This window comes from Salmo trutta, unplaced genomic scaffold (genome assembly GCF_901001165.1).
Source record: "Salmo trutta unplaced genomic scaffold, fSalTru1.1, whole genome shotgun sequence".
Classification (NCBI taxonomy): domain Eukaryota; kingdom Metazoa; phylum Chordata; class Actinopteri; order Salmoniformes; family Salmonidae; genus Salmo; species Salmo trutta.
Genome location: NW_021822699.1, coordinates 4,731 through 76,819, shown reverse-complemented (window position 1 = coordinate 76,819; position 72,089 = coordinate 4,731). Strand labels below are relative to the sequence as shown.

Below are 72,089 nucleotides of genomic sequence, written 5' to 3'. Positions count from 1 at the left end.
CAAGAGACTGCTACAGGCGTCAAGAGGCTACTACAGGCGTCAAGAGACTACAACAGGCATCAAGAGACTACAACAGGGGTCAAGAGACTACTACAGACGTCAAGAGGCTACTACAGGTGTCAAGAGGCTACTACAGGCATCAAGAGACTACTACAGAGGCTACTACAGGCATCAAGAGACTACTACAGAGGCTACCACAGGCATCAAGAGACTACTACAGGCGTCAAGAGACTACTACAGGCGTCAAGAGACAACTACAGAGGCTACCACAGGCATCAAGAGACTACTACAAGCGTCAAGAGACTACTACAGGCATCAAGAGACTACTACAGAGGCTACCACAGGCATCAAGAGACTACTACAGGCGTCAAGAGACTACTACAGGCGTCAAGAGCCTACTACAGAGGCTACCACAGGCATCAAGAGACTACTACAGACGTCAAGAGACTACTACAGGCATCAAGAGACTACTACAGGCGTCAAGAGACTGCTACAGGTGTCAAGAGGCTACTACAGGCGTCAAGAGGCTACTACACGCGTCAGGAGGCTACTACAGGCGTCAAGAGACTGCTACAGGCGTCAAGAGGCTACTACAGGCGTCAAGAGGCTACTACAGAGGCTACTAGAAGCATCAAGAGACTACTAAAGGGATCAAGAGTCTACTTCCGGCGTCAAGAGTCTACTACAGGTGTCAAAAGTCTACTTCAGGCGTCAAGAGGCTACTACAGGCGTCAAGAGACTACTACAGGCGTCAAGAGATTATTACAGGCGTCAAGAGACTACTACAGAGGCTACTACAGGCATCAAGAGACTACTACAAGCGTCAAGAGACTACTACAGAGGCTACTACAGGCATCAAGAAGCTACTACAGGCGTCAAGAGACTGCTACAGGCGTCAAGAGACTGCTACAGGTGTCAAGAGACTACTACAGGCGTCAAGAAGCTACTACAGGCATCAAGAGACTACTACAGGCATCAAGAGACTACTGCAGAGGCTACCACAGGCATCAAGAGGCTACTGCAGGCATCAAGAGCCTACTACAGAGGCTACCACAGGCATCAAGAGACTACTACAGGCGTCAAGAGACTACTACAGACCTCAAGAGGCTACTACAGGCGTCAAGAGGCTACTACAGGCGTCAAGAGGCTACTACAGAGGCTACTAGAAGCATCAAGAGACTACTACAGGGATCAAGAGTCTACTTCCGGCGTCAAGAGTCTACTACAGGTGTCAAGAGACTACTACAGAGGCTACTACAGGCATCAAGAAGCTACTACAGGCGTCAAGAGACTGCTACAGGCGTCAAGAGACTGCTACAGGCGTCAAGAGACTGCTACAGGCGTCAAGAGGCTACTACAGGCGTCAAGAGGCTACTACAGACGTCAATAGGCTACTTCAGATGTCAAGAGACTACTACAGAGACTACTACAGGCGTCAAGAGACTACTACAGAGGCTACTACAGGCATCAAGAGGCTACTGCAGGCGTCAAGAGACTACTACAGGCGTCAAGAGACTACTACAGAGACTACTACAGGCGTCAAGAGGCTACTACAGGCGTCAAGAGGCTACTACAGGCGTCAAGAGGCTACTACAGAGGCTACTAGAAGCATCAAGAGACTACTACAGGGATCAAGAGTCTACTTCCGGCGTCAAGAGTCTACTACAGGTGTCAAAAGTCTACTTCAGGCGTCAAGAGGCTACTACAGGCGTCAAGAGACTACTACAGGCGTCAAGAGATTATTACAGGCGTCAAGAGACTACTACAGAGGCTACTACAGGCATCAAGAGACTACTACAGGCGTCAAGAGACTACTACAGAGGCTACTACAGGCATCAAGAGGCTACTTCAGGCGTCAAGAGGCTACTACAGGTGTCAAAAGTCTACTTCAGGCGTCAAGAGGCTACTACAGGCGTCAAGAGACTACTACAGGCGTCAAGAGACTACTACAGAGGCTACTACAGGCATCAAGAGGCTACTACAGGCGTCAAGAGACTGCTACAGGCGTCAAGAGACTACAACAGGGGTCAAGAGACTACAACAGGGGTCAAGAGACTACTACAGACGTCAAGAGGCTACTACAGGCGTCAAGAGGCTACTACAGAGGCTACCACAGGCATCAAGAGGCTACTACAGGCATCAAGAGACTACTACAGAGGCTACCACAGGCATCAAGAGACTACTACAGACGTCAAGAGGCTACTACAGGCGTCAAGAAGCTACTACAGGCATCAAGAGACTACTACAGGTGTCAAGAGGCTACTACAGGCATCAAGAGACTATTGCAGAGGCTACCACAGGCATCAAGAGGCTACTACAGGCATCAAGAGCCTACTACAGAGGCTACCACAGGCATCAAGAGACTACTACAGGCGTCAAGAGACTACTACAGGCGTCAAGAGGCTACTACAGGCGTCAAGAGGCTACTACAGGTGTCAAGAGACAACTACAGAGGCTACCACAGGCATCAAGAGGCTACTACAGAGGCTACCACAGGCATCAAGAGACTACTACAGAGGCTACCACAGGCATCAATAGACTACTACAGGCGTCAAGAGGCTACTACAGGCATCAAGAGACTACTACAGAGGCTACCACAGGCATCAAGAGACTACTACAGGCGTCAAGAGACTACTACAGGCGTCAAGAGACTGCTACAGGCGTCATGAGGCTGCTACAGAGCCTACTAGAAGCATCAAGAGACTACTACAGCGGAAACTAGAAGCATCAAGAGACTACTTCAGGCGTCAAGAGACTGCTACAGGCATCAAGAGACTGCTACAGGCGTCAAGAGGCTACTACAGGCGTCAAGAGACTACAACAGGCATCAAGAGACTACAACAGGGGTCAAGAGACTACTACAGACGTCAAGAGGCTACTACAGGTGTCAAGAGGCTACTACAGGCATCAAGAGACTACTACAGAGGCTACTACAGGCATCAAGAGACTACTACAGAGGCTACCACAGGCATCAAGAGACTACTACAGGCGTCAAGAGACTACTACAGGCGTCAAGAGACAACTACAGAGGCTACCACAGGCATCAAGAGACTACTACAAGCGTCAAGAGACTACTACAGGCATCAAGAGACTACTACAGAGGCTACCACAGGCATCAAGAGACTACTACAGGCGTCAAGAGACTACTACAGGCGTCAAGAGACTACTACAGAGGCTACCACAGGCATCAAGAGACTACTACAGACGTCAAGAGACTACTACAGGCATCAAGAGACTACTACAGGCGTCAAGAGACTGCTACAGGTGTCAAGAGACTGCTACAGGCGTCAAGAGGCTGCTACAGAGCCTACTAGAAGCATCAAGAGACTACTACAGCGGAAACTAGAAGCATCAAGAGACTACTTCAGGCGTCAAGAGACTGCTACAGGCATCAAGAGACTGCTACAGGCGTGAAGAGGCTACTACAGGCATCAAGAGACAACTACAAAGACTACTACAGGCATCAAGAGGCTACTACAGGCATCAAGACACTACTACAGGGGTCAAGAGACTACTACAGGCATCAAGAGGCTACTACAGGCATCAAGAGACTACTACAGGCATCAAGACGCTACTACAGGGGTCAAGAGGCTACTACAAGCATCAAGAGACTACTACAGAGGCTACTACAGGCGTCAAGAGGCTACTACAGGCGTCAAGAGACTACTACAGAGGCTACTACAGGCATCAAGAGGCTACTGCAGGCGTCAAGAGACTACTACAGGCGTCAAGAGACTACTACAGAGACTACTACAGGCATCAAGAGGCTACTACAGAGACTACTACAGGCATCAAGAGACTACTACAGGCGTCAAGAGACTACTACAGAGCCTACTAGAAGCATCAAGAGACTACTAGAGCGGAAACTAGAAGCATCAAGAGACTACTTCAGGTGTCAAGAGACTGCTACAGGCGTCAAAGGGCTACTATGGGCGTCAAGAGGCTACTACACGCGTCAAGAGGCTACTACAGGCGTCAAGAGGCTACTACACGCGTCAAGAGGCTACTACAGGCGTCAAGAGACTGCTACAGGCGTCAAGAGGCTACTACAGGCGTCAAGAGGCTACTACAGAGGCTACTAGAAGCATCAAGAGACTACTACAGGGATCAAGAGTCTACTTCCGGCGTCAAGAGTCTACTACAGGTGTCAAAAGTCTACTTCAGGCGTCAAGAGGCTACTACAGGCTTCAAGAGACTACTACAGGCGTCAAGAGATTATTACAGGCGTCAAGAGACTACTACAGGCGTCAAGAGGCTACTACAGGCGTCAAGAGACTACAACAGGCATCAAGAGACTACAACAGGGGTCAAGAGACTACTACAGACGTCAAGAGGCTACTACAGGTGTCAAGAGGCTACTACAGGCATCAAGAGACTACTACAGAGGCTACTACAGGCATCAAGAGACTACTACAGAGGCTACCACAGGCATCAAGAGACTACTACAGGCGTCAAGAGACTACTACAGGCGTCAAGAGACAACTACAGAGGCTACCACAGGCATCAAGAGACTACTACAAGCGTCAAGAGACTACTACAGGCATCAAGAGACTACTACAGAGGCTACCACAGGCATCAAGAGACTACTACAGGCGTCAAGAGACTACTACAGGCGTCAAGAGACTACTACAGAGGCTACCACAGGCATCAAGAGACTACTACAGACGTCAAGAGACTACTACAGGCATCAAGAGACTGCTACAGGTGTCAAGAGACTACAACAGGGGTCAAGAGACTACTACAGACGTCAAGAGGCTACTACAGGCGTCAAGAGACTACTACTGAGGCTACCACAGGCATCAAGAGGCTACTACAGGCATCAAGAGACTACTACAGAGGCTACCACAGGCATCAAGAGACTACTACAGACGTCAAGAGGCTACTACAGGCGTCAAGAAGCTACTACAGGCATCAAGAGACTACTACAGGCATCAAGAGACTAATGCAGAGGCTACCACAGGCATCAAGAGGCTACTGCAGGCATCAAGAGCCTACTACAGAGGCTACCACAGGCATCAAGAGACTACTACAGGCGTCAAGAGACTACTACAGGCATCAAGAGGCTACTACAGGCGTCAAGAGGCTACTACAGGCGTCAAGAGGCTACTACAGAGGCTACTAGAAGCATCAAGAGACTACTACAGGGATCAAGAGTCTACTTCCGGCGTCAAGAGTCTACTACAGGTGTCAAAAGTCTACTTCAGGCGTCAAGAGACTACTACAGGCGTCAAGAGATTATTACAGGCGTCAAGAGACTACTACAGAGGCTACTACAGGCATCAAGAGACTACTACAGGCGTCAAGAGACTACTACAGAGGCTACTACAGGCATCAAGAGACTACTACAGGCATCAAGAGGCTACTACAGGCGTCAAGAGGCTACTACAGGTGTCAAAAGTCTACTTCAGGCGTCAAGAGGCTACTACAGGCGTCAAGAGATTACTACAGGCGTCAAGAGACTACTACAGAGGCTACTACAGGCATCAAGAGGCTACTACAGGCGTCAAGAGACTACTACAGGCGTCAAGAGACTACTACAGGCATCAAGAGACTACTACAGGCATCAAGAGGCTACTACAGGCATCAAGAGACTACTACAGGCATCAAGAGACTACTACAGGCATCAAGAGACTACTACAGGCTAGTGATGCGCAGGTTGACCCGTAACCAGCATTCCACGCGATAATATCCACAGGGCGATGGCTTTAGGGTCATTAAATAGTGTGGCTGAAGGGCAGGTGAGTGGCGGGTGGGTTGAATAAAGAGAAACAATACCTTAAATTCATAGATGCATAATTATTGTGCAATTTATATAGTCTACATTGAGGTTTTTCTTTCCCTATTTTAAGCTGTCTGGTATTAGTGCATGAACCTAAGCTTCAGGGCTTAACTGTACAACCGCCAATTCGCCTACACATCCCATCGCCAAATAATGCTTCGGGAACAGGCAGAACAAGTTAACATAAATCCAGAGAGGCAAAATTGACATTGTTGAAGTTTAATTCAATAAGACAAAAGCTGAGAAAGGAGAGTTGAAAATACAGATAAAGGAGTGAATTGAACAACACCAAATGCATCATGAAACAATATTTTGCCTTTTTAATGCAAACCCTTGCAGTTAATAGATCACAAAGCAGCATACAACTGAGCTAAATGTTTGTAACGAGTTCACTTTCTTATCCATAGCCTAAAAACCCATATCAAGTGCAAGTTAGCTGTTTAGCTCACATCTGAAGGCTGGAGGGCATTTAGGCCGTCTTCTACTGCGGATAGCTAAAATATCTTAATGATTATGATCACACTTCCTCAATTCAAATATTATGGCGACAGATACCAAAGATGGTTTAGAAACTTGGGAACTGAGCTGGAGTTAAAAGTGTAGCCTGTTATCGCCTGGACTTGTTGAAATATCTTCACGCCTAGAAAAAAAACTCCAGGCTTCCGTCATAACTGTCAATTTATATATATATAAAAAAAGGAAATTACAGGGGGCAGTTTGGAAAAAACGTATCCCGTCCGAATCGTCCTCTGGAATAACGGACATTCTAGGGTAATAAATAACCAACAAGTCCCGTGTAAATATGGCCTTAGTAATAACTGGCCGAATTCAGCATTTCTTGCAGTAAGGAGTGGAGATATGATTTCTTTCTGCATCTTGATAGAATGGAATGCTCAGTTAAAAACGATCTGTAGAGGAACTGTCTTCATCATAAAATCATCATAAAAATATGCATTGAAGCCGACCTGAAATCTTATCTTAAACACTTAGGGTTGTTTTCACAGCTTTCTTTTTCCTTACAACCGGTCAAACTGATGGCATTTGGACATTTTACACAGTAAGTCATTCCCGTTTTTTGACTGCTAAACAGTTAATCAAATGGCTACCCGGACTATTTAAATTAACCCCTTTTTTTACACTACTCGATGTTTATTACCTATGCATAGTCACTTTACCCCTACCTACATGTACATATTACCTCAATTCCCTCGGCTAACCTGTAGCCCTATACAGACTCAGTACCGGTACCCTCTGTATATAGCCTCGTTATTGTTATTTTATTGTGTTACTTTTATTACTATTAAAAATAGAAATAAATGAAAATGTGTTCATACTTTTTTTTTTTTACTCTGCATTGTTGGTTAAGGACTTGTAAGTAAGCATTTCACGGCACCTGTTGTATTCGGCGCATGTGACAAATACAATTAGATTTGAAAAGATGTACAGTATACAAAGACAGGTAGGTACCAACAGACTGGCATGTACCGGACAGCAAAAGACAGGCAGGTACCAGACACCAACAGACTGGCATGTACCGGACAGCAAAAGACAGGCAGGTACCAGACACCAACAGACTGGCATGAACCGGACAGCAAAAGACAGGCAGGTACCAGACACCAACAGACTGGCATGTACCGGACAGCAAAAGACAGGCAGGTACCCGACACCAGACTGGCATGTACCGGACAGCAAAAGACAGGCAGGTACCCGACACCAGACTGGCATGTACCGGACAGCAAAAGACAGGCAGGTACCAGACACCAACAGACTGGCATGAACCGGACAGCAAAAGACAGGCAGGTACCCGACACCAACAGACTGGCATGAACCGGACAGCAAAAGACAGGCAGGTACCCGACACCAACAGACTGGCATGAACCGGACAGTAAAAGACAGGCAGGTACCCGACACCAACAGACTGGCATGTACCGGACAGCAAAAGACAGGCAGGTACGAGACACCAACAGACTGGCATGAACCGGACAGCAAAAGACAGGCAGGTACCCGACACCAACAGACTGGCATGAACCGGACAGTAAAAGACAGGCAGGTACCAGACACCAACAGGGTTGAATACAAAGGCATCAAAAGACAGAACTGGTTCTTTGCTTGTCCCCATTAGTCCAGCCTGGCCTCAGAGACATACTTTACCCATTACCGAGTGCATCCAAGATGTATGATACCTAAAAATGGTCCAGTTACTTTAGACAGAAACAAAAGTAGGGAGGTTGGTCAGGCAGGATGGGTGGGCATAATCTACGTCCGTCTAGCAATCCAAAGGTTGCGTGTTTGAGTCGCATCGGGGACAGCTGTAGCATTGTAGCTAACCCATCCCCTAACCCTTATTCTAAAGTTAACCCAGTTCACCTAACCCTTATTCTAAAGTTAACCCAGTTCACCTAACCTTTGTCCTTTTAGTTCTCCGAACCTTTACGTAACCTTTGTCGTTTGTTCCCCAAACCGCAATTATCCTTTGTTGTTATGGCGCAACAAGCAACCTGGTCTCAGAGAAGTATGACCTGGTCCTCCAAGACGTATGATAAGTTGCATTCATCCAATTCATATGCTACTGTACGTCTTATAATTCGTAATGTAATGTAGTAGTAATATAAAATAAAATCTAAATAAAAATGTATTTGTCGCATGCGCCGAATAGTGAAATGCTTACTTACAAGCCCTAATCAACAACGAAGTAAAAAAAAAAATTATATATATATATATATATATATATATATATATATATACACAAAAAATATATATAAAATACTAAAATTAAGAATTTAATACACATTTTCTAAATTGTACTAAATGGAGTGTTACAGATTTACATCCAGAATGATACGATTTGTCATGAGACCACGTTGATAGGTCAGGAGAACCCTTTTGTGTTTGCAGGTAGAACCCTTTGGTGGTGAAAAAAGCTATATACTTTTGTACATTCTAAAACTATATTTTGAGTTAAGACCTCTCTTTTAAACCCAAAGTTATCGTAAACTATAATACTGTTTGTACTTCATTTGGATATCGCTCACTGCTTTTCAGAAAGTAAAACTAACATGGGACATCTAAAAGTTGAGGATGTAATTATGAATATTACATTTGATATACCAAAATGCATAATTGCACATTCACAGATTTAACAAAACACTCATGAATGAAATTGAATGAATGACATTTTATTCTTGTGTCAAATTGCCAGATGGTAACCCATCCTTTATGGGATTAATTGACATGTAAACAAACATTACAATAATTCTCTATGGTAATTAAATGATCGTTCTTCTTCCGGTGTTCTCTGCAGTGCGCATCATAATTGGTAGGTGTATCCTGCACATTTTAGGAATATTTCAAACATTTCAATTCACATCACATATCTTATCCCACTTTACCGTTAGCCCAGAGAGACACAGCCCTATCATTACGAAGAATACCAGTCATCTGTCAAAGTTCAGCAAACACTAATTGACATATAAAAATACATTTTGAATAATGGTCAAAATGCTGTCGTGCAGTTACTCCGAGCACCTGAATATCAACTGGATGTGTTGTAAACTGCAGGAATAATTGGACCCTGTAGTAATTGGACCCATGGATGGAAAATGTTGTTTTTTTTACAGCCAGTGGCATAAAACAGGATGATTGACATCTAAAGCACAGCCTGCCTCTGCAATAATCTCACTGTAATAAGAATTCATGAGGCCTGTTTGGTTGATTTCCTCCTCCTCCCTCTCTCTCGCCAGCTGTGTGTGTCTTCAGGAGAGAAAGTGATAGAGCGAGAAAGACTGCAGAACCACACTGCCTATCTTATTTACGCTCTCACTGCCTATGAAAGAAATGGAATGAAAAACAGGAAGGGCCTCTTTTTAACTCTAGAGCCCACAGATAGCAGCCTTGTGTGAGGGAGAACTATTGACGCAGATGAGAAAAGCTTCTAGCCACTCTCATTAGCTTTACTAATAATGAACTTTGAGACCCTTTCACACAGCAATCCGCTATCCCTTTAGCTTGGGAGCTAAGGGGCTTTTTTGCTGTGCATAATGCTACCCATTATGGGAGTGCCAATCCCTGTAAACATTGTAAGAGTTTCACTCTCTGTTGTAAGGAATCCTGGATTATTTGCTATGGCCTTACTAAACCAATACAACCACAGATGCAAGTGTCTTGAATAGTTTTGAATAACCCTGCTCACATATTAAGATTTTAAAAAGAGAGCCAAATCAATTCAGCTAGCTAATGCATAGCACTGCCAGAGTCTGAGGGGGGTGGGGGAACTTGGCTATAGATGAACTGCAGGTCTGACAATAATGTAGAGAAGCTCTTTAACAATCTAGCTCCTCCCCAGAGAGACATAGGGGAGTTTTCTCTCTCAATATTGTCAGATATCCACACTTATTAAACTGACAAATCTCTTTCATTAAACGATGTCTGGGGCAGATAGGATCATGATGTAATCTCCAGCCTCATCCTTCTCCGATGGGGACGAATACTTTCTTGATCATTCATCTTGCCTGACATCAAAAAGCGGCCGCTCCCCCCCGCCATTGGTCCCGCTTTTATTGTGCCACCGTCTAGGGCTGACAAGGAGATAAACATCATCATTTCCCTTTCTATATTGCAGTAAAGCAGCTGGATTCGCCTCGTGGCGGCCCTGTTTATTTTCTTGCAACATTATCTTGGCCCGTAACGTCTTGTTTTATTTAAATTCAAATCCACAGAAAGAAGAGAAGGAAGTTGGAGGAGGATGGAGTAACAATTTGTTGGGGAGATGGGAAATGAGGGAGTTGAGGCTTCCTGTTTTTTATTCTTCTGCGGGTCGGATCACATGACGCTAGCTGTGGCTTGTTGGGAAGAGGATGTTACAGGGATATCTTTCACATAAACCCTAGCCCTCTGGAGGTTTCATCAGATGGAACTCTCACAAGCATACACACACACTTCCAGTTACCGTACTCTCCGGGGAGGCGTCTTGGGAGAATGAAGGTCAGAGCGATCTTCTCTCAGACTGGCCTGAGGCGAACAAGCCACAGAAAGCAGCATATTAAATCTGCACTCACAATCCTTGGACGGGGTTCACCTTTTAATGGACTCACTCATCATTTACATAGGTGCTAGCGCCACTCACACACCACACTACGGCCTGCCTGGGCCTAACACTGCCCACAGTGCTATCGTAGCATACCACATTCAGCCTTGGCAAGATGATTATTTGAGGGAACCTTGTTTCCAGGAAGACTTTGACGAGTATTGACCTTTAGTTAGAGATGCTATTAACTGAGTTTCTTGAGATTTCAAAAAGGCCTTGTGGGTTTGTAAAGAGGAAATGGAGTTGTTGCAACGAGGGCGGTTGTTGTGGCCTTGTCTCACACCAAAACGACACACGGCAGGGAGAGAAAGGGAAGCTGGGGTTTTCGGAGTAGCTTCCAACAATGTTGAGGGTTCAGACACAGAGAGAGACAGCGAGAGAGACAGAGAGAGGAAAAAGAGAGAGAGAAGAGCATAAGATAGTAAAAAAGAAAGAAAGTGTGAGAGAGAAGGGGGTTTGAGGAGAGAAGGCTGCAGGCTGGAGGATGAAGTTAGTAGAGCTGGGTGTTTGTGGTCAGGGGGAGTCCATAGGAGTGGGTCTCTGGGTGTATTGTTTGTGGTCAGGGTGAGTCCATAGGAGTGGGTCTCTGACGCTTGGCTGTGGTCAGGTTGTGAAAGACCCGAAACGCCGGGCCAACAGTTGACACACTCTCTCTCTCACTCACACACACACACACACAATACTCATGTGAAAGCAGAGTGCACAAATTTAGCAAACACACACATTTTTTCAAGTTCGTCTTATTAACTTCCCAAGAAAACATGGGTTATAATAATAATAACAACATTGTCTATAAAGCACTTTTCATACATCTTAAACCCGTAAACAAAAACAACATTCCGATTTTCTCTGTTGAAATGTAAACCTTGGCTATCGGAAACCAGTGAATCATATCATTACTCGTGTTACACTGTTGCATGAGAGGTGGGGTTGAACCTCTAAGCCAACTCCATCAATAGAATTTATCTAGCCCGGGTTGACACATCATATGTGCCTTTTGTCATGGGGGTTTTCACCCAAAACCTTAAACTACTAGACAGATGTTACACAACACTGTGTTGCTCCCGAGAGAACGCGATACAGCGGTGAAAACAAGCCCGATACTACAGTACAGCTCAACAACTTGACAGCAACATGAAACCCTCCAAACCACATCCATCTTAATTACATCCTCGCTGGTGGGGTGTGATGTTTGCATCTGTGAATTTATATGCATATTTCCGTTTCCCCACCGCAGGGCTGGGAGGGGGGTTTTGGAGGGGCCTCGAGCACCCCTCCCTAACCCTCCTCCCAACCTGTGGAAGTTCCCCCTGAAACAAGGCCCGGAGCCCCCTACCACGCTGGACCACTTCTGCAGCCTGCTATAAATCCTTAACGACAAACTCTATAAACCTCTTTGGGATTGAATATTTATGGATGCCTGTGGTTCCCCAGAGTACTGTTTTCTGTCTGGGGCTCGACGCACCACAAAAACTCCTCTGGAGCAGCTCCAAGCCCTGTAATCTACAGCTCTCATGGTGAAGGGAGTGCTTCCACACAGGCCAGGTGGTCTGCTGGGCTGGGCTCTAGTCGGTTCTGGCCTGAAACAAAATGGCCGCCCACGGAAAAGAGAAACGTGGCAGAGATGGTGATACAAATACTTAGAATAACGACATTGTGTCCTTGCAGCTGCTCTCTGGTTAGACCAGCATGGACGGTGCCGGACCTAAGCGTTTTCATTCCTACCGGGTTCCAAAATCTTTTTATTCAAAGAATGTTAAAAAAAATAAAACGTCAACAGAAAATAAAATCCCTTCTGGCCACATCCTCATCATCTGTTCTTAATGGGATGCCCTTAAGGATACAAGAGGCTTTGGGTGACTTCCAGAACCATTGAAGGAAGTACAAGTGCCTAGCGGCAATCAATGTCAAAACCAGGCAAAGTGCATTCCAGAACTGTATAGTGCTCTACGTAGTGAGTATAAGGGATATTAACACATCTAGTCCCGTACAGATGGACATTACCACATCTAGTCCTGTATAGATGGACATTACCACATCTAGTCCTGTATAGATGGACATTACCACATCTAGTCCTGTATAGATGGACATTACCACATCTAGTCCTGTATAGAAGGACATTGCCACATCTAGTCCAGTATAGATGGACATTAACACATCTAGTCCAGAATAGATGGACATTACCACATCTAGTCCTGTATAGATGGACATTACCACATCTAGTCCTGTATAGATGGACATTACCACATCTAGTCCAGTATAAAAGGACATTACCACATCTAGTCCAGTATAGATGGACATTAACACATCTAGTCCTGTATAGATGGACATTACCACATCTAGTCCTGTATAGATGGACATTACCACATCTAGTCCAGTATAAAAGGACATTACCACATCTAGTCCAGTATATATGGACATTACCACATCTAGTATAGTATAAAAGGACATTACCACATCTAGTCCAATATATATGGACATTAACACATCTAGTCCAGTATAGATGGACATTAACACATCTAGTCCAGTATAGACGGACATTAACACATCTAGTCCAGGATAGACAGACATTAACCCATCTAGTCCAGTATAGATGGACATTAATACATCTAGTCCAGTATAGACGGGCATTAACACATCTAGTCCAGTATAGATGGACATTAACACATCTAGTCCAGTATAGATGGACATTAACACATCTAGTCCTGTACAGATGGACATTAACACATCTAGTCCCGTACAGATGGACATTACCACATCTAGTCCAGTATAGATGGACATTAACACATCTAGTCCAGTATATATGGACATTAACACATCTAGTCCAGTATAGATGGACATTAACACATCTAGTCCAGGATAGATGGACATTAACACATCTAGTCCTGTATAGATGGACATTAACACATCTAGTCGAGTATAGATGGACATTAATACATCTAGTCCAGTATAGATGGACATTAACACATCTAGTCCAGTATAGATGGACATTAATACATCTAGTCCAGTATAGATGGACATTAATACATCTAGTACAGTATAGATGGACATTAATACATTTAGTCCAGTATATATGGACATTAATACATTTAGTCCAGTATAGATGGACATTAACACATCTAGTCCAGAATAGACGGACATTAACACATCTAGTCCAGGATAGACAGACATTAACCCATCTAGTCCAGTATAGATGGACATTAATACATCTCGTCCAGTATAGATGGACATTAACACATCTAGTCCAGTATAGATGGACATTAACACATCTAGTCCAGTATAAAAGGACATTAACACATCTAGTCCGGTATAGATGGACATTAATACATCTAGTCCAGTATAAAAGGACATTAATACATCTAGTCCAGTATAAAAGGACATTAACACATCTAGTCCAGTATAGATGGACATTAACATATCTAGTGGTTTTAGCACTGCTACTGTCCAAGACTGGTAAATTGCCGAGCTGTTAAAGAGCTGTGACCCAGATGAAATGCTGAAACACTCAACGGTAGGCCTTTAAAAGTCTCTCACCGCCTCCCAGTCTTGTAATTACTCACATTTACCATTTTTAATATCGGCAATTCCCCTTTTTCTGTGCTTCATGTGTAAAAGCCCTCTGGGGGAAAACACCAGTTATGGAAGTCTGCCAAAAAGAAAGAGAGTTGAAGTAATTTCCCCCTGGAGTTTGTGGATGTATTATACTAGTCTGACTAGGCGGGAGCCCTGGGTTTATTTGCTTTGGATTGGGGGGGGGGGGATTCCGCCGATGTGATGATCCTATTGGTTTTTTCAAGCTAATCACAGGCTGCAGTGTTAGGAATGCCCTGTCAATCAGAAACTGGATACACAAAAAAAGTGAAAATATAATCATTTAAGATTCACACCCAATTTTATCAACTGGATGTTGATATTTCTAACGGTAATATTGAGTCTCACAAATTCCTGGTGAGGATTAGAAAATTATATGATGATGGGGGGGACACTCATCTTTTCCATGGACTCCATTTTGAGGAGTTTGTGGTCAAAGCCGATTGAGAAAGCACAGATGCAGAGTGCTGTGTACATCAACAAAGCAGTTTGCTAATAACTGTTGGGCAATTATAAAGAACTGCTTGGCTAAGCATGTGGTTTTTTCCACCAATGAATCCATCCACAGTCGCAGAGTTGTGCCATCTTTCAGCTCTTGGCCAAAGTGCCAATTACCTCATAACACTGCCATGAAAGTTCATAGAGCATGCAGCGTTTTATTAGCCATTGCAAGCTCTGTGGCACAGTGATCTGGGATCTGGCAGTGCTGAAAATGACCCATGACTCAAATCACAAGTAGCAACAATTTAAAAAGTACAGCCGTGACGCTGAGAAATATCAAGCCTTTAGAAAATCCATGAAGCATACAAACTAGAAAAAACGAATAAACACCAAGCAAAAATGATCAGTCCTTTGGAAATCTTTGATACCTCTTAGGGAGAGAATGGAAAAAAAATTATAATTGTGCCTCCCGAATGGCGCAGCGGTCTAAGGCACTGCATCGCAGTGCTAGAGGCTTTATTACAGACCTAGGTTCATTTACGGGTTGTGCCACAACCGGCCATGGCCGGGAGTACCAGAGGACGCAATTGGCCCAGTGTCGTCCAGGTCAGGGGAGGGTTTGGTCGGGAGGGCTTTACTTTGCTCATCGCGCTCTAGCGAGACGTTGTGCGGACACATTTGTGCGGCTGGCTTCCGGGTTAAGCTGGCGGATGTTAAGGAGCGCGGTTAGGCGGGTCATGTTTCGGAGGACACATGACTCCACCTTCGCCTCTCACGAGCCCTTTGGGGAGATGCAGCGATAAGACAAGATTGAAATTGGGGAGAAAAAGGGGGGTTGGGGGGGAAATAAAAAAAGATATAGAAATAAAATAAAAATCCCAAAGGGAAGTTGCCAATTTGTGAAACTCAAATACTCAGGTCAAACAATGACCCAGTCTTCTGTACCTAGTGTACATCTGCCATGTCAGGGGGAGACTTGATCTACGAGGCAGCGGGGACCGTAAAGTTCAGCATACACAATTGTTCAGTTTCCTTCACGTTCCTTTGCTCCGGGCCTCTGAAGTCTGCGAGTGTCGGCGGTGGTGAGATGAGACGGCTGCCAAGGTTGTTAACCTCGAGGCATATGTAATGCTGCACCAGGGTTCCTTTATTGCTGGAGTGAAATAATCTCCACCAAAGTGGTTGGGATGATGACAGGCCAGATTTATGATCTCTGTAGAACAGCCAGAATAACAACTGCTCCTGCACCCATCATGAAAACTAATAAGTTGTGGGTGGGAGAAACGCTGCCAATTGCACTAATTCATGTATATTTGAATCCATGAACAGCTGCCAGCCCTAATAATGTATGTCCTACTTCCAGCAGAAGGGGGGGGGGGGGGGGGGGGGTCGGCTGAGTAGATGTTCAAAAGGTTTTTTAAATATATTTTTTCCTCCCATCAAGGGTTAGTCCCTATCCCCCCCCCCCCCACAGAACTGTACCCACTAGCTAGTGAGTGAAGTTGGTATCTCCTTTCACCCCAGAACTGTACCCGCAATTAAGCACATAGGCTTCCTCAACACAGACCACATTACCTGGAAAGTCCCAGAACGCCTCTCCACCAAAGTAAACACAAAGGGCTTGATCAATCTGTAGTGAGGAAGATCTCCCACTGAGCACAGATGTCAATTGAACGTCTATTACACGTTGGTTTCATGTAATTTTGTTGAAATTACGTGGATACAGCGTTGATTCAACCAGTGTGTGCCCAAGTGGGCTGCGGTGTAGCACGATTGACATTAAAGTCAATGTTAGCACATGTGCAGAGACTGTTCACAGTAAACGCTGCATATGTCGGCTCAATCAGAAGTTACCTTTAAAAAGTAAACCGCGTTACAATGCAGAACTTCTGCACTACAGATTGAATCGAGCTCTATTGCCCCAATTTTAAGTACAAATATGATGACTGCAAATTATATGCCCAACCCAGCCCAAGTCAACCAAGCCTGTCTATGTACAATTCACCAACCCAGCCCAAGTCATCCATGCCTGTCTATGTACCGTTCACCAACCCAGCCCAAGTCAACCAAGCTGGTCTATGTACCATTCACCAACCCAGCCCAAGTCAACCAAGCTGGTCTATGTACCATTCACCAACCCAGCCCAAGTCAACCAAGCCTGTCTATGTACCATTCACCAACCCAGCCCAAGTCAACTAAGCCTGTCTATGTACCATTCACCAACCCAGCCCAAGTCAACCAAGCCTGCCTATGTACCATTCACCAACCCAGCCCAAGTCAACCATGCCTGTCTATGTACCATACAGCAACCCAGCCCAAGTCAACCCAGCCGGTCTATGTACCATTCACCAACCCAGCCCAAGTCAACCAAGCTGGTCTACAGTATGTACCGTTCACCAACCCAGCCCAAGTCAACCATGCCTGTCTATGTACCATACAGCAACCCAGCCCAAGTCAACCCAGCCGGTCTATGTACCATTCACCAACCCAGCCCAAGTCAACCAAGCCTGTCTACAGTATGTACCATTCACCAACCCAGCCCAAGTCAACCAAGCTGGTCTATGTACCATTCACCAACCCAGCCCAAGTCAACCAAGCTGGTCTATGTACCATTCACTAACCCAGCCCAAGTCAACCAAGCTGGTCTATGTACCATTCACCAACCCAGCCCAAGTCAACCAAGCCGGTCTATGTACCATTCACCAACCCAGCCCAAGTCAACCAAGCTGGTCTGTGTACCATTCACCAACCCAGCCGGTCTATGTACCGTTCACCAACCCAGCCCAAGTCAACCAAGCTGGTCTATGTACCATTCACTAACCCAGCCCAAGTCAACCAAGCTGGTCTATGTACCATTCACCAACCCAGCCCAAGTCAACCAAGCTGGTCTATGTACCATTCACCAACCCAGCCCAAGTCAACCAAGCTGGTCTATGTACCATTCACCAACCCAGCCCAAGTCAACCAAGCCGGTCTATGTACCATTCACCAACCCAGCCCAAGTCAACCAAGCTGGTCTATGTACCATTCACCAACCCAGCCGGTCTATGTACCGTTCACCAACCCAGCCCAAGTCAACCAAGCCTGTCTACAGTATGTACCGTTCACCAACCCAGCCCAAGTCAACCAAGCTGGTCTATGTACCATTCACCAACCCAGCCCAAGTCAACCATGCCTGTCTATGTACAATACAGCTATCAAGGTTTCAATCAGCTCTGCTGTTGCAGCACCAAGGTATCAATCAGTCCTGCTGTGTTGCAGCGCCAAGGTATCAATCAGTCCTGCTGTGTTGCAGCACCAAGGTATCAATCAGTCCTGCTGTGTTGCAGCGCCAAGGTATCAATCAGTCCTGCTGTGTTGCAGCGCCAAGGTATCAATCAGTCCTACTGTTGCAGCACCAAGGTATCAATCAGTCCTGCTGTTGCAGCACCAAGGTATCAATCATTCCTGCTGTTGCAGCACCAAAGTATCAATCAGTCCTGCTGTTGCAGCACCAAGGTATCAATCAGTCCTGCTGTTGCAGCACCAAGGTATCAATCAGTCCTGCTGTTGCAGCACCAAGGTATCAATCAGCCCTGCTGTTGCAGCACCAAGGTATCAATCAGCCCTGCTGTTGCAGCACCAAGGTATCAATCAGTCCTGCTGTTGCAGCACCAAGGTATCAATCAGTCCTGCTGTTGCAGCACCAAGGTATCAATCAGTCCTGCTGTTTCAGCACCAAGGTATCAATCAGTCCTACTGTTGCAGCACCAAGGTATCAATCAGTCCTACTGTTGCAGCACCAAGGTATCAATCAGTCCTGCTGTTGCAGCACCAAGGTATCAATCAGTCCTGCTGTTGCAGCACCAGTGTATAGCAGCAGATATTATTAGCATTCACGGCGTCGTCACTAACAGCCCATGGATAAATCATTTATACCCTTTACCTCATTACTGAATCACCACGAAGAAGAAAGCCCAGACTAATCTTTCCATGGTACTGCAGAAAAGAAAGTACAGAGAAGAGCTGCCTATAGGCAGGTGGTGAGTTGATGTTGTAACAACACACAGTAAAGGAAGGAAACAAGCTTGTATCCCGTGTCTGTAATTCACAGAGCAGTTGTTTCGCTAGATAAACCCTGTGCCATGATAGTCAGTTATAACACAGGCCATGGTGTGGGGCCTCAACACAATACCATTCTGAGCTCCGATTGGCTTTCTACCGTTCATCCCCACTCAATTGAGTTTCATTGTTTCATTGTCATTTTGTGGCCAAAACGTGAGGACTAATTTACAATCAAAGTAAGGAATTAGTTATATTTAGGTTTTAGATTAAAGTTAGGGCTGGGGAAATACATAAAAATTGCTAATCATGTTTAAGTGTAAAATCACAGCCGGTGTTATGGCTTGTAATATTTTGTGTGTTGGGAGTGATGGCATCTCTGTTCCAAGGGCACCCCCACACAGAACCACCATAATCACACAAACACTGTTTACTTCCATCATGGCTGACATCTGGGTGCTCAGATCCACCAGGCTCGGTGCCGAGGATTTTCCGCAATCATTTGAGCAGATGTTGCAGGGCAGGCGGCTGAGCAAATATTACTAAAGGCCCTACTGAGTGATTTTACCACCTTCCATTTTCCTATTGCCTGCGCTGACATCATGCCAGACTGGCCAACCATCAGTCACCTGCGAGCCAGGCAGCCAATCAAAGCCAAGCACTAAATCCCGCAAATATTTGATCATATTCTCTTTCTTCAGAGTCAACAGTTGAACGGAGCCAAGGTTTTCATGGCTGGGTTTCCAGTAGCTCATCTTACACTATAGCAACACATGAAGAGGCCTATGTTGGAGAATGCCTGTAACTTTTTTCTTATGTCCTATAGGTCCACTCAGTTCAGTGAAGTGCAGTGTGATTAACTAACATCAATCCAAGTCCTCTCTAGTTATTACAAAGAGAGTATGGTTTATTGTGCCCCCTGAAGGAGTTAAGTAGCTGGATAGAGGCAGAGGGAGGGGGGAATGAGAGACAGCAAGAGAAAGAGAGATCATTTAATCGCGATGACATTCAATCACTCAATTATTTTCACATGTGGGGAAACATTGGCAGAATAATTCCTTAATCATAACACCACCTTTAATTGCTCCCTAAGATGGGAGGCTGACATCTGGCTAAGCCCCTCCTGTGTGTGTAAGTGAGTGCGAGAGAGAGAGAGAGAGAGTGCGAGAGAGAGAGAGAGAGAGAGAGAGAGAGAGAGAGAGAGAGAGAGAGAGAGAGAGAGAGACACGGGCCAGGTGTTAGGGAATAAGCCGGGGAAGGCAAGTTAGTTGATGATGAGCGTGTTCTCACTGAGCCTTGACTCTGTTTACAGGAGTAAAACACCATGCACATCATCTAAGCTGCCTCACACTGTGAGGGTTCTCTCCCATCTCTCTCATGTGACATGCTTGGCCAAACCCAAGAGGTCACAGTGGTCAGTATATTAGGTCACTCCTCACTGGTTTAAGGCCAAAAACATACTCCCTTGTCTCTACCCTTGTTGACTCCTTGACACAGATCTGAATGGCTTGGATGGGTCTAGCTTACCCTCTGATTTCCCAGTAGAGCTGCTGCCACAATGCTTTACCCTATCCAGGCCTTTTAGATCTCTGACAGACAGGCAGTCAACAAGAGCAGAGGGAAAGGAGGACATATTTGGATTGGAATGGAGCCTTGAAAACAAACTGGACTAAAGGGAGCAGGGGCTGCAAGTACTTCAGCTCTGGTTTCAGTCTCTCCACCAGACCTTGTTATTGGGCTGCCTAACCACTTCCTCATGCTGAGGTACAGGAGGTCAGAGGTCAGACAGGCCCACTGACAGCCTGGGCCGGCTGGAACAACAAGGCTAGTGTGAGAGGGCACGCTGCAAAACTGCCGACTCACTCTCCTCTCTCACTCCCTTTCCTGCTCAAATGGTGAACTCAATAGGGGATCTTTTGAAGGGTGTATCTGTCTGAAAATAAGGCCTGCAGATGTCTGAAGATAGGCCTGTCAATCATTTTGTGTGTCATTGTCTTGTGAGGCTGTGTTTGGGCAATATGCACAAAAAAACCTAAGCAGAAATACTTGCTAGTGGGAAGAGATATCGTGAACAACTCAAACGGATGGGGACGTAATTGAAAACATTGTTCATAAAATTAATCAGTGTTGTGGGTTATGCAACAATGACAAAATGAGTAAAAGGCCAGATTTTTGGGCCTACAGATGCGCTGCCTGACTAGATTTCCCTAGTCTTTCACCACCCACATCACAAAACACTCTCCTCTCTGTGGGGAGTTGTACCAGCACTTTGCCGTCTGTGTTTCTTCACTGCAGTTGCTTGTCAAACCCAAACTTCCCAGCTACAGTACAGGGACTGGCAAGCCTTAGGTGATACAAGTCTGCCCTCTGGAGGATGGGGGTGGAACTGCAGCCACGCTAAGGGAACTGTTCAGTAAACACAAACATTTCCCTTCTCTCACAGGGGCACACACACGCACACAAATAACCATTAACATTTCCAATAGGCAAGTCAGACTACTTTAGACAGTGTAGCCCCAGGCAGTAATTCAGCTATGTGTCTGTAGCAGCCTAGAGTTTAGGCCTATACTACTCACATATTTTAAACACTTAGATTGCAAAAGCTAATGAGGCATCACTTGGTGAATATGTAATGGAGTGTGCTGCTATGGTAATTACCTTGGGTGGCTTGGAAGGAAGCAGCGGGGCTAGCGATATTAAGACCTGTGCATTTTAGTCATTTACTGCACTGCTGAAGAGGAACGCAGGGTATAACATCTATAGTGAGTGATGTCATGCCGTCCCAGCCTAACAAAAAAGGGAAGGAAAATCTGAAATGAAATAGTGAGAATGAAACTGGAGAAGAATGGCAGGTATTGAACTAGGGAGATACTTCCAACTGATTCCAGCATAGGGAAACGTGCATTTCAAATCCTAAATCCGTGCATTAAATGCCAATTGAGTTAGGAATTATGAATCATGTGAATAATATGTGTTGATGATCTACAATTCAGGAAATGAGACTTGAGAGAGCCAGTCAGACAAAACCTCCAAAGCAAGATCCAATCCACTGTAGGAGGTGCATTTCCACATCAGTCACTAGAGTCCATCTACAGGCCCTGACACCCGAGGCCAGAGCCAATATTTGTTGTGCAGATGATTTATAAATATTTCCCTTTGGTCTGGCAGATAGCAAGGTATGAAAGGTCTAAACCAGCCCTCTGAAGTGGAGACATGAAAGCCAGTCTCTCTAGCCCAACACTCTCTCTCTCTCTCTCTCTCTCTCTCTCCTCTCTCTCTCTCTCTCTCTCTCTCTCTCTCTCTCTCTCTCTCTCTCTCTCTCTCTCTCCTCTCTCTCTCTCTCTCTCTCTCTCTCTCTCTCTCTCTCTCTCTCTCTCTCTCTCTCTCTCTCTCTCTCTCTCTCTCTCTCTCTCTCTCTCTCTCTCTCTCTCTCTCTCTCTCTCTCTCTCTCTCTCTCTCTCTCTCTCTCTCTCTCTCTCTCTCTCTCTCTCTCTCTCTCTCTCTCTCTCTCTCTCTCTCTCTCTCTCTCTCTCTCTCTCTCTCTCTCTCTCTCTCGTCTGCAGTTCATCAAGACAAAACCAATTAGATCAGGTGAGTGGGGCTTACTTCCCACCTGAGCATTTCCCACAGGATTAGTATTTACTTCTTCCCCCGGAGCGGGAGGCAGTCAGCGGGAAAGCGCTCATCAGAGGAGAATTTACATGGAAATTCGAGACACAAAAAGGTGCAATCACAGACCCGAGATCAGAGCGACGCAAACGCCTGGAAAGGTGGAGATGAAAGGGGACCGTTAAGGCAACAGTAGGTGTTAACGCCGAGCCTCGCCTAATGAGGTCATTTAATTAGGATTCTACACAGGCATCCGAGAGGCCCCCTCTACACATCGAAAGGCCCAGCTCCGGATGAAAGCAGGATGCTATTTATTTACAAACCTCAATAGGTGCAATTAGAGGATATCTCACTGTTCTAATGCTCACGTTTTAGACACTAATTATAGGGCGTTAGCGAGGCAGACATACAGTATGTCACCGCCTACTGTGTATGCAGCGATGCATTGTTTCTGATAATAATCATTTGAGGGTGTTTCATACGGTACGTTTAATGATGGGAGGGATGGTGTTAATTGAAGATTAGCTCTTTGGCGGAAAGAGTTTCAATCCTTGCCATCAAAGGTGGCAAGAGTTCTGGCTGGCACAAGCAAAGGCTCGCACTAAGCTACTTCCTTTGCATCATGAAGGTGAGCAGCAAATATCTTTCTGATAACGCATATATCAGGCAAAATATCAGTTAATCCAAGAGTCATTTTCCACTGAAAGAGGACTTAATTGTTACAAATTGCATGGTAGGCCTACATCGAATGATGCACGAGGGGATGAGAAGAAGAGTATGTGTGCATGCTTATTAGTGGAGGGAATGAAGTTACATTTCTGGATATTATTTAACTATATATCGTGTCTATCAACAATATTGCAATATTATTTTTGCGGTAGTTGGCTGTACCTGCACCAAAACTCCAGTATTTTCCCTTTAGAGCTCGTTCTCAATCTTTTTAAATAGGGAGGCAATTTGTTTTCGGCTCTTATTTCCACGACTGGTCAGAAACTCATGTTCTCATGGTTCTCTCTTGTCCCTCTGCGGCAGATATATGGGGAGCAATATGTTTAACATCGAATCACTATAAAATCACAGTATCAAATTGCAGTACATATAGACTCGTGAGAATAGCAATACATATCGTATTGGCACCTAAGTATTGTGATAACATCTTATGGTGAGTTCCCAGGCAATTCCCAGCCCCTAATGCTTAGGCTAACATGTTACATTCATGCCCATGTGAACAGAACGTGCCACATTCATCATCCCAAAACTACTCCTTTCCAACATTGAAAGCAGATGGGTAGAACATTAATGTTGCGCTTTTCCCCCCTAAAGTGCTCTTGATTATTTGAAGGTGTTTGTTAAAGCTTACCAAATGTGGCCGTCTTTCAAGGTAGAGAAACGAACACAGATGTAGTTTTCCATTTTACAGCCTGTTATGTCTTCCTGCCCAAGAGGAGAGTTTGCTTTCATGTGTTTAATTGGATTGTGTGACTACAGCCTTGTATAACAAATGTATTTTTTTTCAATGCTAATAACCAACAGTCCCTATAGAGTGGTAACGAGGAGTCTACCGTGTCTGGAAGAGATTTCAACACACACACACACACACACACACACACACAGTGTGGGGGTGGCAGGTAGCCTAGTGGTTAAAGTGTTGGGCCAGTAACCGAAAGGTTGCTAGATCAAATCCCTGAGCTGACAAGGTAAAAATCAGTTAACCCACTGTTCCTAGGCTGTCATTGTAAATAAGAATTTGTTCTTAACTGACTTACATTTTCTGGATTCAGGGTTCACTCAAACATCGTTTTAAGCTTTGCTTTACTATTGACAGTTGCATCTGATTTCGGAATTGTATATCGATTAGCTCTCATATGTGTCATCTGATGTATTCATTTCAGTATCTGAATTGTTTATTCAAACTTTTCACCACAAGCTCCTGATATCAGGGCATAAAAACTACAATCTGTGTCCTGAATTAGCCTAGTGCACGTGCACCCAGCTATATCCTGTCCTGAGATTCATTTTTTCTTCCTGTTTTCCCTGGCTAAACTAGCTAGCTGAACTAGGCTAGTTTTCATCCTCGTTGCCAAACTTTATAAATAGTGCACCCTTAAACTCCTTTGCTAGTTATACAAACATGTAACTAAGATATTTATTGTTTTGTTAAATAGTCATGACTCATTCGAGATATCTGTCATGTCTAGGATTGCAAAATTCCAGGAACATTCAATAAATTCCCTGGTTTTCCAGAAATCCTGTGGAGGATTCTGTTTTTCCTGTTAATGCACTCCTGATTCAAGGAATCCTCCAACTGGGATGTCGGGAAAACTAGGGAATTTATTGAAAGTTCTCCAAATTTTGCAACCCTAGTCGTGTCGTAAGTAGCAATGACATCCTTTGCCACCATTGTCTTAACGCAGATCCAAGTTCAGATCAAGCAGTCTCATTGGCGTAGGGTCAGCTGGAGGTTTCAGACTGGTCTTGGAACTGTGACAACAGGCAGCTGCTCCTCTCTTGGCTCGATGGGATATGTAGTGATTTTGCCAACACTGCCAGATATGTACACAGTCTTGTACCCTTAACTTTTTTTTAAATTGACTATCGTATTTGTTGTTTAAGTCAGACCTTATTAGTATGAGTAATCCAGGAATGTCAATTGACACAAGAAAACACCAACTCTACAGATCGCAATGGATGGCTAAATGACTTGTGGACATGAAGGGTCCACGGAGCTCCTCCGCCTCACCACTCTATGCTCTGAGTGTACCTGGGAACCTAGGCTGAATGCCAACTGGAAAATAAGTCAAGCATACTACCCTGTAATTTACTCCAAAGGGGAACGGGTCCAGGGGTTTGACCTCTTGACCTTTGTTCACTCCAACGTGACGTCCAGATGGCTCCTCAGAGAAATCATTAGCAGGAAGTGGACAGAGATCAAAAAAAGTTATATTTCATCATATAGCGGAAAGTCCTCTTGTTCATCTTTGTTCTGCCCAGTAACAGACTGATGTTAATGCAAATTACAGACTTGGGGTAGATTTGAGGACACCACTAAAGAACAGGCAGACACGCACTAGGTAATTCATAACATGTCCCTTGAGGACTAGCCTACTCTGAAATGATGTACTGCGTTGTAAACTGTGTAGCATGTCAATTTCAATGCTGAGCTAAAGCATCAATAACACTAAGTGTAAACAAGGTAGAGAGAAGAGGTTATGGAGAAGCAAGGCTACAAGAAAACAACACAGTAGTAAAAGCTTTCTTTTTCCCCCTTTTATACACAGTTCATTATAGGTTATTTAACAAAACAAGCCATTTCATTGTGCCATTTATAGAGAAGTGTCAAGTGGCCATGTAATTTCTCGAGTTGAAATGTTTGTTGTCCTGATGTGAACTGTGTGTGTGACTAATTAGACCCTAATTAGGGTTTATGAGGAACATAATCACACCACATGGTGCAACTTTCCTGTCAGCAAAAATAGTAATGAACTTGCATTGAATAACATATTCATACATGGCAAAACAGTTCAAAAATAAATAAAACAGAAGTATCTGTTTAAGTGTGTGTCGTATTTCTGAGATACTAAGAAGCTTATGATTTGGGGGATTATACCCATATTTAAGCCCCTTTTTGGGGCACAAAACTACTAAAACATTTTCTTAACAGGTGCCGGGTTACCTTCAGACAAGTCTTGAAGCGTTCCATAGTAGTATTATATTACACTGAACAAAAATATTAAGGCAACGTGTAAAGTGTTGGTTCCATGTTTCATGTCCTGAAATAAAATATCCCATACACACAAAAAGCTTCTTTCTCTAACATTTTGTGTACAAATGTGTTTCCATCCCTGTTAGTGAGCATTTCTCTTTTGCCAAGATAATCCATCCACCTGACAGGTGTGGCATATCAAGAAGCATGATCATTACACAGGTGCAACTTGTGCTGGGCACAAAAGTTTTTTCACACAACACAATGCCACAGATGTCTCAAGTTTTGAGGGAGTGTGCAACTGGAATGGGAGTGTGCAACTGGAATGTCCACCAGAGCTGTTGCCAGAAAATTGAATGTTAATTTCTCTACTATAAGCCGCCTTCAATGTCGTTTTAGAGAACTTGGCAGTGCGGGATCATCTGAGACCAGCCACCTGGACAGCTGATGAAACTGTGGGTTTGGACAACCGAAGGATTTCTGCACTAACTGTCAGAAACAGTCTCAGGGAAGTTCATCTGCGTGTTCGTCATCCTCACCGGGATCTGACTGCAGTTCGGCATCGTAACCAACTTCAGTGGGCAAATACTCACCTTCAATGTCCACTGGCACACTGGAGAAATGGACGAATCCCGGTTTCAACTGTACCGAGCAGATGGCAGGCGTCGTGTGGGTGAGCGGTTTGCTGATGTCAACATTGTGAACAAAGTGCCCCATGATGACGGTGGGGTTATGGTATGGGCAGGCATGAGCTACGGACAACGAACACAATTGCATTTTATCGATGGCAATTTTGAATGCACAGATATACTGTGACGAGATCCTGAGGCCCATTGTCATGCCATTCATCTGCTGCCATCACCTCATGTTTCAGCATGATAATGCACGGCCCCATGTCACAAGGATCTGTCCACAATTCCTGGAAGCTGGAAGTGTCCCAGTTCCCAGTTCTGATCCACGCCTTTACTTTTTTTATTTTATTTAAGTTATCTGATCAACAGATGAATATCTGTATTCCCACTCATGTGAAATCCATAGATTAGGGCCTAATTAATTAATTTATATTGACTGATTTCCTTACATGAAATGTAACACAGTAAAATCTTTGAAATAAATTGCATGTTGTGTTTTATATTTTTCAGTTTTGTAGCCCAAACAGTTCAGACCCTGCAGACATTTTCGTAAGACGACAGATTTTCGTGACGTCTCCTGGTCTGACAAACAGATGAGGAAGGCAGACATTGGCAGATTGAGATGCAGTCCATGCAAAAATAAACGTGTCAGCAAGAGTATTTTAATGTGTATTGCATTAGTGTCGACTACTCCGTCCCTGATGTCGGTTATATACAACCAAGCCTAAACATTTTTTTACATCGCAACCTGTCATTCATCACCACTATAGTCGAGAGGAGAGCAACTAACCCCAAGCCAAGCCAGCACAAACTTGACACGCCACGATCTACTAAACTACAAACAGTTCATCCAGTTCCCATGTTGAAAACGTCCGCAGCCTTTTCTAACCATGCTAACAAGTCTATGGTGACGGACTCCCTGCCCCCTCAGCCCCAGGCCTACAGCCCCATGTCTTTAAGAACTGGGAAAGAAGCCCAGTGCTACTCTTAACCTCACGGCCATGTTTCCAAACTCCAGCCCAAGCGGCCAGCCAGCCAGCCAGCCAGCCATACAGCCAACCAGTCAGTCAGTCAGCCATACAGTCAGTCAGTCAGCCAGGCCACAGTCTTATCCCTGTTAAACTACATACACGGCCACAGTGTCGAGGCCCGAGCAGAGATGAAAAGGGGCCGAATTTCTGTTTGAGAGCCGGGATTATTAAGTCGTTGGTTAGAAGAGTGGCAGGGAGGGAATGGAGGATGCATCTGGTTCTGGGTAAGGCTACGAGGGGGAAAAGAGGAGTGGACACACTAAGCATTAGCTAGCGGTTAACCAAGAGCTAATGAGGGAAAAATATAAACATTGAGCTCAGATGAAACTGTTTAGCGTACGGCCGTATACTGTGTCCTCATTGCATTTCAAGGAAAGATGACTATGGTAATTACACATGGGGGTTAAGGGGGGTAGTAGGGGGACCTGTTTCTGATCAGTGCGTGTACGTTTCTGCCTTTGTAAATGGACTCCACTTTAAAAGTCTGGATGTCTGTTCTTAAGCATGTATTGGCAACATGCCCATCCACACCTTTTGACACAGCACATTGGGACACGCAATGACCCCAGCCTCTAGCTTTAGTTTTGGCATGTAAAAAAAAAATGGATCCTCCTACCGAGGTTTGGGACTGGGACTCCTCTGATCCCATCCATCCCTCCCCTAGCATACCTACCCCCCCCCCACCCCTAGCGCTCCCCCAGCCCTGGTGTAAATCCTGTGAAATGAGAGGCCTCCGGTCCCCTCTCTGGTGCACACTCCCTGGTGTGTAAATCCAGGGTCAACACAGTATCAGAGACTCGTACCGCAGGAAGAGAAAGAACGAAAGAATGAAGCGAAGAGAAAAGGGAGAGAGTGGGAACGAGGGCCATGGCGAAGCGCCGTCCAAGTCAAATCAGCACCATGTGTCCCTCCAGAGCAATATTATCCCAGAAATGAACTTTATTGAGGCAACAAAGTGTTTTGGAACTCTGCAAAAACAGAGAGCTTGTCCAAGGACCGAGGCCTGGGAGGAGAAGAGTGCAGGGGCCCCTCAGGGGATCAATGAGAAGAGGGAGGGGGGTCCGTGTACAGTGGCCCCCACTGCAGCGCTGCAGCCTGACAGGCTAATGGCCTATTACTGACAGAGATGTGGTCAGCAATCCCAGAGAGGAAACAGAGATGACCACAGCAACCTCTGACCTGACCACAGGGGTTAGGAGAGAGGAAGAGGGGGAGTGACAGAGAGGAATGATAAGGAGGGTAGGAGATGGAGTGAAAGGTAGATTGATGTAGAGAGAGGTGGAGGTTGGGTGAGAGCGAGAGCGAGCGAGAGACCAGGGCAGAGGGAACGCAGCCAAAAGCGAGGGAAACTATTTGTATGACATGTGGATGGCCCTTGCAGCCACGGTCAGTGTGTAATAAAGTGCAGCTCTGCTCTGAATCATGGCGGGAGAGTTAGTGGGGTGGCAACTACTGAGTGAGGTAACAAACCACAGGAAAGCCCAGTGGGGGCGGGGGGTCAGCCCCCCTTTACAAGTGTTCAGTTTGAACAAGGGACAGGAGGGGAGGAGAAGGGTAAGAGGTGGAGGGGGGGTTTAAACGACATCACAGCACTGGGATGATGAATGTTTAGAGGGGGAAAGGAGGGGGTGGGGGGCAGCCGGTTCTGGTTAGGACCCTGGAAATGAGATTAAAGGGAAATCTCCAAACAGATTGAATTGTATTTGCCATAATTGCTGAGAACAGCTTATTCAGAGCAGACCGCAAATAAAAGAGTCATAAAACCAAGGGGGGGGGGGGGGGGTGTCTGCCATGTGAAACCAGTCTGCCTTGGCTCTTACAGCAATCAAGCCTCAAGTCTTGTATCAGTTAAAAGGTCCGTGTGTGTGTGGCAGGGTGAGGATGTATAAGGTTTTAATAAAAAGGCTTTGCTCTAATTTGGAAGACATTCTACAGTGTGTACTATACTGCTGGAAGACTAATGTCAACATCAGGCCATTTCACACTGAAGCTGTTAGATCTGACTGTATTCAGACATACAACTTCTAAACCAAGTCATCCATATTGTACTGGACCAACCTGAGGCTTCCATTAGGATCCCAGAGAACCTAGACTTCTAACCCTAACCTGTTTCAAATAGGAAGGTTATTCTCTAGTGAGATGTACAGTATCTCTTCACTTTGAAGAAAAACTAAACGTGGTAAAGAAGAGAATCAATCAGTCTAAGAGCTACAAGATAAAAGTGAGAGCTGTATGAGGCTCTTTCTCTCATTCCAGGGTTGATTGTTTTTAAAGTGAAACCACATGAATTGTACTGCTCCCACTCAGAGAGGGAAGAGGAGAAAGAGCGAGAGAGGATGAGAGAGAGAGCGAGAGAGAGGATGAGAGAGAGGATGAGAGAGAGAGAGAGAGAGAGAGAGAGGATGAGAGAGAGAGAGGATGAGAGAGAGAGAGAGAGGATGAGAGAGAGAGGATGAGAGAGAGAGGATGAGAGAGAGAGAGGATGAGAGAGAGGATGAGAAAGAGGATGAGAGATAATAAATTCTAGGAAAATCATCAGCCCCTGGTGTCTCCACAATTCAGAGGTTAAATGGCTGCTCTTCGCAGATGACCTATGCTTGCTGTCACCCACAGCACATGGCCTACAGCAGAACCTGGACCTGCTAGTGCAGTACTGCCAGACCTGGGCCCTGGCAGTAAACCCCAAAAATACTAAAATAATGATTTTCCAGAGAAGATCCAGATCTCAGGGAATTAGACCAAAGTTCTCAATTGGTACAAAATATATAGAGTACTGCACACACTACAATTACTGAGGTTTAAAAATAAGCTCAACTGGACACCTTAATGAGGCAGTGAAGGAACTCAGAGAGAAAGCACGCATGGCATTCTATGCCATTAAAAAATGTATTCAAATTGAAATACCTTTGGCTAAAACTAATTGAATGTGTCATTGAACCAATTGCACTTCATGGCAGCGAGGTGTGGGGTCCACTTGCAAAACAAGATTTCATCAAATGGGACAAACACCCTATTGAAACCCTGCATGCAGAGTTTTGTAAGATTCTCCTACATGTCCAGAGGAAAACTACAAACAATGCATGCAGGGCAGAATTAGGCCAATATCCACAATTAATAAAAACTCAAAAAAGAGCAATTAAGTTTTGGAAACTGACCCCCTCTCATATCATTACCAAGCCCTGCAATGCTAAGAGCTGAGCAAAGAAAATAGTCCCCTCATCCAGCTGCATTACCTGACAACATTTCTAAAACAAAAGACAATTATAGTGTAATTTCCCCAAATTTGAAACCCTTATTGAAGGTTTCAAAGACCTCTCTGATGAGAGTAGGCTACCCATCCTGTTGGGGGAGGACACAGAGAGCTGTGTGTTGGCAGCGCACTACATTGCTACCTGCCATAAGATGAGGGACAGTGTCTGACAGACCAATCAACCTGCACATGTACTCTACTGTATGCTTATTGTTATTGTTCAATGTATGGTTATATTGACCGTTCGTTATTGTTGTTACTGTTGTCCCGTTGACAATTTTGATTCTTATTATTTTAATATTGTAAATATCCAAAGTAAGCTTTGGCAATATGTACATTATTACGTCATGCCAATAAAGCAAATTGAATGAGAGAGAGAGAGAGAGAGCCTCTAGCAGTACCAGAGGAAACAGGGGACAGGATAGCATTACCATACTGCCTATAACATGGTTAACTCACTCCTCTGTTACCCACCACACAGTTGGCTGATTCCCACTATAGGACCGACCCCAACTGCACTGTTACTGGCTGATTCCCACTATAGGACCGACCCCAACTGCACTGTTACTGGCTGATTCCCACTATAGGACCGACCCCAACTGCACTGTTACTGGCTGATTCCCACTATAGGGCCGACCCCAACTGCACTGTTACTGGCTGATGTCGACCCCAACTGCACTGTTACTGGCTGATTCCCACTATAGGATCGACCCCAACTGCACTGTTACTGGCTGATTCCCACTATAGGACCAACCCAACTGCACTGTTGCTGGCTGATTCCACTATAGGATCAACCCCAACTGCACTGTACTGCTGATTCCCACTATAGGACCGACCCCAAACTGCACTGTTACTGGCTGATACCCACTATAGGATCAACCCCAACTGCACTGTTACTCGGCTGATTCCCACTATAGGACCGACCCCAACTGCACTGTTACTGGCTGATTCCCACTATAGGACCGACCCCAACTGCACTGTTACTGGCTGATACCCACTATAGGGCCGACCCCAACTGCACTGTTACTGGCTGATTCCCACTATAGGACCGACCCCAACTGCACTGTTACTGGCTGATACCCACTATAGGGCCGACCCCAACTGCACTGTTACTGGCTGATGCCGACCCCAACTGCACTGTTACTGGCTGATTCCCACTATAGGGCCGACCCCAACTGCACTGTTGCTGGCTGATACCCACTATAGGATCAACCCCAACTGCACTGTTGCTGGCTGATACCACTATACAGTGCATTTGGAAAGTATTCAGACCCCTTGATTTTGTTCCACATTTTTGTTATGTTACAGCCTAATTCTAAAATTATTTTTCCCCTCATCAATCTACACACAATACCCCATAATAACAAAGCAAAAACAGATTTTTAGAAATGTATGTTCATTCATTATTATTAAACTGAGCTCAGTTCATCCTGTTTCCATTGATCATCCTTGATGTTTCTACAACTTGATTCGAGTCCACACCCGTGGTAAATTAAATTGATTGGACATGATTTGGAAAGGCACACACCTGTCTATTATAAGGTCCCACAGTTTACAGTGCATGTCAGAGCAAAAACCAAGCTACGAGGTCGAAGGAATCGTCCGTAGAGCTCCGAAACAGGATTGTGTCTGATCAATCGGGGGAGAAGGGCCTTGATCAGGGAGGTGACCAAGAATCTGATGGTCACTCTGACAGAGCTCCAGAGTTCCTCTGTGAAGATGGGAGAAACTTCCAGAAGGACAACCATCTCTGCAGCACTCTACCAATCAGGCCTTTATGGTAGAGTGGCCAGACGGAAGCCACTCCTCAATAAAAGGCACATGACAGCCATCTTGGAGTTTGCCAAAAGGTACCTAAAGGACTCTGACCATGAGAAACAAGATTCTCTGGTCTGATGAAACCAAGATTGAACTATTTTGTCTGAATGCAAAGCATCACATCTGGAGGAAATCTGGCACCAACCCTACGGTGAAGCATGGTGGTGGCAGCATCATGCTGTGGGGTTGTTTTTCAGCGGCAGGGACTGGGAGACTAGTCAGGGTCTAGGGAAAGATGAACAGGGCAAAGTACAGAGATCCTTGATTAAAACCTGCTCCAGAGCACTCAGGACCTCAGACTGGGTCAAAGGTTCACTTTCCAACAGGACAACAACCCTAAGCACACAGCCAAAACAACGCAGGAGTGGCTTCGGGACAAGTCTCAGAATGTCCTTGAGTGGCCCAGCCAGAGTAGGATCGACCCAAACCGTACTGTGCTGGCTTATTCCCACTATAGGACCGACCCAAACCGTACTGTGCTGGCTGATTCCCACTATAGGACCGACCCAAACCGTACTGTGCTGTGCTGGCTGATTCCCACTATAGGACCGACCCAAACCGTACTGTGCTGGCTGATTCCCACTATAGGACCGACCCAAACTCGTACTGTGCTGGCTGATTCCCACTATAGGACCGACCCAAACCGTACTGTGCTGGCTGATTCCCACTATAGGACCGACCCAAACTCGTACTGTGCTGGCTGATTCCCACTATAGGACCGACCCAAACCGTACTGTGCTGGCTGATTCCCACTATAGGACCGACCCAAACCCGTACTGTGCTGGCTGATTCCACAATAGGACCGACCCAACCCGTACTGTGCTGGCTGATTCCCACAATAGGACCGACCCAAACCCGTACTGTGCTGGCTGATTCCCACTATAGGACCGACCCAAACCGTACTGTGCTGGCTGATTCCCACTATAGGACCGACCCAAACCCGTACTGTGCTGGCTGATTCCCACAATAGGACCGACCCAAACCGTACTGTGCTGGCTGATTCCCACTATAGGACCGACCCAAACCCGTACTGTGCTGGCTGATTCCCACTATAGGACCGACCCAAACCCGTACTGTGCTGGCTGATTCCCACTATAGGACCTACCCAAACTCGTACTGTGCTGGCTGATTCCCACTATAGGGCCGACCCAAACCGTACTGTGCTGGCTGATTCCCACTATAGGACCGACCCAAACCCGTACTGTGCTGGCTGATTCCCACTATAGGACCGACCCAAACCGTACTGTGCTGGCTGATTCCCACTATAGGACCGACCCAAACTCGTACTGTGCTGGCTGATTCCCCCTATAGGACCGACCCAAACTCGTACTGTGCTGGCTGATTCCCACTATAGGACCGACCCAAACTCGTACTGTGCTGGCTGATTCCCACTATAGGACCGACCCAAACTCGTACTGTGCTGGCTGATTCCCACTATAGGACCGACCCAAACCCGTACTGTGCTGGCTGATTCCCACTATAGGACCGACCCAAACCCGTACTGTGCTGGCTGATTCCCACAATAGGACCGACCCAAACCCGTACTGTGCTGGCTGATTCCCACAATAGGACCGACCCAAACCCGTACTGTGCTGGCTGATTCCCACTATAGGACCGACCCAAACCGTACTGTGCTGGCTGATTCCCACTATAGGACCGACCCAAACCGTACTGTGCTGGCTGATTCCCACTATAGGACCGACCCAAACCCGTACTGTGCTGGCTGATTCCCACAATAGGACCGACCCAAACCCGTACTGTGCTGGCTGATTCCCACTATAGGACCGACCCAAACCCGTACTGTGCTGGCTGATTCCCACTATAGGACCAACCCAAACTCGTACTGTGCTGGCTGATTCCCACTATAGGGCCGACCCAAACCGTACTGTGCTGGCTGATTCCCACTATAGGACCGACCCAAACCCGTACTGTGCTGGCTGATTCCCACTATAGGACCGACCCAAATCGTACTGTGCTCTCTGATTCCCACTATAGGACCGACCCAAACTCGTACTGTGCTGGCTGATTCCCACTATAGGGCCGACCCAAACCGTACTGTGCTGGCTGATTCCCACTATAGGACCGACCCAAACCGTACTGTGCTGGCTGATTCCCACTATAGGACCGACCCAAACCCGTACTGTGCTGGCTGATTCCCACTATAGGACCGACCCAAACCGTACTGTGCTGGCTGATTCCCACTATAGGACCGACCCAAACCGTACTGTGCTGGCTGATTCCCACTATAGGGCCGACCCAAACCGTACTGTGCTGGCTGATTCCCACTATAGGACCGACCCAAACCGTACTGTGCTGGCTGATTCCCACTATAGGACCGACCCCAAACCGTACTGTGCTGGCTGATTCCCACTATAGGGACCGCCCAAACTCGTACTGTGCTGGCTGATTCCCACTATAGGGCCGACCCCAAACCGTACTGTGCTGGCTGATTCCCACTATAGGACCGACCCCAACCCGTACTGTGCTGGCTGATTCCCACTATAGGACCGACCCAAACTTACTGTGCTGGCTGATTCCCCCTATAGGACCGACCCCAAACTCGTACTGTGCTGGCTGATTCCCACTATAGGGCCGACCCAAACCGTACTGTGCTGGCTGATTCCCACTATAGGACCGACCCAAACTCGTACTGTGCTGGCTGATTCCCACTATAGGGCCGACCCAAACCGTACTGTGCTGGCTGATTCCCACTATAGGACCGACCCAAACCGTACTGTGCTGGCTGATTCCCACTATAGGACCGACTCAAACCCGTACTGTGCTGGCTGATTCCCACTATAGGACCGACCCAAACCGTACTGTGCTGGCTGATTCCCACTATAGGACCGACCCAAACCCGTACTGTGCTGGCTGATTCCCACTATAGGACCGACCCAAACCCGTACTGTGCTGGCTGATTCCCACTATAGGACCGACCCAAACCGTACTGTGCTGGCTGATTCCCACTATAGGACCGACCCAAACCCGTACTGTGCTGGCTGATTCCCACTATAGGACCGACCCAAACTCGTACTGTGCTGGCTCAATCATTACATTGCCATCACCAAGTATATTGAAGCAGCGTATTGTGTCTTCATATTGTGTGGAATAAGGAAATCAAGACATATCTCTAAGTTAGGCATTTTTATTTATGTTTTTAACACTGATTCACAAACAAAAATACATCCTTGCAAGAAGAAAAAAGAAAACCAATTTCAACAGATTGGTCTAGATTTAAAATAACTGGATTCAACTTGTAAATTCTGTTATTGGAGACAGATTTATTCCATGATCCTCAAATAAAAACAAAACCAAAAATAATCTAATTTTAAATTAATCTGTTTTATGTTCATTTCAAAATGACATTTCAGAAATCCCATTTTAGTAACTTGATAATTGGTTGATAGCAGTAGTATATAGAGGATTTAGTAGGAAACTGATTAATGATATATTTCTATATGCTTTGCAAAGCATGTTAGACAAAAGCATCACTGAGCTTCTTCATATTGTTACGCTAAGCAATACGTGTGTCCCAAACGTAACCCTATTCCCTACTACACAGTGCACTACTTTAGACCTCCTGGTAAAAAGCAGTGCACTATATAGTGAATAACGTGCCATTTCAGACGCAACATTAGACTTCTCAATCCATATAAATAGAGGGATTTGTAGTATCCCTACAGAATGACATCCTAACTGTTCCCCTAAAGAAGGGTGTTCTACTCCAGACCTGCTGAATTTTATTGTTACACCAATGTTGTTTATTAATCAAAGTAGTACAAAGCCATGAAAAAGATATCAGTGTAAAGGCAGAAGAGACTTGCTCCATTCTCAGACACCACTAAAATGAACCACGACAAGACAACAAAAAACGCTAGTCAAATGAATACATCAGTCAACTTGGCCTGCCAAGTCTCGCCACTAGAGGGCACTCTCGCTCCAGCAACAGGAGACGCTGCAACGCAAACACTAGGAACCCCTGTCCACAACTCCCAGCCTCTAACTCTCTGGTGTGTTTTTGACGATCTGAAGGAGGACTGGATAGGTGTAAGTAATATGCAGATTGCTCCAAGTCATCAACATGCAGGCTGCCCTGATAGGTTTAAGACAGTGACTCTATCCTGTTCCTTCAGATCTGTGACCACCATAACGGTAGAGGTTAAGGTTCATGGTAGGGGTGAAGGTTCGTCTTAAGATTGGGCTACAGTGTTGTTTGCAAACACTCCTCGAGTCAAATCCAGAATGTGCAGAGCCCCACATTCACCTTGTTTGTGTGGGGTCAATGGCTTAAAGAGACTGCTTGAGGAGTGTACGATTCAGTGAAAAGAATCAAGATAAAGTTTGGACCTTTAGGGAAACAGTCGCTTTGCCCAATGCCCCAAGATGGAGGAGTCCTGCTCCCAAACTGAATGAGTAGGTAACTTCAGGGGGTTCCGGTTTGAAATGACCAGGGCATGGTTCTAGAATTAACCATAGAACCTCAAAAGATGAAGACGAAAGACGGGAGGGAGTCGATCGCCACGGGGGAATGTGAGTTAACAGCAGACTTTTCTGCTTGTGTTTTCAGATCCGTTTCAAGGCTGCGACGTCAGGAGGATTATCTAAGCAGTGGCCAATCACCCCACCACACAAGACCCTATATCATGCTAACCCATATAGCCCTAGAGGAGATGTACATACATTCCATCTAAGAAGAGTTTCCTTTCAGAGACTTGCCAGCTAGGCATTGAATATCCTGTTTCATGAAGCCTTAACAGAGTAGTCAGAAAGAGAAAGGCCTGCATAGGCAGTTCATCATGCTCATGTTTTCAAAGGATATTAGTACATTCTATTGGTCACCAGCTACAGTATCCCACTGAGTCATCACCTATGCTGAGGTTTATCCACCTAGCTAAGGTACAACCCATCGTCTACCCTTACCCTGTCTATCTACCCTTACCTTGTATCTACTGTATATCTATGTCCACCCACAACACTTGGTCTTAGTTCTGTTGAAACACACAAACCAATCTAGACATATAGGGAGGATTATGTTTGAATACTAACATGGATCTCTTCCCACACACACAGACACACACAATCCCAACACACACTCAGACTCGCCAGGCGCCCACAGGGGCCACAGCGGGGGGGGGTGCTCTGTAGCTGGGGCTGTGTGAATGGTGGATTTGAGTCAGCAGGTAGTGTTTTGTTGTTGCTGAATGGACTTTTAGCAGACAAACTCCTGTCTCATGCGGATGATCTGCAGCAGGGCGGCTTGGACGTCCTCATCCATGTGGCCCTGGGAGAAACAACAACGGCTTTGAGATTATCCACTTGTCCCCTATTTCACAGTTATGTCATCAGTGTGGTCTATAGGCCAGTCTTACTGGGTCGTCAGCAGTGTGGGCTATGGGCCAGTCTTACTGGGGTCGTCAGCAGTGTGGGCTAAGGGCCAGTCTAACTGGGGTCGTCAGCAGTGTGGGCTATGGGCCAGTCTTACTGGGGTCGTCAGCAGTGTGGGCTATGGGCCAGTCTTACTGGGGTCGTCAGCAGTGTGGGCTATGGGCCAGTCTTACTGGGGTCGTCAGCAGTGTGGGCTATGGGCCAGTCTTACTGGGGTCGTCAGCAGTGTGGGCTATGGGCCAGTCTAACTGGGGTCGTCAACAGTGTGGGCTATGGGCCAGTCTTACTGGGGTCGTCAGCAGTGTGGGCTATGGGACAGTCTTACTGGGGTCGTCAGCAGTGTGGGCTATGGGCCAGTCTTACTGGGGTCGTCAGCAGTGTGGGCTATGGGCCAGTCTTAATGGGGTCGTCAGCAGTGTGGTCTATGGGCCAGTCTTAATGGTGTCATCAGCCTCAGACATTTAGGACGCTATCGTATCAACAATCAAATTTATTTTCAGATATATTATTTGTCTTCAGGAAGTTGCTGAGCAACAAAAATGCAAGAGATGCCAGGGAGGCCTGTGTGTTATATTAAACTTTAACTAGAAAAAAATCACCAACTAAAAGAAACACACACTGACCTGTGCTGCACTGAGGAGATGAGTTCTATAAATTGAAACCACCTCTCTGTGTTGACTCTCAGCATCCTGTGGAGAGAGATGGGAAAGAGAGGGGGAGGGGGAGAGGAGAGAGAGGGGGAGAGGAGAGAGAGGGGGAGAGGAGAGAGGGGGAGAGGAGAGAGAGGGGGAGAGGGGGAGAGGGGGGAGAGGGAGGGGGAGAGGAGAGAGAGAGGGGAGGGGAGAGGAGAGAGAGAGGAGGAGGGGAGAGGAGAGAGAGAGAGAGAGGGGGAGGGGGAGAGGAGAGAGGGGGAGAGGAGAGAGAGGGGGAGGGAGAGAGGAGGAGAGAGGGAGAAGAGCGAGTGAAGAAGAGAGAGAACAAGAGACATGAGTACAGGCCCACTATGGGCTGACCTGGCAGACACTACAAAGGGACTCCGCCTGCCTGACTCCACCTTACCAAGCACCTCTGAAATACGCCTGTCTTTCACAGCAAAATAGATGGCGTCCATATTTTCCTGAAGACTGCCAGCATCGAACGAAAGAGCCAAGAACGCGAACTCCAAATCAAAACGTGGGCCCGACCGTGGGTTCACATCAGAGCATGAGTAATGATGTTTTCAGGATTCTAATATGGACCTCGTTTTCTTTTCATCTGGGTTCTGGCTAGCTGCTAGACCCGACTTCAAAAAAAGTACACCAGTTCATTCTCTGCCTCCATCATTTCAAAGGCTCAGAGTGAGCTGACAGAGAGGAAGGCAGAGGCCGTCCTTGAAAATCAGGTGCACAGACATGTGTTTTCTTCAGTCTCGCATAGTTTCCAGCTCAGCGGTAAATCGGCTGTAATACCACACAGCGAGAGTGTACCTGTAATTATTCGACAGATAAATAGTCTTTGGTATGCACTGTAAGAGCACTGACACAGATGTTCTTTCTGATGTACTGATGTATCCACAGAGAATGGGTTCACTTCCACTAACTAACTGTGGGACGAGGATCAATCATGTCTGGACCAAACCTCTATGTCATCAAGGTAATTAACCAAGATAATGACATCCCATTATCGGTAACTAACGCTGGACTGAAAAAATGCTTTCGTCCCTACTAACGAGGCTCATTATGTTTGGAGCCAGAGAGTACTGAGTGACTGATTATGGTGTTAGTGCAGCGTATTGACATGACACCATGTTATAGGACATCGTCTGTCATGAGTATAATATGTCAATACAATCAAGTATGTACACTATGTAGGCAAGTCAATTCTTACAGCTTCACACAATTTAAGGGACCACAACAGAAAGTCATTTACTTTGTGTCATCCCTGACCAGTTTTAAAATGTACAGGTATGTTCTGTGTGTATGTATTTTTTTAAACTGTCAAATAAGGGCAATGTCACAGAAATGCTAGGTTAGCTACAACTGGCTGCCATCCACTACATCTGCAGTGTGTGTGTGTGTGTATACACACACTCACAGCCAGCTGCTGCTGCAGGCTCTTGATCTGGGCCTGGAGTGTGTCGATGTGCTGCATCTGTCTCTTATTGGGTGCAGCGTTGCCAGCGTACGCCAGCTGGGACAGACCGTTGAGGGCCTGCTTCAGTCTCTCCACGTCCGTCAACAGCTCGCTGATCTGAAACACACACAAAGCTGTTAGCACCAGAATATACATAACCATCTACATATTTAGAAAACCTCATATCAACGGACCAAAGTATTGCCAGAAAAACTGCCAAACTTCTTAACAGAACTAAAAACTGAGAAATTGAGATCTTACCAACTGTAAATACTACCGTACTTTTACCATATATAGTTCCAGTCAAAAGTTGAGACTCCAACTCATTCCAGGGGTTTTCTTTTTTACTATTTTCTACATTGTAGAATAATAGTGAAGACATCAAAACTATGAAATAGCACATGGAATCATGTAGTAACCAAAAAAGTGTTAAACAAATCAAAATGTATTTGATATTATTCAAAGTAGCCACGGCCTTGATGACCGCTTTGCACATTATTGGCATTCTCTCAACCAGCTTCATGAGGTAGTCACCTGGAATGCACTTCAATTAACAGGTGTACCTTGTTAAAAGTACATTTGTGGAATTTCTTATCTTCTGATTGAGACAATCAGTTGTGTTGTGACAAGGTAGGGGTGGTATACAGAACATTGCCCTATTTGGTAAAAGAGCAAGTCCAGCTCAAAAAAGCAAAGAGATGACAGTCAATCATTACTTTAAGACATGAAGGTCAGTCAATCCGGAAAATGTCAAGAACTTTGAACATTTCTTCAAGTGCAGCCGCAAAAACCATCAAGCGCTAATGATGAAACTGGCTCTCATGAGGACCGCCACAAGAAAGGAAGACCCAGAGTTACCTCTGCTGCAGAGGATAAGTTCATTAGAGTTAACTGCACCTCCGATTGCTGCCCAAATAAATGCTTCATAGTTGAAGTAACAGACATCTCAACATCAACTGTTCAGAGGAGACTGCGTGAATTGCTGCAAAGAAACCACTACTAAAGGACACCAATAACAAGAAGAGACGTGCTTGGGCCAAGAAACACAAGCAATGGATATTAGATCAGTGGAAATCTGTCCTTTGGTCTGAGGAGTCCAAATTTGGGATTTTTTGGTTCCAACCAACGTGTCTTTGTGAGACGCAGAGTAGGTGAATGGATGATCTCTACACATGTGGTTCCCACCGTGAAGCATGACGCAGGTGGTGTGACGGTGCTTTGCTGGTGACACTGTCAGTGATACATTTACAATTCAAGTCACACTTAACCAGCATGGCTACCACAGCATTCTGCAGCGATACGCCATCCCATCTGGTTTGCGTTTAGTGGGACTATTTGTTTTTTTAACAGGACAATGACCCAAAACACACCTCCAGGCTGTGTAAGGGCAAGTTGACCAAGAAGGAGAGTGATGGAGTGCTGCATCAGATGACCTGGCCTCCACAATCACCTGACCTCAACCCAATTGAGATGGTTTGGGATGAGCTGGACTGCAGAGTGAAGGAAAAGCAGCCAACAAGTGCTCAGCATTTGTGGGAACTCCTTCAACACTGTTGGAAAAGCATTCCTCATGAAGCTGGTTGAGAGAATGCCAAGAGTGTGCAAAGCGGTCATCAAGGCAAAGGGTGGCTACTTTGTAGAATCTCAAATATAAAATATATTTTGATTTCTTAAACACTTATTTGGTTACTACATGATTCCATTTGTGTTCTTTCATAGTTTTGATGTCAATGTAGAAAATTGTACAATTAAATTAAAAACCCTTGAATGAGTAGGGGTGTCAACTTTTGGCTGGTAATGCACATTTAGGTTGATTTTATTCATATTAAAAATGGCCAACAATTCAATGCAGAATATTTCTCCTACCTTCTTGTCTTTGACCTCGGTCTGCTCCGCCGACATCTGGATCCTCCTCTGGAACTCCCCGATGGTGCTGAGCGACTCCTCGTACCTCTCCTTCAGCTCCCGGATCTCCTTATCCATGGTGTTGCTCTTCTCCTGCAGGGCCTCAGTTTCCACCCTGGCCCTGGTCTTGTCCTGCCTGGCCCTGCCCTCGTTCTCCCTGGCCTGGGCTGCCTCATGGTGGAGCACCTCGCACTGCTCCGCCAGCCCAGATAGCCTCTCACCCAACGCCGCCGTCTCTTCCTGCAGACGTTGTTTCTCGGACCTCAGCTGGCTCAACTGGTCCTCTCTTCCTCCGAGTTCCTCCAGGGCCTGGGTGGCCCGGAGCAGCTCTGACTGCAGGGCTGCCATGTTCTGGGCCCTCTGGGCGCTGGTCTCCTGCTCCTGGCGAAGGGAAGCGAGTAGCTGGGCAACCTGCCCCTCCAGGGCCTCCTTGGCCTGAGCATGCTGCTGCAGGAGGACGGCCTGGTCCTTGGAGCATCCCTGGAGCTCCTTCTCCAAGGCACAGGCCCTCTGGGCCTCCCCACGCTGGGCCTCCCTGGCTTTCTGGCACTCGTCCTGGGCTTGGTGGATGGTGCCCCTCAGGGCTCGGTGCTCGGCCTCATAGTGTTCCAGCCGGGCCGACTCGGATTCCAGGCGCTGCTGCAGGCTCTGGATATCAGTGTTACACAGGGCGTTCTGCTCCTCCAGCTCTGCCCTCTGCACAGTCACGTCTTTGTACTGCTGCTCCAGGTCCACCAACCTCAGCGTCAGCTCCTCCATTTTACCCCTGTACTCATCTTCCACTTCCTTGTGCTTTTCACTGGCGACAAAGCCTGTCTCCATTCTCTGCTGCACAGACTCCATCTGCACTTTCAGTTTCTCTTTCTCCTGCTTGTGACGTTCCCCCTCCAACTTCTCCTGGTTGTACTTCTCTTGCATCTCCGAGAGCTTTCCTGTCAAGTCTTTTAGCTTGATGTTGTAGGAGTTCTCCCTCTCCTCTATGGCAGTCAACGGGACAAACTTGGCCTGGATAGCTTCCTGGATGGTGTCTAGTTCTTTCTTCTGCGCCTCCATTCTTGGTGAAGCTTTACTGTCCCATCTTGGGCAGACTGGTAGCTTGCCAATGCCTCTTTGGCCCGATGCTCCGCCTCAACAACAGCATTGCTCAACTGAACCCTTACAGCTTCATGGTCTATAAGGCACACATAGTCATTTTCTATCATCACCTGAACATTCTCCAGCTTCTCTTTCAACTCTGCACTCCCCTCTTTCACCTTCTGCAACTTTTCCTCACTTTCTTTGCCCTCCTTCTCCAGTTTGGAGAGCTCAGCCTTGGCCTTCTCCAAAGCAGCACTCAGCTCCGTATTCACTTGCTCATGTTTCTCTCTAGACACATACTCTCCATTTAGGCTCTGTTTCAGAGACTGGTTCTTGGCAGTGACCTGGGCCAGCTCCTTCTCTCTCTCTTCAAACTTCTTCTGAAGCACTTCCAGTTCCTTCACCAGTTGAGCGTTGCGAGCATTCAGGGCACCCACTTCGCTCTGGAACTTCTCGGAGGGCACGGTTGCGCTCTGTAGGCTGGTGACGCTCTCACACAGGGTGACCCTCTCCGTTTGTAGCCTCTGGATCTGCACCTCGGCCTGGCCGTTCCTTTCTGCGGCCTCCACCAGCCTCTCCTCCAGCTCCTCCACAGCTCTCTCCAGGGCGCTCTTGGCCTCTTCGTGGGCCTTGAGGGGGATGAAGTTGGCCTCCACCCTGCTATTGAGCTCCTCCAGCTGCTCCTGGAGCATCTCCCGCTCCTCCTCGCTCTCTTCTACCTGGCGGATCAGTGTCTGGCTCTTGGCAGTTATGTCCGCCAGCCTCCTCTTCATGGAGGAACTCTGTTCCTCCAGGGTCGTCCTCATCCTTTCATGCTCCTGCAGGGGGACCGCCCCTGTCGCGGCCTGGGCTGGCTGGCTGTCCATTTCCCTGTGTAACTCAGCCACCTCCTCCAGCACACGGTCATAGTCCTCCCGAAGCTCTGCCAGCTGACGCTCCTTCTCATCCACCGCATTGCTCAGCAGGTTCTTCATGTTGTCGAACTTCTCTGCAGGCACAACCTTCTCTCCCTGCCGTGCCTGGGTCTCCTTAATGAGGGCCTCCATGTCCAGCAGAGCCTCTGCCAGCTCATCCCTTTCCTCCCGCAAGGCGGACAGCTCCAGGCCCAGCCGCTCTGCCTCCACCGCCAGCTGGCCCTCGCTGTTCTTGTACTCCTCCAGGGCCTTCTCACTCTGCTTCAGGTGGTTACGCACGCGCCCCACCTCGGCCGAGGCGCCCTCGTACTTGGCCTTGACATCGTGGAGCTGGGCACGGAGCTCGTCGGCCGCCTGGCCTCCTAGGTGCTCCTTGACCGCCACCACGTGGGCCTGGAGCTGCTTGACCTTGGCTTCAGAGTCCAGCATCCTCTTCTGGACGTCCCCCAGTGCCTCCTCCAGCTCCTGGACCTGCCGGTCTGCCTGCCGCTGGATGGTCTCCCGGCTCTGGGCCAGCTCTTGGCACTCTTGGCTTTTGCGGGCCAGTGCCGCCTGCAGACGAAGAGCCTCTTCCTCGGCAGTCTGCTGCCGCCTCCTCACCGTCTCCAGCTCGCGCCGCAGGGCCTCCACCTCCTCGACTGGGTCCCAGCCCACGCCAGGACGTCCCGCAAGCTCCAGGGGACGGGACAGTGAGTGCGAAAGACCGGACGACTGCAGCACCTACAGCAGGAACAAAAGTTTCATGATTGTGCAATTTACATACACTTCGCACACCTATTTCTCACTCACAGCAGTGTCAGTCCAATATTGGTTTTGCAATGAGAGCTGACTTAGTCAGTTCCACTATAGCGGCACGAGAATACTGAGAAGATGTGAAGGCTACAATAGGATAAAAAAAAATATCAATTTAAAAGTTGAGCCCAAAATTTAAAAACTACCTGCAGTGGTTAAAGAGAATAAATCTCTCATTTGCTGGGGGACAAACAGCTGACAGGACGAAATGAGAATTCAGCCGTTTATTTGGCTGTCAGAGAGCTGATAAGCTCATGGTTGCTGACTGGACTACACAGCAGAATACACAGCAGATATGGTCTGTGTGTGTTTCATACTTCATGACAGTTACCTTTTCATTGCGGGCCATAATGCTCTAGAAAAACGAAGAAGTCAGGTTTACCTGCGCTGAATCCAGGCTGTGAGATTGTTTGACGAGGACATTGTCTTTTCCTGCCAGATCAAATACAGAGATGATTCAGAAGAGGTATTTTTTAATTCAGGTCCTCTGATTGCATCTCTTATTCTCTGATATGTCAAATTTAAAGAGAGCTCACTCACCTTTGATAACAGACTGGCCAGAGTAGTCCCCCTGAAAACACATAGAACTTTGTTCACATTCACGCATAACCTAAGCAAGAGCTCTTATTATTATTATTATTATGTAAAACCCCATGATGATTTCATATGCTGTAACAGGGTTGGCATTTGGCTGTGGTCCCTCACCATGTGGCTCCTGAGCTGAACCTTGACAGTCTCCGGGGCCCGAGCCCCCTCCTCCCTGTCTTTGGCACTCAGTAAGAGCTTCAGCTGTTCCCTCTAATTCAGCACAAAAACAACGTGGAGCTTTAGAGCAGATCAACAGCCTTGCAACTTTAGTTGCATTTGAGGACACTAACTTTCAGATGAATACAGCTATGGCATGGTATCCAATCAAATCTTTCCAAATTATCACAAACATCCACACATCCACAAACAAACAGGCATGCTAATTCCTCTCTCTAATCTATAGGTAAAACGTTCCATTTTTTCTTCCCACCCCAAACAATTGAGTTATGTGGCTGTCCTTACCTCTTTATGGATGCATTCCACTGTATGTTTTTCCTGCACAGGATATAGAGGATTACAAGTTAAGTATCAGAGGGTGTGACAAACAACTCATTACCATATATAGTGCCTGTCACCGTCCAAGTTCTTATGTTTTTCTTGAAGCACAAACTGTTTGATTCTCTTCTCAGTGACTTTCCGTGTTAGTCTAGAAGTTGTCTACACTACTTTCTCTCTGTGTGTGTGTGTGTGTGTACCTGACTGAGCTGCTGCTGCAGTAGTTTGACCTTGTCCATCAGAGCCCTCTGCTCCAGGTGAAACTTCCTCAGAGTCTCCTGCTGGCTCTCGTTCTGTCTCTCCAGGTCCTGACAAACATCACACACCATTACAAGTCACAATCCATTTACAAGTCAAATCACACAAATCTCTAAGTAACCCTTCTCCAAGCCAGAACAGCCCACAGGGCCTTAACGCGTCAGCATGCCTCGGTTCGGCTGGCGCCTAGCTGAACTCGGCAACCCGAACCCAACGAGAGTTGCTTGTATACTCTCTTAAAAGACATTCGCTTTAAAAATGAGAAAAACGCAGCAATAGTACTGTTTGTCCATTTTGAGATGCCGTAGCCAGTATACACTTACTGAAAATAGAATTAATCTAAGATATCTGAAGAAATTCATTTTGACGTTTTTGCCGAGAAGATCATAGTCACGCAATTTTACATCTAAGATATTTGGTGTAATATTTCTCAATGAAAAAATGTGTATGAAAACGAGTCGTCTCTCATTGAAGAACCCCTACTGTTGACCAATCACCGACGAAGTGGCGTAGACCTCGGCTCCGAACTTGGCTTGCCTCTAGAAAACACTGTGTGTGCCCGAACAGCCGAAAAAACCCTCACCGAAGTCCAAAACGAACAAAAACGGCACAAAATATAACATATGCACAAACTCTTCCCGAATTGTTTCAGCTGGGAAGCATATGGACGCCTTTACCCCCAATCCATCTTCTTAATGCTGAGTGCCAAGCAGAGCGGCATCAGGTCCATTTTTAGAGTCTTTGGTATGACTTGACCTGGGATCGAACCCCAACCTTCCAATCTCAGGGAGGACAGTAACCGCTGAGTTGAAAACATCTATAGATCTGTTTAATTAGATCCAATAGTAAATATAAATTCACTAGTACCTTCTATTATCCTGGACATTGTAGAATCATGTCACGCTGATGCTCAGGCCAGCCTATAGATTCCCCTATATACTGCTGGGTACATCTTGCTTAATGTCCTCATACATTCAGACTGGGTAATTACATCCCTGTCCATCACAAAGGACTACGAGGTCAAACTCAATGTAGCCAGCCTATCAAATTCAATATTGAATGTACGCAGAGAAAAACAATTGTACTCACCCTCACGTTGGCTTCGGCCTGTTCAGTCATCTCCACTGAGTGCTGTGGACACACAGGTTATCATTTAGCCATGATTGACCGGGGGGGGGGGGGGGGGGGCAAATGGCTAGTGGTAGCAGAGTAAGAGATTTCCTTATATACAGCATCTCTGGTGGTGGTGACATTAGGGAATGAACTACGATTATCCATCTCATCACTAGGTGGCAGTAATGTCCAACAATGTCAGAGTGTGAGTCACTTGGCCTCCACAGGAAACAGTTTAAAACATGATAACTCACTGTTTACTGTATGATAATACACCACTAAGCAAACAGCTTCAACACAACAGTGATTTTGTAAAAACACTTGTGACCGTCTCTATATTAAATCAATGAGTGGTGAATGTGGTCAGATTCAATATTAAATCAATGAGTGGTGAATGTGGTCAGATTCAATAGAGCAGAAACTGAACTTAAGAAGTATTGTTGGGATCGGCTCGTTCAGAACTCACAGATACCATCTATCAATCCATGTATACAGAACACATGACCCAGGAAGTGCCTTGATGAGGAAGTGTTAACAGAATCAATAATAAAACCCCATCCTATTTGCTTGATGGAGCTCACATCAAACCTTTGGTAAGCCTATGAGCCGTCTCACCTTTAAAACAATGAATTCACAGCTCAATAATAACAACTACAGTCTAATCAACAGCTCAAAAGGCAACATAGCAGGAAAGAGGCATTGCCCTAGGGCCTAGGAGATCTTTTCTGTGGAGATGTGTGTTGTTTTAAATCTGATAGTTCATCTCCATGCACAGAAATCAGTATGAAGGTTGGCAATTAAAGTGAGTGCTGCGTTGTTACCTGTCGCTTCTTCTGCTCCATCTTGGCAGCTTCTTTTGCTGTGGATACAATGAGAAACAATTAAAGGGTCCGCTTACACACGTCAGAGCAGCCCGTCACTCATATCGTTTATGATTTCATCTATACAATGTGTTTTCTCATAACCAAGTCTTTCAGGAGACTGAGGAGAGAAGTTGAAATGAAGTGATACAAGGACAGTACTTTCACACGGGCATAAAGACTTTATGCAAAAAAAGCAATTATGCCAGAGTAATGATGATTAAAGACTTGATGAGAAACCAATTTCAAATGAGCACTGAGCGTGAAAACAAACAGGTGTTGGAGAAATCCGATGAAGCCATCTAAAGCTGCCTCCCACAAACCAAGGACATCAATTTGCCACAACAAGATAATTGTTAAGTAGGGTAAATGGCTGATGCTGCACCAGATACTAGAAGAACAGGCAATTCAAGTTTGTGACAAATGTAGACTAAAGTGCTAAAGAATGGAATTTGATTAGATGCAAATTACCTAGGGTTCTAGTTGAGCGGGCCCTTTACCTAGGGTTCTAGTTGAGCGGGCCCTTTACCTAGGGTTCTAGTTGAGCGGGCCCTTTACCTAGGGTTCTAGTTGAGCGGGCCCTTTACCTAGGGTTCTAGTTGAGCGGGCCCTTTACCTAGGGTTCTAGTTGAGCGGGCCCTTTACCTAGGGTTCTAGTTGAGCGGGCCCTTTACCTAGGGTTCTAGTTGAGCGGGCCCTTTACCTAGGGTTCTAGTTGAGCGGGCCCTTTACCTAGGGTTCTAGCTGAGCGGGCCCTTTACCTAGGGTTCTAGTTGAGCGGGCCCTTACCTAGGGTTCTAGTTGAGCGGGCCCTTTACCTAGGGTTCTAGTTGAGCGGGCCCTCTACCTAGGGTTCTAGTTGAGCGGGCCCTTTACCTAGGGTTCTAGTTGAGCGGGCCCTTTACCTAGGGTTCTAGTTGAGCGGGCCCTTTACCTAGGGTTCTAGTTGAGCGGGCCCTTTACCTAGGGTTCTAGTTGAGCGGGCCCTTTACCTAGGGTTCTAGTTGAGCGGGCCCTTTACCTAGAGTTCTAGTTGAGCGGGCCCTTTACCTAGGGTTCTAGTTGAGCGGGCCCTTTACCTAGGGTTCTAGTTGAGCGGGCCCTTTACCTAGGGTTCTAGTTGAGCGGGCCCTTTACCTAGGGTTCTAGCTGAGCGGGCCCTTTACCTACGGTTCTAGCTGAGCGGGCCCTTTCCCTAGGGTTCTAGTTGAGCGGGCCCTTTCCCTAGGGTTCTAGCTGAGCGGGCCCTTTACCTAGGGTTCTAGTTGAGTGGGCCCTTTCCCTAGGGTTCTAGCTGAGTGGGCCCTTTACCTAGGGTTCTAGTTGAGCGGGCCCTTTACCTAGGGTTCTAGTTGAGCGGGCCCTTTACCTAGGGTTCTAGTTGAGTGGGCCCTTTACCTAGGGTTCTAGTTGAGTGGGCCCTTTACCTAGGGTTCTAGTTGAGTGGGCCCTTTACCTAGGGTTCTAGCTGAGTGGGCCCTTTCCCTAGGGTTCTAGTTGAGCGGGCCCTTTACCTAGGGTTCTAGTTGAGCGGGCCCTTTACCTAGGGTTCTAGTTGAGTGGGCCCTTTACCTAGGGTTCTAGTTGAGTGGGCCCTTTACCTAGGGTTCTAGTTGAGTGGGCCCTTTACCTAGGGTTCTAGCTGAGTGGGCCTTTGATAAAAGCATGGCTCTATACACAAGGTTCATGTGAAGGAGATCTGTTGGGGACATTTTATGCACTCTATTTCACATAGCCTTGATAAAAACACACATTAAAACACTCTGCAAAGCCACACGCCGCGCTGAATGAACAACCATAAATTCCCTCTGAAAGAAGAAAGCTGACACACTTGAACTCAGGTTACCTTCCCTAAAAGCACAATCCTATTTTTCACCTTTGCTGCAAATTTCCCCCAGTCCATTTCATTCTGTGTATAACTTTACTTTCTCTGCAGCATGACTTCTTAACCTGGTGCTTTTCAATAGCCATGTTATTTTTACTTTTTCCTTGCTCTCTTTTGATCTTCTGGTTGAATGGGTGTTATCGGCAGTCTCCTGTGGTTTCTGTATTTCTGAGGCACGGGCTGAGTTACAGCTTATACTGCAGATAGAAACATCTCAGAACCTCTTCATTGTGGGCTAGCTGCTCCTGTCTCCCCCCTACTGAGGCTAAGAAAACATCAAGTTCTCATTTGAAAGATACAGAAAAACATCAAACCCTCCCTCCCCCTGCCAGGCATGGACGATGATTATAGTATTTGATGTCGATTAAACACGTTTCACAGTTTTGAAAATTGCTGACAGTTTAAAAAGGAAAATTAAATGTGGCCTTTGTCTACAGGGCAGCCCTCACACAGGGTGAAAAGCACATCTACAGGAGTGCCTAGGGCATAGGTCATAGGTCCTACGGGTCAAATCGGGACACAGCCGTGCTCTGACCTTTGGTGACGTTGTCGAGGTAGGTCTTGAAAAGGTTGACCAGATCCTGGTTCTTGCTGAGGCGGGCGTAGTGAAAACTGTCGTGGCCAAAGCTGTCCACGGCCGTCACGTCGGCGCCGCTCTTCAGAAGGACCTCCACCGCGTCCTTACAGGCATACTCACAGCCCAGGGTCAGAGCAGTCCTGGACACACGCACAGAGATATATGAATAATTGAATTGCATCCATAATGAAATGCATTGAAGAGTAGGCTACAAAGCACAAAGTCTATAGAGGCCAGACAGATGCATCACTGACACATCAACACACACTGCAACTGAACCACATCAACACACACTGCAACTCAACCCCATCAACACACACTGCAACTCAACCCCATCAACACACACTGCAACTCAACCCCATCAACACACACTGCAACTGAACCCCATCAACACACACTGCAACTGAACCCCATCAACACACACTGCAACTGAACCCCATCAACACACACTGCAACTGAACCCCATCAACACACACTGCAACTGAACCCCATCAACACACACTGCAACTGAACCCCATCAACACACACTGCAACTGAACCCCGTTCAACACACACTGCAACTGAACCCCGTTCAACACACACTGCAACTGAACCCCGTTCAACACACACTGCAACTGAACCCCATCAACACACACTGCAACTGAACCCCATCAACACACACTGCAACTCAACCCCATCAACACACACTGCAACTCAACCCCATCAACACACACTGCAACTGAACCCCATCAACACACACTGCAACTGAACCCCATCAACACACACTGCAACTGAACCCCATCAACACACACTGCAACTGAACCCCATCAACGCACACTGCAACTGAACCCCATCAACGCACACTGCAACTGAACCCCATCAACGCACACTGCAACTGAACCCCATCAACGCACACTGCAACTGAACCCCATCAACGCACACTGCAACTGAACCCCATCAACGCACACTGCAACTGAACCCCATCAACACACACTGCAACTGAACCCCATCAATACACACTGCAACTGAACCCCATCAACACACACTGCAACTGAACCCCATCAATACACACTGCAACTGAACCCCATCAACACACACTGCAACTGAACCCCATCAACACACACTGTAAGTGAATAAATAACAAGTGAAGCTTTGAATACATTTCATTTAGTAGCTAGCTGTGATGCTTTGCGGACCCTGGGTGGACCAGCTTACTTGTTCTGTTTGTCACGGATGGCGATGTCGGCCCCTCGCTCCAACAGCAGCCGGCAGATGTGTGGATGGCACATCTGGGTAGCCAGCACCAGAGGTGTCCGCCCATCCTGCAGTACACACACACACAGACAGAAAGAACAGAGAGAACAGAGCTAGTGATTCACGGCTGTGATGATGATCTCACTACTACAGTAGTCCGTTAAGGATAAACAGAGCAGCAGGTGTAATCTATATGTGATGAATAATTGCAGTGTATTGGAGTTGTTGTAAAGCATTATAAAGAGACAGAATGTATGTGTGACTGCGTGTTCATATTTCCCACCACAACGGTATTCTTCTCACAAAACCTAAACCCTGGCAGTACAAGTGCATTGAAATATATATTTTTATCACAATCAAGACAGTGAGAGATTTTCAATTGAATTGCTGTGCAAGTGACCCAACTTACAAAATAAAATGTTGACTTTTCTACACTATAGATCAATAGGTGTGAATGAATTGGACATCAATACTCACAAAATCACTTGCGTTTACAGAGGCCCCGCTGTCACACAGTAGTTTGACGCTAGAGGAGCAGCCTGCCATCACTTGGACACACAAAGATAAACCATCATTATTTCACACCATCAAGCAAACGGACAACAGTGCCTGAATAATTCCAGGATCTTGCCATCAAAATGATGTACACAGAGCTCAGTATGGGACTGGTATAGTAATGAACACAGAGCTCAGTATGGGACTGGTATAGTAATGAACACAGAGCTCAGTATGGGACTGGTATAGTAATGAACACAGAGCTCAGTATGGGACTGGTATAGTAATGAACACAGAGCTCAGTATGGGACTGGTATAGTAATGAACACAGAGCTCAGTATGGGACTGGTATAGTAATGAACACAGAGCTCAGTACGGGACTGGTATAGTAATGAACACAGAGCTCAGTACGGGACTGGTATAGTAATGAACACAGAGCTCAGTACGGGACTGGTATAGTAATGAACACAGAGCTCAGTATGGGACTGGTATAGTAATGAACACAGAGCTCAGTATGGGACTGGTATAGTAATGAACACAGAGCTCAGTATGGGACTGGTATAGTAATGAACACAGAGCTCAGTATGGGACTGGTATAGTAATGAACACAGAGCTCAGTACGGGACTGGTATAGTAATGAACACAGAGCTCAGTACGGGACTGGTATAGTAATGAAACACAGAGCTCAGTACGGGACTGGTATAGTAATGAACACAGAGCTCAGTACGGGACTGGTATAGTAATGAACACAGAGCTCAGTATGGGACTGGTATAGTAATGAACACAGAGCTCAGTATGGGACTGGGGACTGGTATAGTAATGAACACAGAGCTCAGTACGGGACTGGTATAGTAATGAACACAGAGCTCAGTACGGGACTGGTATAGTAATGAACACAGAGCTCAGTACGGGACTGGTATAGTAATGAACACAGAGCCCAGTACGGGACTGGTATAGTAATGAACACAGAGCTCAGTACGGGACTGGTATAGTAATGAACACAGAGCTCAGTATGGGACTGGTATAGTAATGAACACAGAGCTCAGTACGGGACTGGTATAGTAATGAACACAGAGCTCAGTATGGGACTGGTATAGTAATGAACACAGAGCTCAGTATTGGACTGGTATAGTAATGAACACAGAGCTCAGTATGGGACTGGTATAGTAATGAACACAGAGCTCAGTATTGGACTGGTATAGTAATGAACACAGAGCTCAGTATGGGACTGGTATAGTAATGAACACAGAGCTCAGTATTGGACTGGTATAGTAATGAGAAATCAATCCTGTGCAGCACGCGTTCACCCTGGCACGTTTACATCTCGCATGCAGAGGTAGGGTAAGGATAAACGTGTGTGCAACAGGTGAATCTACATGTGATTCCAATGTACTGGAGGTTTTGTTGTACAGCACTACAAAGACACAGAATGGGGTGCTTGTGTTCATATTTGCCTTAAAGGACTTTGCTCAGCCCATATTGGGCTCGTAGTATTGACAGGCCACTTCTATCAGAGTAAATCATCTCTTCAAGCATCGGAAGTGGAGCACATTCCAGAAAATCTGATCATATTACTGAAGAGCAGACGTGTCTTCAGGGGATATACTGTAGCTCAGCGTTAATTAGCGTTTTAGCCTATTAAATGTTCTTCGCCTCGACCAAGCACCCGCCCCGATGGAAATGTTTGTGCGAGTGAAAATCGACCTTGACACAACCTATACTGTCAAATTCCACAGTTCATTTCATGTTCCTATCAACCCATCAGGAACCTATCATGTTCCTATCATGTTCCTATCTTTCCATCATGTTCCTATCTTTCCATCATGTTCCTATCTTTCCATCATGTTCCTATCTTTCCATCATGTTCCTATCTTTCCATCATGTTCCTATCTTTCCATCATGTTCCTATCAACCCATCATGTTCCTATCAACCCATCATGATCCTATCATGTTCCTATCTTTCCATCATGTTCCTATCTTTCCATCATGTTCCTATCATGTTCCTATCTTTCCATCATGTTCCTATCTTTCCATCATGTTCCTATCTTTCCATCATGTTCCTATCAATCTATCATGTTCCTATCAGTCTATCATGTTCCTATCAATCTATCATGCTCCTATCAATCTATCATGTTCCTATCATGTTCCTATCAACCCATCATGTTCCTATCAACCCATCATGTTCCTATCTTTCCATCATGTTCCTATCAATCTATCATGTTCCTATCAATCTATCATGTTCCTATCAATCTATCATGCTCCTATCAATCTATCATGTTCCTATCATGTTCCTATCAACCCATCATGTTCCTATCAACCCATCATGTTCCTATCTTTCCATCATGTTCCTATCAATCTATCATGTTCCTATCAACCTATCATATTCCTATCATGTTCCTATCAACCCATCATGATCCTATCAACCCATCATGTTCCTATCAACCCATCATGTTCCTATCTTTCCATCATGTTCCTATCAATCTATCATGTTCCTATCAACCTATCATATTCCTATCATGTTCCTATCAACCCATCATGATCCTATCAACCCATCATGATCCTATCAACCCATCATGTTCCTATCAACCCATCATGTTCTTATCAACCCATCATGATCCTATCAATCTATCATGTTCCTATCAACCCATCATGTTCCTATCAACCCATCATGTTCCTATCAACCCATCATGTTCCTATCATGTTCCTATCAACCAATCATGTTCCTATCAACCCATCATGATCTTATCAACCCATCATGTTCCTATCAACCCATCATGATCCTATCAACCCATCATGATCCTATCAACCCATCATGTTCCTATCAACCCATCATGTTCCTATCAACCCATCATGTTCCTATCAACCCATCATGTTCCTATCAACCCATCATGTTCCTATCAACCCATCATGTTCCTATCAACCCATCATGATCCTATCAACCCATCATGATCCTATCAACCCATCATGATCCTATCAACCCATCATGATCCTATCAACCCATCATGATCCTATCAACCCATCATGATCCTATCAACCCATCATGATCCTATCAACCCATCATGATCCTATCATGTTCCTATCAACCCATCATGATCCTATCAACCCATCATGATCCTATCAACCCATCAGGATCCTATCAACCCATCAGGATCCTATCAACCCATCATGATCCTATCAACCCATCATGTTCCTATCAACCCATCATGATCCTATCAACCCATCATGATCCTATCAACACACCTGTTCCTATAATGTTCCTATCAACCCATCATGATCCTATCAACCCATCATGATCCTATCAACCCATCATGATCCTATCATGTTCCTATCAATCTATCATGTTCCTATCAACCCATCATGATCCTATCAACCCATCATGTTCCTATCATGTTCCTATCAATCTATCATGATCCTATCAACCCATCATGATTCTATCAACCCATCAGGATCCTATCAACCCATCAGGATCCTATCAACCCATCAGGATCCTATCAACCCATCATGTTCCTATCAACCCATCATGATCCTATCAACCCATCATGATCCTATCAACCCATCATGATCCTATCAACCCATCATTATCCTATCAACCCATCATTATCCTATCAACCCATCATGATCCTATCAGGTTCCTATCAATCTATCATGTTCCTATCAACCCATCATGTTCCTATCAACCCATCATGTTCCTATCAACCCATCATGATCCTATCAACCCATCATGTTCCTATCATGTTCCTATCAATCTATCATGTTCCTATCAATCTATCATGATCCTATCAACCCATCATGATCCCATCATGATCCTATCAACCCATCATGATCCTATCAACCCATCATGATCCTATCAACCCATCATGATCCTATCAACCCATCATGATCCTATCAACCCATCATGATCCTATCAACCCATCATGATCCTATCAACCCATCATGTTCCTATCAACCCATCATGATCCTATCAACCCATCATGATCCTATCAACCCATCATGTTCCTATCAACCCATCATGTTCCTATCAACCCATCATGATCCTATCAACCCATCATGATCCTATCAACCCATCATGTTCCTATAATGTTCCTATCAACCCATCATGATCTTATCAACCCATCATGTTCCTATCAACCCATCATGTTCCTATCAACCCATCATGTTCTTATCAACCCACCTGTTCCTATAATGTTCCTATCAACCCATCATGTTCCTATCAACCCATCATGTTCCTATCAACCCATCATGATCCTATCAACCCATCAGGATCCTATCAACCCATCAGGATCCTATCAACCCATCAGGATCCTATCAACCCATCATGATCCTATCAACCCATCAGGATCCTATCAACCCATCAGGATCCTATCAACCCATCATGATCCTATCAACCCATCATGATCCTATCATGTTCCTATCAAGCTATCATGTTCCTATCAACCCATCATGTTCCTATCAACCCATCATGTTCCTATCAACCCATCATGTTCCTATCAACCCATCATGTTCCTATCAACCCATCATGCTCCTATCAACCCATCATGATCCTATCAACCCATGATCCTATCAACCCATCATGTTCCTATCAATCTATCATGATCCTATCAACCCATCATGATCCTATCAACCCATCATGATCCTATCAACCCATCATGATCCTATCAACCCATCATGATCCTATCAACCCATCATGATCCTATCATGTTCCTATCAACCCATCATGTTCCCATCAATCTATCATGTTCCTATCTTGTTCCTATCATGTTCCTATCAACCCATCAGGAACCTATCATGTTCCTATCTTGTTCCTATCATTCTATCATGTTCCTATCTTTCCATCAAGTTCCTATCTTTCCATCATGTTCCTATCATGTTCCTATCTTTCCATCATGTTCCTATCTTTCCATCATGTTCCTATCAATCTATCATGTTCCTATCAATCTATCATGTTCCTATCAATCTATCATGTTCCTATCAATCTATCATGTTCCTATCAATCTATCATGTTCCTATCTTTGCATCATGTTCCTATCAATCTATCATGTTCCTATCAATCTATCATGTTCCTATCTTTCCATCATGTTCCTATCTTTCCATCATGTTCCTATCAATCTATCATGTTCCTATCTTTCCATCATGTTCCTATCATGTTCCTATCTTTCCATCATGTTCCTATCTTTCCATCATGTTCCTATCTTTCCATCATGTTCCTATCAATCTATCATGTTCCTATCAATCTATCATGTTCCTATCTTTCCATCATGTTCCTATCATGTTCCTATCTTTCCATCATGTTCCTATCAATCTATCATGTTCCTATCTTTCCATCATGTTCCTATCATGTTCCTATCTTTCCATCATGTTCCTATCAATCTATCATGTTCCTATCTTTCCATCATGTTCCTATCATGTTCCTATCTTTCCATCATGTTCCTATCTTTCCATCATGTTCCTATCTTTCCATCATGTTCCTATCAATCTATCATGTTCCTATCTTTCCATCATGTTCCTATCAATCTATCATGTTCCTATCTTTCCATCATGTTCCTATCATGTTCCTATCTTTCCATCATGTTCCTATCTTTCCATCATGTTCCTATCATGTTCCTATCTTTCCATCATGTTCCTATCATGTTCCTATCTTTCCATCATGTTCCTATCTTTCCATATCAATCTATCATGTTCCTATCAATCTATCATGTTCCTATCAATCTATCATGTTCCTATCAATCTATCATGCTCCTATCAATCTATCATGTTCCTATCTTTCCATCATGTTCCTATCAATCTATCATGTTCCTATCTTTCCATCATGTTCCTATCTTTCCATCATGTTCCTATCTTTCCATCATGTTCCTATCAATCTATCATGTTCCTATCAATCTATCATGTTCCTATCTTTCCATCATGTTCCTATCAATCTATCATGTTCCTATCAATCTATCATGTTCCTATCAATCTATCATGTTCCTATCAATCTATCATGTTCCTATCAATCTATCATGTTCCTATCTTTGCATCATGTTCCTATCAATCTATCATGTTCCTATCAATCTATCAGGAACCTGTCATGATAGTATGTGAAGTGAATGTCATAAAGTGTAATACTGCATTGGGTCATCAATCGTCTATTGAAAGCACATCTCTGTACCGACTCTGGTGTGTACGTCGGTCTGCCAGTGTTCATTAGGATCTCTTGGGTAGCTCATTACACCAAATTAGAGAAAGCAGAGAAGTAAAAAGCATCTACTGTAATGACAGAGGGGAGAGGAGAAGGATCCAAACTGCTTCTCACCAGCGTCGTGTAGAGCTGTCCTCCCCTGCAAGTCCACATTCCCCACAGGACAGTTGTGCTGCAAAACCACACAAATAATCTTAAATGTCATACGTCTCTTAAAAACCAATGAGCCAAACACCCTGACAAAACTCCTCTTACATTTCTGCTTGCATCGCTCAAAAGAACACTGTGGGAGCAATCACTTAGGTCTATTTTTATACAACGGGATGGCAACATTCAGGGGAGAAATGTTTTGGTGTAGCTTTGTTATATAACGAGACGAAAGCATCGAGTCCTTTCACAATTTGTCACTCGTTTCAATCCCGTTTGAGTCCCGACGTTGAGGATGGCATCAAAGTGACAGAATCTTCCTGGTGTCTGCATCTCCAATTGGATAAGTCTCTGCAGCAGGGCCACGTAAGGCTATCAACGTAGTGTTCACTGTGATATCATCTCACACAGACAGAGACAGTCAGTCAAACAGACAGAGACAGTCAGTCAGACAGACAGAGACAGTCAGCCAGACAGAGGCTGACAATAATGCTGTAGCATTGACAGCCAAGAGAGCTGTTAAAGGCTCAATGCCAACAGCAGGCCTTTAAGGTCTCCTAACTCAGGCCTTCTCAGGGCCCACTAGAAAACCCCTGCTCTCTCTAGCAACAAGGTCCCAAAACGAGTAGCCAGGTCAGATAACAGCTAAGGGAGGGGTGGGGGGGATTGGAATTCTATACCTCTAGTGGGGGTCGGGGGGCAAGTAGGATTTTCCCCTCGGCCCAGGAGTTGGGTTTCTATGTCGAGCGCGATGACGGCATGGTTTGAGAGAGGGCAGCCTTGTCAACACGACCAACACCCCCGCTGGTAAGCTGCCATTCCTTTCAGGGGGGGCGGCACTTAATGTGGCCGGTGGCTTGTTTGATCACAGGGCCTTATTGTAAACACATAAATTAATTGCAACTCAACAGGCTGCTACTGTTGCCCTATCAGAGGCGACTGTTGCCCTATCAGGGGCGATGCCAAACAAAAACAGCGTTCTCAAACAACCATACAGCCTACAATGGCACAATTTAGTCACTGTAAACAGATCAAATATATTTCAAACATGTTTCAATATCACTGCAGCTGCTGTCTGGCGAGTAAAGCCAACAAAATGTTATTCCTCAAATAACTGGGAGAGAAGTAATGGTAATGCTCCTTGAACATTATGGACCGGTTTCCAAGACATGTACACCACATTACATTTACATTTAAGTCATTTAGCAGACGCTCTTATCCAGAGCGACTTACAAATTGGTGCATTCACCTTATGATATCCAGTGGAACAAAGGTATGTGGACACCTGCTCATCAAACATCTCATTCCAAAATCATGGGCATTAATATGGCGTTTTGCTGCTATAATAGCCTCCACTCTTCTGGGAAGGCTTTCCACTAGATGTTGGAACATTGCTGTGGGCATTGGTTCCATTCAGCCACAAGAGCATTAGTGAGGTCGAGCACAGATTTTTGGCGATTAGGCCTGGCTCGCAGTCAGCGTTCTAATTCATCCCCAAGGTGTTCTATGGGGTTGAGGTCAGGGCTCTGTGCAGGCCAGTCAAGTTATTCCACACCGATCGACTAAACATTTCTGTATGGACCTTGCTTGTACACAGGCATTGTCATGATGAAACTTCCCAAACGGTTGTCACAAAGTTGGAAGCACAGAATTATCTAGAATGTCATTGTATGCTGTAGCGGTACGATTTCCCTTCACTGGAACTAATGGGTCTAGCCTAAACCATGAAAAACAGCCCCAGACCATTATTCCTCCTCCACCAAACTTTACAGTTGACACTGTGCATTCAGGCAGGTAGCGTTCTCTTGGCATTCGCCAAACCTAGATTCGTCTGTTGGACTGGCAGATGGTGAAGCGTGATTCATCACTCCAGAGAGAACACGTTTCCACTGCTCCAGAGTCCAATGGCGGTGAGCTATACACCACTCCAGCTGACGCTTGGCATTGCGCATGGTGATCTTAGGCTTGTGTGCGGCTGCTCGGCCATGGAAACCCATTTCATGAAGTTCCCGAAAAACAGTTATTGTGCTGACATTGCTTCCAGAGGCAGCTTGGAACTTGGTAGGGAGTGTTGCAACCCGAGGACAGGTGATTTTTAGGGGCTGTGTGCTTCAGCACTCGACAATCCTTCTGTGAGCTTGTGTGGCCTACCACTTAGCAGCTGAGCCGTTGTTGCTCTTAGATGTTTCCACTTCACAATAACAGCACTTACAGTTGACCAGGGCAGCTCAAGCAGACCAGAAATATGACAAACTAACTTGTTGGAAAGGTGGCATCCTACGACGGTACCACGATGAAATTCACTGAGCTCTTCAAATACGGGAAATTCTATTGCCAATGTTTGTCTATGGAGATTGCATTGTCTATGCACTCTATTTTATACACCTGTCAGCTACGGGTGTGGCCAAAATAGCTGAATCCACTCATTTGAAAGGGTGTCCACATACTTTTGGTCATGTAGCGTATCTTAATGAATATTAACTTCCAATGGGGAATGTCCATTGTGTATGTTTTTTAGTCCAGGACTAGATTTAATCTGAAAGCACCCTGACACCTGGCAACTAAGCCTCAAAAGTACATGTTGCAGCACATTTCCTTCAGAGATCCGTTTCATAATGCACAGATCACACAGGTAAGTTAATGCGAATGGAGGCCATTGTTTTAAGTGACTGTACCTGCAATAGCTTCTGCACACAAAGCGACTGGCCATTTCTGGAAGCTAGATGAAGGGCGTTTTTACCTGCAAGAAAAAAACTCAAGAGATCAGCAATACACAAAATCAATATCTTCTGAACTGAACAAAAACTGAACAAACTGAACAAAAATATAAACGCAACATGTAAAGTGTTGGTCCCATGTTTCATGAGCTGAAAGAAAACATCCCAGAAATGTTCCACATGCACAAAAAGCTTATTTCTCTCAAATTTGTTGCACAAATTTGGTTACATCCCTCTTAGTGAGCATTTCTCCTTTGCCAAGATAATCCATCTACCTGACAGGTGTGGCATATCAAGAAGCTGATTAAACAGCATGATCATTACACATGTGGCATATCAAGAAGCTGATTAAACAGCATGGTCATTACACATGTGGCATATCAAGAAGCTGATTAAACAGCATGGTCATTACACATGTGGCATATCAAGAAGCTGATTAAACAGCATGGTCATTACACATGTGGCATATCAAGAAGCTGATTAAACAGCATGGTCATTACACAGGTGCACCTTGTGCTGGGGACAATAAAAGGCCACTAACATGTGCAGTTTTGTAACAACGCCACAGACGTCTCAAGTTTTGAGGGCATGTGCAATTAACAGGCTGACTGAAGGAATGTCCACCAGAGCTGTTGCCAGATAATTGAATGTTCATTTCTCTACCATAAGCTGTTCCAACGTTTTAGATCATTTGGCAGTACGTCCAACCGGCCTCACAACCTCAGACCACGTGTATGGCGTTGTGGGGGCCAGCAGTTTGCTGATGTCAGCATTGGGAACAGAGTGCCCCATGGTGGCAGTGGGGTTATGGTATGGGCAGGCATAAACTACAGACAACGAACACAATTGCATTTTATCAATGGCAATTTGAATGGACAAAAATACAGTGATGAGCCCATTTTTTGTAAGGTATCTGTCACTAACAGATGCATATCTGTATTCCCAGTCATGTGAAATCCATAGAGTTGGGCCTAAGTTATATATTTCAATTGACTGATTTCCTCATATGAACTGTAACTCAGTAAAATCAATGAAATTGTTGCATGTTGCTTTTATATTTTTGTTCAGTATATTTGTGTTCTGGAAGAGGCTGCCTTAATCAACATCCCTTAGAAAGATTTCACCAAAGATGGGCTTTGTGGACATGATCATGCTATTGATTAATGCTCTCCTATGGACTGTTCTGTACCGCACCATGCATAGGTGCTTGCAATGCCAGGGTTATGGGGGACCAGTACAGAAATGTATTCACTCACTACTGTAAGTCTCTCTGGATAAGAGAGTCTGCTAAATGACTAACATGTAAGTCTCTCTGGATAAGAGAGTCTGCTAAATGACTAACATGTAAGTCTCTCTGGATAAGAGTCTGCTAAATGACTAACATGTAAGTCTCTGGATAAGAGAGTCTGCTAAATGACTAACATGTAAATGTCTCTGGATAAGAGAGTCTGATAAATGACTAACATGTAAGTCTCTCTGGATAAGAGTGTCTGCTAAATGACTAACATGTAAGTGTCTCTGGATAAGAGAGTCTGCTAAATGACTAACATGTAAATGTCTCATGTTAAGAGTGTCTGCTAAATGACTAACATGTAAGTCTCTCTGGATAAGAGTGTCTGCTAAATGACTAACATGTAAGTCTCTCTGGATAAGAGTGTCTGCTAAATGACTAACATGTAAGTCTCTCTGGATAAGAGCATCTGCTAAATGACTAACATGTAAGTCTCTCTGGATAAGAGAGTCTGCTAAATGACTAACATGTAAGTCTCTCTGGATAAGAGAGTCTGCTAAATGACTAACATGTAAGTCTCTCTGGATAAGAGTCTGCTAAATGACTAACATGTAAGTCTCTCTGGATAAGAGTGTCTGCTAAATGACTAACATGTAAGTCTCTCTGGATAAGAGAGTCTGCTAAATGACTAACATGTAAATGTCTCTGGATAAGAGAGTCTGCTAAATGACTAACATGTAAGTCTCTCTGGATAAGAGAGTCTGCTAAATGACTAACATGTAAGTCTCTCTGGATAAGAGTGTCTGCTAAATGACTAACATGTAAGTCTCTCTGGATAAGAGTGTCTGCTAAATGACTAACATGTAAGTCTCTCTGGATAAGAGTGTCTGCTAAATGACTAACATGTAAGTCTCTCTGGATAAGAGTGTCTGCTAAATGTTTTATTTATTTTTATTTTATTTCACCTTTATTTAACCAGGTAGGCAAGTTGAGAACAAGTTCTCATTTACAATTGCGACCTGGCCAAGATAAAGCAAAGCAGTTCGACAACATACAACAACACAGAGTTACACATGGAGTAAACAACATACAGTCAATAATACAGTAGAAAAAAAAAATAAGACTATATACAATGTGAGCAAATGATGTGAGATAAGGGAGGTAAGAGCAAAAAAAAATGCCATGGTGGCAAAATAAATAAAGTATGGCAAGAAAAACAATGGAATGGTAGATTTGTAGTTTGAAGAAAGTTCAAAGTTCAAATATAAATAATATGGTGCAAAGGAGCAAAATAAATAAAATAAATAAATACAGTAGGGGAAGAGGTAGCAGTTTGGGCTAAATTATAGATGGGCTATGTACAGGTGCAGTGATCTGTGAGCTGCTCTGACAGCTGGTGCTTAAAGCTAGTGAGGGAGATAAGTGTTTCCAGTTTCAGAGATTTTTGTAGTTCGTTCCAGTCGTTGGCAGCAGAGAACTGGAAGGAGAGACGACCAAAGGAGGAGTTGGCTTTAGGGGTGACCAGAGAGATATACCTGCTGGAGCGCGTGCTACAGGTGGGTGCTGCTATGGTGACCAGTGAGCGGAGATAAGGGGGGACTTTACCTAGCAGGGTCTTGTAGATGACCTGGAGCCAATGTGTTTGGCGACGATTATGAAGTGAAGGCCAGCCAACGAGAGCATACAGATCGCAGTGGTGGGTTGTATATGGGGCTTTGGTGACAAAACGGATGGCACTGTGATAGACTGCATCCAGCTTGTTGAGTAGGGTATTGGAGGCTATTTTGTAAATGACATCGCCGAAGTCGAGGATTGGTAGGATGGTCAGTTTTACGAGGGTATGTTTGGCAGCATGAGTGAAGGATGCTTTGTTGCGAAATAGGAAGCCAATTCTAGATTTCACTTTGGATTGGAGATGATTGATGTGAGTCTGGAAGGAGAGTTTACAGTCTAACCAGACACCTAGGTATTTGTAGTTGTCCACAAATTCTAAGTTAGAACCGTCCAGAGAAGTTATGCTGGATGGGCGGGCAGGTGCAGGCAGCGATCGGTTGAAGAGCATGCATTTAGTTTTACTTGTGTTTAGGAGCAGTTGGAGGCCACGGAAGGAGAGTTGAATGGCATTGAAGCTCGTCTGGAGGGTTGTTAACACAGTGTCCAAAGAAGGGCCAGAAGTATACAGAATGGTGTCGTCTGCGTAGAGGTGGATCAGAGATTCACCAGCAGCAAGAGCGACATCATTTATGTATACAGAGAAAAGAGTTGGCCCAAGAATTGAACCCTGTGGTACCACCATAGAGACTGCCAGAGGTCCAGACAGTAGGCCCTCCGATTTGACACACTGAACTCTGTCAGAGAAGTAGTTGGTGAACCAGGCGACGCAATAGTTTGAGAAACCAAGGCTACTAAGTCTGCCGATGAGGATGTGGTGATTAACAGAGTCAAAAGCTTTGGCCAGGTCAATGAATACGGCAGCACAGTATTGTTTCTTATCGATGGCGGTTACGATGTCGTTTAGGACCTTGAGCGTGGCTGAGGTGCACCCATGACCAGCTCTGAAACCAGATTGCATAGCGGAGAGGGTGCGGTGGGATTCGAAATAGTCGGTAATCTGTTTGTTGACTTGGCTTTCGAAGACCTTAGAAAGGCAGGGTAGGATGGATATAGGTCTGTAGCAATTTGGGTCAAGAGTGTCACCTCCTTTGAAGAGGGGGATGACAGCAGCTGCTTTCCAATCTATGGGAATCTCAGACGACACGAAAGAGAGGTTGAACAGGCTAGTAATAGGGGTTGCAATAATTTCGGCAGATAATTTTAGAAAGAAAGGGTCCAGATTGTCAAGCCCAGCTGATTTGTAGGGGTCCAGATTTTGCAGCTCTTTCAGAACATCAGCTGAATGGATTTGGGAGAAGGAGAAATGGGGGAGGTTTGGGCGAGTAGCTGTGGGGGGTGCAGTGCTGTTGAATGCAGTAGGGGTAGTTAGGTGGAAAGCATGGCCAGCCGTAGAAAAATGCTTATTGAAATTCTCAATTATAGTGGGCTTATCGGTGGTGACAGAGTTTCCTATCCTCAGTGCAGTGGGCAGTTGGGAGGAGGTGTTCTTATTCTCCATGGACTTTACAATGTCCCAGAACTTTTTAGAGTTGGAGTTGCACGAAGCAAATTTTGGTTTGAAAAAGCTAGCCTTGGCGTTTCTAACTGCCTGTGTGTATTGGTTTCTAACTTCCCTAAAAAGTTGCATATCGCGGGGGCAGTTCGATGCTAATGCAGAACGCCACAGGATATTTTTGTGTTGGTTAAGGGCAGTCAGGTCTGGGGAGAACCAAGGGCTATATCTGTTCCTGGTTCTAAATTTCTTGAAAGGGGCATGCTTATTTAAGATGGAGAGGAAGGCAAGTCTCTCTGGATAAGAGTGTCTGCTTAATGACTAACATGTAAATGTATAACCATGAACTTCATCAGTCTTTCTCTCACCGGTGGCATCGGTGGCTGTGAGGTCAACGCTGTGGCCCAGGATGAGATTGAGACAGTCCAGGTGGCCCCTGGTTGCGGAGAGGTGGAACCTGCGGTGAGAGATGGAGAGAGCGTGAGAAGGGAGGGAAAGCGCAGTAGGTCAGAGTACGAGCAGGTTTGGAGAGGCTTGGAGAAGGGTGAAGTGAAAGAGTGAAATATGGAGCCAGAGAAAAGAACTCTGTAAATTGATGCTGGCTAACCCTATCGGCTAGATCAGCATTCTGGGGGCAGAAACTTAGACCCGTAACAACCCTGAGGCAGCAGGACTACAAGCTCTAGAACAACCCTGAGGCAGCAAGACTACAAGCTCTAGAAGAGCATTTTCACATTAGACACAAACTGGGATCCAACAACCCATAAGGGACCGTTAAGGCAGTAAAGGTATCAAATACCCGTCATGATCATCATCGTGAAAAGGATCATATCTACACTACTGCAAACATGACTAACACTGTTTACCGTTTACACTGACCCTCTTTTCTCCCGTTTACTCCCCGACCCTCTTTTCTCCCGTTTACTCCCCGACCCTCTTTTCTCCCGTTTACTCCCCGACCCTCTTTTCTCCCGTTTACTCCCCGACCCTCTTTTCTCCCGTTTACTCCCTGACCCTCTTTTCTCCCTGACCCTCTTTTCTCCCGTTTACTCCCTGACCCTCTTTCTCCTGTTTACTCCCTGACCCTCTTTCACCCTGACCCTCTTTTCTCCCTGACCCTCTTTTCTCCCGTTTACTCCCTGACCCTCTTTCTCCTGTTTACTCCCTGACCCTCTTTTCTCCCGTTTACTCCCCGACCCTCTTTTCTCCCGTTTACACCCTGACCCTCTTTCTCCCTGACCCTCTTTTCTCCCTGACCCTCTTTTCTCCCGTTTACTCCCTGACCCTCTTTCTCCTGTTTACTCCCTGACCCTCTTTTCTCCCGTTTACACCCTGACCCTCTTTCTCCCGTTTACACCCTGACCCTCTTTCTCCCTGACCCTCTTTTCTCCCTGACCCTCTTTTCTCCCGTTTACTCCCTGACCCTCTTTCTCCTGTTTACTCCCTGACCCTCTTTTCTCCCGTTTACACCCTGACCCTCTTTTCTCCCGTTTACTCCCTGACCCTCTTTTCTCCCGTTTACTCCCCGACCCTCTTTTCTCCCGTTTACACCCTGACCCTCTTTCTCCCTGACCCTCTTTTCTCCCTGACCCTCTTTTCTCCCGTTTACTCCCTGACCCTCTTTCTCCTGTTTACTCCCTGACCCTCTTTTCTCCCGTTTACTCCCTGACCCTCTTTCTCCTGTTTACTCCCCGACCCTCTTTTCTCCCGTTTACACCCTGACCCTCTTTCTCCCTGACCCTCTTTTCTCCCTGACCCTCTTTTCTCCCGTTTACTCCCTGACCCTCTTTCTCACGTTTACTTCCTGACCCGCTTTCCCCCTGACCCTCTTTTCTCCCGTTTACTCCCCGACCCTCTTTTCTCCCGTTTACTCCCCGACCCTCTTTTCTCCCGTTTACTCCCTGACCCTCTTTTCTCACGTTTACTCCCGACCCTTTCTTTTACGGTCCTCCATCTGTCACTTAATTCTTCAACAAATATGCCCCTTAACATCCCTGGGTTTGTTAGCCACTCTTAACACATTACTCTTAATACATCGACCTTGTGCCTCTTCCTGACCCACATCCGTCAGTTTCCCCAGCCATGCCCCGGCCCCACACATACAGGAAAAACATCTGTTTGTAAATCAATATGCCCTACGGCCCGCAACTTGTTTATGCATTAACCTTGAAAGATCCTCCAAGGAGACATGCGGCCTGACACCTCGTTTCAGGCGCCGTTATTAAAAGCTGCGTTGATGGTGCTTGAGAAACTCAGTCTGCAGCCGGAGATCTTGACCCTGGGGCCTGTAAACCATATGCCTGCAGCGCTGTGGATAACCGGTGACACGCCAACTAAGCACAACATTAGTCTTGTTGGACAAATGGATTCAGGAATCTGTTTGAATAACTAAACTGCTGCCATGTTACAACAATGCTATTGGGATCTAGAAGTGATGCATTGGGAGGGCAGTGTTTTGGTCTTTGAGAATCAGAAGCTTCAGTATGTACTGCATGGCTAGAAGAGGTTTCAGTATGTACTTCATGGGGAGAAGAGGTTTCAGTATGTACTGCATGGGGAGAAGAGGTTTCAGTATGTGCTGCATGGGGAGAAGAGGTTTCAGTATGTACTGCATGGGGAGAAGAGGTTTCAGTATGTACTGCATGGGGAGAAGAGGTTTCAGTATGTGCTGCATGGGGAGAAGAGGTTTCAGTATGTGCTGCATGGGGAGAAGAGGTTTCAGTATGTGCTGCATGGGGAGAAGAGGTTTCAGTATGTGCTGCATGGGAAGAAGAGGTTTCAGTATGTGCTGCATGGGGAGAAGAGGTTTCAGTATGTACTGCATGGGGAGAAGAGGTTTCAGTATGTACTGCATGGCGAGAAGAGGTTTCAGTATGTACTGCATGGCGAGAAGAGGTTTCGGTATGTACTGCATGGGGAGAAGAGGTTTCAGTATCTACTGCATGGGGAGAAGAGGTTTCAGTATGTACTGCATGGAGAGAAGAGGTTTCAGTATGTACTGCATGGCGAGAAGAGGTTTCAGTATGTACTGCATGGGGAGAAGAGGTTTCAGTATCTACTGCATGGGGAGAAGAGGTTTCAGTATGTACTGCATGGGGAGAAGAGGTTTCAGTATGTGCTGCATGGGGAGAAGAGGTTTCAGTATGTACTGCATGGGGAGAAGAGGTTTCAGTATGTACTGCATGGGGAGAAGAGGTTTCAGTATGTGCTGCATGGGGAGAAGAGGTTTCAGTATGTACTGTATGGGGAGAAGAGGTTTCAGTATGTACTGCATGGGGAGAAGAGGTTTCAGTATGTACTGCATGGCGAGAAGAGGTTTCAGTATGTACTGCATGGGGAGAAGAGGTTTCAGAATGTACTGCATGGGGAGAAGAGGTTTCAGTATGTACTGTATGGGGAGAAGAGGTTTCAGTATGTACTGCATGAGGAGAAGAGGTTTCAGTATGTGCTGCATGGGGAGAAGAGGTTTCAGAATGTACTGTATGGGGAGAAGAGGTTTCAGAATGTACTGTATGGTGGTTTTGCATTAGGAGGACATGTGAGACGTGATAAATGCCACAAATAACTTTACATAAAGTTTATACACGTTTGAACTTGCAAAAGTAGATCATAGAATGGCTGTAACACAGTTCCACATGGTCATAGCCTCTATTGCCTACTGTATACACTGACTTGCACTTTGACTTGCATGATCACTGCTTGTGTAACTGGCCTTCTAGAACTCTCCTCTGAGTGTTGCTCAAGTAAAACAGGGCTTCAATTGTATCAATCCTCCTCACATTAAGCAGTGTGTATAATGACCTATTCAAACCCATCTGGGATTGTTCAAAGTATAACTGACAGGCTGACATTTTCTGTATGTGGACTGGAGGAGGAGGGTGAAGGGGGTCAAGACGAAGATAACTGCAGACTTAAACATAATGACATGAAAGGTGCTAAGTGCCAAACCAGTCTGACGGGAGAAATGGCACCGGAAATCAAATAATAGAAACTCACAAAAGCACAGAAGAAGAAGAAGTAATTCTAATGGAGGCTCTGACCTTTAATTTGACCTGCGGTGAAAATGTGACATCAAAAGGTGCGGATAGCTTTTTGTTTGGATTGATATAATGACAGGTCTCACTCTCTTCCTACCTCTCCTTTTAGCTGTCCCTCTCCCTCTTTCACTATCCCTTTGTGCAGAGTAATCACAGATTTAGATTTGATCTGAGAGAAAACGGCCCATCTGTCTGCGTGTGTGTGTGTGTGTGTGTGTGTGTGTGTGTGTGTGTGTGTGTGTGTGTGTGTGTGTGTGTGTGTGTGTGTGTGGCCAGGGGACATTAATGGAGTGTGAGACACCAGACACTGGGTCATTAACGAGAGCACAGACATGTCATTTCATCTTGGCACCAGACGGCTCCTTGAGTGTCTTTCAGCTCCGTCCGTCCGTCCGTCCACACAGGATATGGAGGCTGTGTTTATCCCGAGACGGACAGAGTAGAGAGGATCATGTGGGCTGGTATAGGACCTGTTTCTATATCCATTCCTGCACATTTTAGTTTTAGCCCAGCTGATTTAATGAGGCCTAATCAAGGTGTTGGTGATTACGTGACTAGTTGAAATCAGTTGTGTTAGCGCTGGGCTAGAACAAACGCACACACCATGAGACCGTTCAGGAATGGATTGAGAAACACTGCCCAATGGAATATAAAACTACGGAAATCAATATCCCCAGCTCCATACAATCAAGGAACCACAGCTCACTGAACTCCAGCTGGAGTTGAGGCCCTTCCCTCTGCGCTAACACTTAATCAGCTATCACAAGTGCAAATGACTGGGGGCAGTAGTTAAGGCTAGGCTAACCCGCCTCATCAGGGGCAGTAGTTAAGGCTAGGCTAGCCCGCTTCATCAGGGGCAGTAGTTAAGGCTAGGTTAACCCGCCTCATCAGGGGCAGTAGTTAAGGCTAGGCTAGCCCGCTTCATCAGGGGCAGTAGTTAAGGCTAGGCTAGCCCGCTTCATCAGGGGCAGTAGTTAAGGCTAGGCTAGCCCGCTTCATCAGGGGCAGTAGTTAAGGCTAGGCTAACCCGCCTCATCAGGGGCAGTAGTTAAGGCTAGGCTAGCCCGCTTCATCAGGGGCAGTAGTTAAGGCTAGGTTAACCCGCCTCATCAGGGGCAGTAGTTAAGGCTAGGCTAGCCCGCTTCATCAGGGGCAGTAGTTAAGGCTAGGCTAGCCCGCCTCATCAGGGGCAGTAGTTAAGGCTAGGCTAGCCCGCCTCATCAGGGGCAGTAGTTAAGGCTAGGCTAACCCGCCTCATCAGGGGCAGTAGTTAAGGCTAGGTTAACCCGCCTCATCAGGGGCAGTAGTTAAGGCTAGGCTAGCCCGCTTCATCAGGGGCAGTAGTTAAGGCTAGGTTAACCCGCCTCATCAGGGGCAGTAGTTAAGGCTAGGCTAGCCCGCTTCATCAGGGGCAGTAGTTAAGGCTAGGCTAACCCGCCTCATCAGGGGCAGTAGTTAAGGCTAGGCTAGCCCGCCTCATCAGGGGCAGTAGTTAAGGCTAGGCTAGCCCGCCTCATCAGGGGCAGTAGTTAAGGCTAGGCTAGCCCGCCTCATCAGGGGCAGTAGTTAAGGCTAGGCTAGCCCGCCTCATCAGGGGCAGTAGTTAAGGCTAGGCTAACCCGCCTCATCAGGGGCAGTAGTTAAGGCTAGGTTAACCCGCCTCATCAGTGGCAGTAGTTAAGGCTAGGCTAACCCGCCTCATCAGGGGCAGTAGTTAAGGCTAGGCTAGCCCGCCTCATCAGGGGCAGTAGTTAAGGCTAGGCTAGCCCGCCTCATCAGGGGCAGTAGTTAAGGCTAGGCTAGCCCGCCTCATCAGGGGCAGTAGTTAAGGCTAGGCTAACCCGCCTCATCAGGGGCAGTAGTTAAGGCTAGGTTAACCCGCCTCATCAGGGGCAGTAGTTAAGGCTAGGTTAACCCGCCTCATCAGGGGCAGTAGTTAAGGCTAGGCTAGCCCGCCTCATCAGGGGCAGTAGTTAAGGCTAGGCTAACCCGCCTCATCAGGGGCAGTA

At 45.8% G+C, this 72,089-nt stretch overlaps 1 protein-coding gene across 1 annotated transcript; it reads right to left on the bottom strand.

Moving 5' to 3' along the window:
• Positions 1-36,107: 36,107 nt before the first annotated feature.
• Positions 36,108-66,500, bottom strand: LOC115183751 (uveal autoantigen with coiled-coil domains and ankyrin repeats protein-like; the record flags this gene model as incomplete). The annotated part of the gene is given in 18 exon segments (XM_029744846.1): positions 36,108-38,259; positions 38,987-39,052; positions 40,437-40,592; positions 42,342-43,432; positions 43,435-45,091; positions 45,546-45,595; positions 45,704-45,734; positions 45,869-45,961; positions 46,214-46,246; positions 46,447-46,554; positions 47,594-47,635; positions 48,439-48,476; positions 50,898-51,079; positions 52,134-52,240; positions 52,650-52,720; positions 58,957-59,014; positions 61,665-61,729; positions 66,412-66,500. Coding segments are annotated over 18 exon segments (4,009 nt in total), but the record flags the coding sequence as incomplete, so codon positions are not given.
• Between the last annotated feature and the right edge of the window lie 5,589 nt (positions 66,501-72,089).